Here is a 72,089-nt window from a genome sequence, read left to right on the forward strand (position 1 = left end):
GGTCATGTGATATGTTACACCCGAATCAATGAGCCATATATCTGCAAATCGTTTTCTACCTTTCACGGTGGTTGACTCTTCACAACATAGAGCATCTCCATCATCTGAAGTGTTTGTGGTATTACCTTGTGGATTAGAGTTTTTATTTAGACTCCAACAATCCTTCTTCAAGTGACCCTTCTTTCCACAGTTATAGCACTTTAAATTCTTCTTGCTCCTCGACTTCGATCTACCATGTTTGTGACTGCTGCTTTGGTCACGTTCTGTTAATCTCTCTCTCATCATTGTCAATGCCTCTGCTTGTTGCAGATTTACTTGTCTGTCTTCCTTGTTCTTGCGCCAATTTTCTTCTTGTAGAACAGCAGCTGCAATGTCATCGAAGACTAGACTGGTGACATTATTGTTTGTCAAGTTGATGATGAGTTGATCATACGAATCAGGTAGACTTTGAAGTAGAAGTTCAGCACGTTCTTGTTCTCTTATTGTACATCTTAAGGATGTAAGCTGAGAAAATAACGTGTTCAGAGTGTTTAAGTGCTCCGTCACAGAAGTAGATTCTGATATCCGAAGAGTGTACAATTTCCTCTTAAGGAAAATTTTATTGTGCAACGATGTGGCCTCATACTATTTGGTGAGATGATCTCATATCTCCTTAGTTGTCTTCTTCTCCTCGATGCTTGACAATACTTTATCTGCTAATGCTAGATGAAAGTTTGTCATACCATTCCCGACCATTTCGTTCCATTTGTTGTCATCTGTGAAATCCTTCGGCCTTTCACTGATAGCCGCTAGACACCCGTCTTTCCTCAGGATAGCCTTCATCTTCAATTTTCACAATGAGAAATTTCTCCCATTATATTTTTCAATATCAAATTTTGTTGCCATAGCTTCTATTTCGGATAGCTCCTACTATTTCACTATCGTGAATAGTTCTCTAGAACCTTCAAAGAATGGGTAATACCTTCTTACTTTCTTATGTTGGAGGATCCACCTTTTGGTGGCAACCACAAAGATAATAAGTAGATATTACAAACTCTAATCTGACTATGATACCAAGACAGCTATCGAATAGAGCAAAATCATAACTGATAATTTGAGAAAATAAAAATGAAGATAAAATAGACACAAAATTTACGTGAAAAACCCCTAAATAGTATCAGGTAAAAACCATGGGCAACGGTAGAAGAATTCACTATGAGAAAATAGGAATTACAACTTCTTTCGATCTACCAAGGAGAAAACAATAATAATTCTCTCTTTATAAAAAGGAAAAAACAACTCTCAAGAAACTCTCTAAAATCTCTCTAGTATTGGAAGAAAGCTAGAATGCTTTGGGATGATTTTGAAGCTAAATGAGCTAGGATATTTATAGTTGAAGCTTAAGGACTAATCTTATAAATACCCTAAAGTATAATGACAAAATTTGAGATTTTACCATTTTTTTCAACCATTTAGCTGCAACTTTTGACCTATTGCACCGAAAAATTCATTCTTCAATAATTTGGCAGCAAGTTGGCACCGAAAGTTTAGCCTTGTTGCTTGACTTTTAACACTTTTCCAAGAAGACTGTTGTAGAGCTTCTAAACATTTGAAGGCTCACTGTCACCTTCCACAACATAGGCTTTAGGATTGAACACATCAGTCTTCCCTCTTGTAATCATGGGATGAGAATTCTGAACAATAGGAACCAATGATAATGGAACAGATGATGGAGGTGGTGGTTGAGTGGATGGTGGAAGAAATGATTGAGTGGATGATAGAGGTGGTAATGTAGGTGATAATAGTGGAGTGGGTGATGAAGATGGAATTTGAGTGGAAGATGATGATGGTGATTGTGTGAATGGCAATAATTGAGTAGAAGATGATAATGGTATTTGAGTAAATGGTGGTGAGATGCTTATAGGAATATATGGTGAGGATGGAAGTGGAGAAATCAACGGTGATATATGTGGAACAATAGGTGAAGAATGAGCAATGGGTGATGAAATATGAGAGAGAGAATCAACTAGAGATGAAACATGTGTAGACTAACATAACCACACCCTTGAACTATTTTGTGTTAAAGGACCAACGTGACTATTATTGGAACGGGACCTACAAATATTTTTACAATGATCTTGAACATCACCCTCTACCTCAATTGCTACTTTATGTTGAGAAAAAATTGTCTTGGGATAGGAGGTAAAACAACTCTAGAGGTTGATCGATTCACAAGACAACTAGTGTTGACATGAAGTATATTGTCAACATAAGAATTTTCACATCGAAAAAACTTTTACTACTTTTATAAAAGGGAAACACACACTCATTGAACTTGACATGTCGTGAAATATATATCCTACCACCAGGCTCAAGACACTTGTAACCTTTGTGAGTGGATTAGTAACCAAGGAACACACAAGCAGTAGACCTGAACTGAAACTTATTCCTATTGTATGGTCTTAACAGCGGATAACACAAGTAGCCAAAAATCTTAAGAAAATTGTAATCTGGAAGTTTATGAAAAAATTTCTCATAAGGCATCATACCTGACAAAGCACCGATTGGAGTCCTGTTAATTAAAAAGACAACACTAGAAAAAGTATCTGACCAAAACCTTAAAGGCATTGAAGCTTGGGCTAACATTGTGAGATCGACTTCAACTATTTGTCGATGCTTACGCTCAACCAGGCCATTCTGCTCCGAGGTATGAGGACATGACATCCTGTGATATATCCCTTCAGAAGAAAGATAGGATTTAAGTGCAGAAAACTCCCCTCCACAGTCCGTTTGTAGCAATTTGAACTTCACTCCAAGCTGTCTTTCGGCTTCCTTGTGAAATTGAATGAACACTTCTCGTACCTGCGCTTTTTGTTTCAAAAAATAAAGCCACGTGTATCTAGTACACGAGTCGGTAAAAGCAACATAATATTTGTACCCATTCAAAAAAAACTAAGGCAGGCCCCCATACATCAGCTACAACCAGTTCCAGAGGATTAGCATACTCAATACGAGATGTACCAAATGGCAGCTTATGGAACTTCCCATATTGACAAGCATTGCATAAAACTGAATCTAATTTATTTAAAGGAACTGAAACATTACATCTAGACAGCGCTGCTTTCAAGACTTCCAATGAAGGGTGTCCACCGCTTATGCCACATTTCTAAAGAATCAGTAACAGCTAAATGACATGACATTTTATCTCTAATAGTAGACAAATCATTGATATCAACAAAATTATTCTTATCAGTATTACTAAACCGATAAAGTCCTCCAACTTGATGACCCTAAAGAAATTTTTTTCTAGAATGCAAATCTCGAACAAAACAAGCATCGAGCAGAAATTTAAGTGAAAATATGTTGTCCTGTGTGAACTTAGAAACAGATAAAAAAATTTAGTAATGTTAGGTAAAAAAGAACATTATTTAACTGAAATTTTCTAGAGTCAATTAAGATATCAGATTGACCAGTATATTTGTTGAATCAAAATAGAGTAAAAACTCTAATTGATCGAGAAGAAGAAAAAACTCTTTAGAATAATCTCACAAAATTGCAAAAGGAAAGAACTCTTAAGAAAGCTTTCAAATGCTTATAATTAAGCTTTGATTGTTGGATGATAAAACTCAAATACAAGTAGGGTATTTATAGGTTACAAGAAACAATCTAAACCACTCTTTAAAATAAGCACTAAATAATCTAAACCATTGAAATTAAAACATGAGAAAAATACTTAATTTTCACCAAACTAAATTGATGTAAGCAATGACATCAAAACTAAATTGATGTAAGCAATGACATCAAATTAATTTAGGTTTGAACTTATTTAGGCTAATATTGAATTTTCAACACTCCCCCTCAATGTTAGCCTCCATTCTTTGAATCACGTCATGCTGACGACGGAAATGTTCAAACTTTCCAACACTCAAGCTTTTTGTAAACAAGTCAGCAATTTGCTCATCTGTCTTGATTTGCCTCATCTCAATCTCTTCTTGCAAAACTTTTTCCCTAACAAAGTGGTAATATACTTCCACATGTTTAGTTCTTGCATGAAAGACAGGATTCTCCGCCAGCCGAATTGCCGATTGGTTGTCACAATATAACGAAATTGCATAATCTACTGGTTGATGTAGATTATTCATCAACTGTATCAACCATGTACTCTCTTGAGCTGCCATTGCTGCTGCTCGATACTCAGTTTCAGTGGTTGACAATGATACCGTTGGTTGTCTTTTGCTACACCAAGAAATTGTTTCAGAGCCAAGCTTAAACACATATCCAGTTGTTGATCTCCTGGTGTCATGATCTCCTGCATAATCAGCATCACAATAACCAACTAACTTGCAGTCTTCACCTTTCTTGTACAAAAGACCATAGTCAATTGTATTCTTCACATATCTCAGTATTCGTCGAACTGCTTCCAAATGAGGCTTCTTTGGATTTTGCATATACCGACTCATCACACCAACTGCATAAGAAATGTCAGGTCGGGTCAAGGTTAAGTAGATCAGACTACCTACCAATTGTCGATACATTGTTGCATCTTCCAAATCTTTTCCTTCATGTGCACATATTTTGATATTTGGTTCCATTGGCGTTGAAGTTGACTTGCATTCGAGCATTCCAAACCTCTTCAACAAATCTTTAGCATATTTCTGTTGACATAGAAATATTCCTTCGTGTGTGCGATCAACCTCTAGACCTAGGAAGTGCTTAAGTTGTCCAAGTTCCTTCATCTGGAAACGAACTAATAAATTCTCCTTCGTCTGAAGAATTTCTGCCTCATCATCATCGGTTATGATTAAGTCATCCACGTACACTAGCACGATAGCTAGCTTACATTCATTGGCTTTGATAAACAAGCTAGAATCTACAGGTGTTACTGAATAACCACTTTTCGTTAGAAATTCAGCAATCTTACCATACCACGCCCTAGGTGCTTGTTTCAATCCGTAGAGTGCTTTTCGCAGCTTACACACATATTCAGGATGATCTTGACTCTGAAAACCCATTGGTTGGGTCATGTAGATCTCTCGATCTAGTTCTCCATGAAGAAAAGCATTCTTCACATCCATCTGCCACAAGTTCCAGTCTTTGTTGGCTGCAAGTGCAAGTAAGACTCGTACGATTGTAAGTTTCGCCACTGGACTAAATGTTTCATCATAGTCTAGTCCATACTGTTGAGAGAAACCACGAGCTACCAATCGCGCTTTGTACCTCTCGATTGACCCATCTGGACGGCGCTTTATCTTGTAAACCCATTTGCAAGATATGGGTTTCACATTTTTTATCTTTGGTACAATATCCCAAGTTTGATTTTGCTGAAATGCATCGATCTCTTCTTTCATAGTTGTCATCCACTCAGAACTCTTCGATGCTTCTTCGAACGTCTCAGGCTCCGTTGCTTCTTCAATTATGGATGCATTGGCATATTTGGGATTTGGCTTTCGTATTCTTGTTGACCTTCGGAGTTGAGATTGTGGAATTGATTCTTCTGTTTCACTAGGCCCACTTTCTTCGTTTGGTTGTTGATACACGCCAGTTTGCCAAGGATTCTGAGTCACTCTTTATTCGACATCGTCGCCATTTGGATCTTCTGATTCATCTGAACTTGTTTGGAGTTGAACATCATGCTCCCCCATCTTTTGTTGTAGCTTGTCTCCAAATTCTCTCGAATCTGGCAACACCTCCTTCTCTGAGGACCACCAAGAAGTTGCTTCATCAAATACCACATTTCGTGACGTGTAGCATCTTCCACTAATTGGATCACAACATTTCCACCCCTTTCTCTGGCTGTCATATCCCACAAAGATACATCTAACAGCTTTCTTGTCAAATTTGCTCCGTAAATGATCAGGAACAAGCACATAACATACACGGCCAAATACTCGAAAGTAGCTAACTGTAGGTTTTATGTTTCATAGTTTCTCAAAGGGTGAAACAAATCCTAACCTTGGTTGAGGAAGTCTGTTGATCACAAAGGCTACAATCATTATTGCTTCAGCCCAAAACCTTCTAGGTACATTCTTTGCATTTAGCATACTTCGACAAATTTCTGCAAGATGCCTGTTTTTTCTTTCCGCTACACCATTCTGTTGTGGCGTGTTGGCACAAGTGTACTGATGACGTATTCGGCATTCCCTTAGGTATTGAGAGAACTCGTTTGATCTATATTCTCCTCCGTTGTCTTTGCGCAAGCAACATATATTCTTTCCCACTTCTCCTTCAGCGGAGTCTCTGAACTCTTTAAACTTTAAGAAAGTATCAGATTTTTCTTTCATAAAGAAAACCCACACATACCTGGAGAAGTCATAAGTGAATGTTACCATGTACCGCATACCGCTAATTGATTGTTGCTTAACCGGTCTGAACACATCAGAGTGAACCAACTCCAACGGTTCTTTTGCTTTAAACTTCGACTCGTCATATGGTAATTGGTGTGCTTTACCATACTGGCATCCCGCACAGACCGTGTCTGTTCTCACGTCTAGTTGAGGAAGCCCCTTAAGCATCGACTTTTTCACCATCACACTTAGTTTGGAATAGCTAGCGTGACCTAACCGCATGTGCCATAGATCTGATGTCTCATTTTTCCTTGTCCTGTCTACATATGCAGACTCTGCTGACATCACGTAAATTGATTCCAAACGTCGTCCCTCCATTGTTGGTGTTTCTGAGACTTTGACGTCACGATAAACCTTCACGTCTTGGGGACCAAATAAGACATAATGGCCTGATGATGTTAGTTGAGCCACATATAACAAATTTTTCTTCATTCCTGGGATATGGTAAACATCTTGGAGTTGCACCTGGTTAGTATTATATCGAGGCGTAACTATTGTCTTACCGATGTGAGTTATCGGTAACCTTGAGTTGTCAGCTGTCACCACCACACGACCTCCATTATACTCAGACAGGTTTTGCAACTTTTGTTTGTCACCCGTCATATGATTTGAGCAGCCAGAATCTACGATCCAATCATTATTGTAGTCAATCCGTTCTGGTATTGTTACCGTGAGAGCTAATTCTTCTTCCGCCGTAGCAAATAACGCTTCAGCATCCCAACCATCTTCACTATTCACCTTCGAACAAGAAGTAGCAGTATTACTTTCAACATGCTTTTTCTTGGTCCAACAGTCTTTTGCCATGTGACCCATCTTCCCGCAGTTATAACACTTGCCATCGAACTTTCTACTATTACCGCGATTCTTGGATGCTCCCCCTGAATGAGGGCCTCCCTTTCCTTGGTAATTTTTCACCTAGTCACCATCCTTTTTAGATCCACTGCCAGTATACCGCTGAAAAGTGCCTCTATTTTTGCAGGTGTAGAGCACTTTCTCTTCACCCTTCAGCGAGACTCATCCCATTTGCTTGGCCATGGCTTCTTGACCTGCAAGCAAATTTTTGAACTCAACAAGCGATGGTTGTGTCGGCCATCCCTGTACAGTGGTAACAAACCCTCGATATTCGGGTCTCAAACCATGGACAATTATTCTTTTTATCCTGGCTTCCCCAATAGTAGCTGTCGGATCTAATTCTGAAATTTTGCGACATATCGACTTCACCTTGTGAAAGTATTGGGCAACCGCAATGTCGCGTTGCGCCATTGATAGAAGTTCATTCTTGAGAAGTTGCAATTTTGTATCGTTCCTCTTCGAAAAGAGTGTAACAAAAGTGTCCCATGTTTTCTTTGGTGTTTTAGCATCCCGAATGTGCTCTAACATTTCTTCTTCAATTGTGGTCTTTAAAGCAAACATTGCTTTGTCTGCTTTAATTTTCCACTTTCGTAATATTCCATTGGCATCTTCTGTCGCCGGTTGTGTAACTTCACCACCACCGACAACCTCCCAAAGGTCTTGACCTTGTAAGTATGATTCCATACATGTTGCCCACGTGTTGTAGTTTTTGTTGTTGAGCTTCTTGATCCCTCCAACTACTTGAAGATCACCCATCTTAACGGCAAGGCTTTGACTACACCGAACAAGCTTGAGTAACAAACGTGCAGAGTACTAAATTACTCTAAACACAAAGAAGCTCCACAAGGTTTGTAATAACCCCGACAATAACTCAAGAAATATTTTCTGATGTGGAAGATCAGTTAAAAACTGCAGCCACAGAGCATACTCAGAATTTTAAAAGACCTTAAAAACGTGGATCGGATACCAATTGTTGAATCAAAATAGAGTAAAAACTCTAATTGGTCGAGAAGAAGAAAAAACTCTTTAGAATAATCTCACAAAATTGCAAAAGGGAAGAACTCTTAAGAAAGCTTTCAAATGCTTATAATTAAGCTTTGATTGTTGGGTGATAAAACTCAAATACAAGTAGGGTATTTATAGGTTACAAGAAACAATCTAAACCACTCTTTAAAATAAGCACTAAATAATCTAAACCATTAAAATTAAAACATGAGAAAAATACTTAATTTTCACCAAACTAAATTGATGTAAGCAATGACATCAAAACTAAATTGATGTAAGCAATGACATCAAATTAATTTAGGTATGAACTTATTTAGGCTAATATTGAATTTTCAACAATATTTAATTGGAATAAGACTACCATTACGAACTTGAACCTTACCTGAACCAATACATGCAGAACCAGCCTGCAAATTACTAAAACCATTGGTGAGGTGAGGTGTAACCCCTGGATTAGGGTACCAAGCATTATCATCAACAACCTCGGGAGTCGCTGGATGAACTTGAGTTGCAGTGAGAGCTTGAACTGGTGCAGCAGAAACAACAAGATTAGCAGAAGCACCACCTACAAATTGAAGAACCAGTAGTGTTATGAGAACTAGAAAAAGTTACTGGATGAGAATGGTGAACATGAATCTATGGAGTAACTTGAGCAAACATATGAAAGGTATTTAAATGAGGAATAGTAGCACAGCAAACAAAATTAAAAGGACCAGTAGAGAAACCACTATGCACATTATGAGTGCAAACATTAGCCTGATCCATAGAGTAACCTTTATTACTTTGTGTGGCTCAGGCAGACTCGTTCTTGTAATTCATATCAAACCTATAGTAACACATATCTACAAGATGACCAAGACGACCACACAGCTAGCACTGTGGCCTGGAGCCATTTCGACCACTGCCTCTACCTCTATTACTATAAGTGAACCCAATACTATTACTACAAGTGAACCCAGTACTATCACTGCGAGCACTCTTATTACTTCCAGGATCTGAGTAACCATTACCAGGAGTGATAGAAGCTGAGGACTATTGTGTAGCAACATGAGTAGAACCAAGAACCGTATCTATCATATTAACTTGTCAAGCATCAGCATCTAACAAGATAGTACTAACGACAGAAATATCAGAAGAATTAATACTAGAAGCAATCACAATTATCACATATTCATACTCGGGAGGAAGACCATTAAGGATGGCATTTATATGTTCATGATCAAAAATCACTTCACTATAATTCGCAAGATTGTCACAAATACTTTTTATCTTCATTAAAAATCTCTCATACTTAAGTCTCATTTCCTTTGAGAATGTAAAAACCTCTTATATGACATTAGTCTAGACATGGTTTTACCATTGTATAATCTATGCAATGTATTCCATATATCAAAAGCAATATTAAGCCCAATCAAATGAGGTAAAACACTCTCACTAATTGTTGACAAAAGCCATGTAACAATAGCCCTATCCTGTTCTTCAAACCACTCAAAATCAGGATTTATGCTAACAACATCATCATGAATAACATTTTGAGGTGGAGCAGAACCCTTGGTGTCTATAAATCGTAACAACTTATTAATTTTTATGGTCAAGTAAACTTGCTGATGCCAAATCAAGTAATTGTTGTCATCAAGAACTACGTTAATCTTTTTTGTCAAAAATAATCTGCTAGCAGACATATGCAGAATACTAGAAATGTTGTTACTAGCAGATTGAGTATTGACAGGCAAAGAATGAGGTTCATCCATAGTAATAGTCATACTGAGCCAAAGATCAGGCACACAAGCTCAATCATAAGAAAACAACATGCAACACACCAAAAGAAGCGAAGCAAGCAGTCAACTCGCACAAATTAACAAAACGTAACAAACCTCCTCAACAACCATACATTAAATAACAGAGAAACAAAGCAAAACTCACAAAGCTCGAACACATATTAAGCATCAAAACAAGGATAAACCTCACCAATGCATTGAGAAACCAACAAATTGAAGGAAGATCCAATGAGATGATGCACAAAACAAGCAATAAACAAATACACCGTAATCGAATAAAACAAATTAGGGCATATAAACGCGATGTGTCTGAATTGAAAACTATAGATCTGATAGAAAAAATCTCAAAAAACGTTAATAATGAGCATAAACATGGCTCTGATACCATATTGAATTTCATAACTCCAGTGATCAAAGCTATGAATGATGATGAATGGAGTAGAAACGAAAGAAGAAGAAGAAACTGAACAGTAAAGCAAAACAAAAAAAAATTGTAAAAGATGATTTATTCTCGTTAAAGAGCCATAGCCCAAAACTATATCATACATCAGTTTATATAGTCCAATACAAGAGTAAAAGTCTAATCGTCTAACAAACTCCTCAACAAACTAACTGATTAATCTAATATAACTGATCACATATTAGTCTTTACCATGATAGTTATATGATCTTAAGTTGTTAGTTTTGTTTCAATGATTATAGAAAATTGTCTTAATTATATGTTTATTTTATGATTATGATCCTAAATATTTATTGTAATTTAAGATATTTTATATTTTAAATAAAATTAACGATTTTAAAAAATATATATCCAAATAAAATCTAAATTAAATATAGTTTGATTTCAAAATAACTCGATATGAACCCGTTCAGAAAATTCTGATATTATTGATCAAAACACAGGAATGAATTTGCATTTAATTTGATTTAATTCTTTGACCGACTAAAAGAAAATAACGAGTTAATTATGTTTCCTACGTGTATATATTCATTTTAAAATAATAATCACATTTAATGTGCCGAAGAAAATCATCACATTAAGAAAAAACCTAAATTATTATCTTAATTTTAAGATTTTAAATTGTAGAAACAGGAATTATAAAGATAGAAGTAAGGAAAATAAATTAAAAAAGAACGTACGTGGGTATGGCTGAATTTCAGCATCTGTCGATTGCAGTTCCAGTCTCATTCTAAACACAGTAGGAATAAACCTACGAAATCAAATCCGGCCTTTCCCCCTTTCCCACTCCGATTTTTCTCTTGTGCTTTGACTTACTTCTTCCAAGTTTCTTCAATCCGTCTGTTCAAATTGCAGTTGAAATTGGGATTACTCCCGCTGGCTTTTCCCCCCACTTAGGGTAAGTGCTGAAACCTTTTCTTTTTCTTTCCTTTATTATGGGTTTTATTTGTTTTGTTGTATTTTTTAGATGCACGAAACCCTTGGACTATGTTTAATGTGAATTCTCTTACAACATTAATTGAGTAGAAGTTGTCTCTTTATGCGTAGATTGTAGTGAAGTTTCTATGAAACTCCAGGATGTTGTTTGGATTTCATTTATGGGTTCCTTTTCTTTTTCAATTGAATTGGCTTTCAAGGTCTTTTAATCAAGCTGTTTATTGTTGTTAACAAGTAGTAGTTGTTATATGGATGTTTTAATCAGTTAAAATGTAATTGTTTTTTTTCTCTCTCTGTTTTCTAGTTTAGAGATGGGGACAGAGCACCGCCAAACTCCTATTGGAAATGATAACTCAGCAAGAATTTCAGCTCCACCAGGTTTTGCGAGCCTTTCAGCCTTCTTCTTGAAGAAGGTTGATCATTGTGATGAAAACGAGAACGTCGAAGCCTCAAAGGATTCGTCCACACGAGATAAGGTGCAGGCAGAGGCCATTGATGCCAAAAAGTTGAAGAAATCTGTTCAGAATAGACCATGGATACTTAATGAAACGATTGATCACATTGCAAATGAATATCTGTCTGTACAACCTTATAAGGTCACATTTATGTCTCTTCCCATTTCTTTTTCTCTCGTAGCAATAGTTTTTCCCTTTCTACACCAGACTAAGATTTTAGTATCTATATGGTTTGTTATACTTGCTTGTTACCCTCATGATTTGGCTCCTCATGACCATTTATTAATGAAACAGGCAACAAGAAGGCAGTGTCCTGGAGGTGCTAAAGAAGATGTCCTTGAAGAGGTGCCTGTTTTTCGACCATCTGAAGAGGTTTTTTCTACCACATTGAAAGAAGTTGCAATATTTTTTGTGTTTCACTGTTTCTGCTTCAACTTGTTTGTTACAACTTCGTTAATGTCAACTCCTTCGGTTGGTAAAAGTTTTAAATATTTAAAGGACTTGAATCTTATTTCCAGGAATTCACTGACACGATAAAGTACATTGAGAGCATACGTCTTAAAGTCGAGCCATATGGACTTTGTCGTATTATTCCTCCTCCTTCATGGCAACCACCATGCCTAATTAAGGAAAAGAGCATTTGGGAAAGTTCTAAGTTTGTTACCCAGATTCAACAGTTTGACAGGTTTCGAGATCATTCTGAAAAGGAGGAAGAACCTGGTCCAGAATTCACTCTTAAAAGATTTAAAAAACATGCAGATGATTTCATACAGTACTATTTCACATCCAAACATACGGATGTAGGTCACCGTGGTAATTGCAAACAGGGGGATCCATCAGTGGAGAGCATTGAGTGTGAATATAGAAAGATTGTTGAAAATCCCACTGGAAGGTTAGAGGTATGGAAGAATCATGTTATTTTCCCATTGTTTTCTTCACTCTGTATTTGCTTGTGCTCCTAATAACATGTTTTGTAGGTGCTATATGGTGATTTGGATACAACAACTTTTGGCAGTGGATTTCCGCTAGTATCAAAGCCTAGAGAATCATGTAACCCTATCTACATTCAGTCAGGCTGGAACTTAAATAATGTACCTACACTTCCTGGTTCTCTTCTTTCTTTTGAAAGTGATAAGACTTCTGGTGTGTTAGCACCTCGGCTACGTGTAGGAATGTACTTTTCATCACTTTCTTGGGTAAGGATTACTTTTGTTTATCTATATACTTTTATCTGTTTGCTGCAAATAACAATCACAATAGCTTTTCATGTTTGTTTTAACTTTAAGCATTTTCAAGCAGAAGGTTGAAGAACACCATTTAAACTCAATATGTTACATGCATATGGGTTCTCCAAAAATTTGGTATTCTGTCCCTGGGAGATATGCCTTCAAGTTTGAGACTCTTATGAAGAAGTACTATCCAGATTTTCTAAGCAAACAGCTGAAGCAGTGTGAAGGAGCGGTGAGTAATAAAGGTATTAACTTGGTTTGTTCTTTAAGAGGTTTTTCCATGGTTTGCACAAAATAAGCATGCAGCGATTCATGCTGTTATTTTCCAAGTCATTTTTCCTTTTCTGTATCACAATGTATCACATCCCTATGTATTCCAACTATGGAGATAAGTATTTTAACAGAAAATTAAGTTTTAGCATACCTTTTAATCTAGAATGCTGTAATACTGAATGTGCCCTTTAATATTTCTGACTTCAAGGGAGCTAAGGATGAAACATTTTGTGGGAGTTCGTTTATGCCCTAATGCTAAAAGTATTTATGCAGATAACAAGACTTTCTCCCTTCGTTCTGAAGTCTGAGGGTGTACCTGTCTACCGTTGTATTCAATATCCTAGAGAGTTTGTTCTGGTTTTCTCAGGAGCCTATCATTCAACATTTGATTGTGGGTTTAATATTGCCGAGACGGTAAATTTTGCTCCTCTTGATTGGTTACCTCATGGGCAGAATGCTGTAGCACTCTATCAATCCCAGGGAAGGAAGACGTCAATTTCCTTTGATAAATTGTTGATTGGAGCAGCAAGAGAAGCAGTGAAGGCACAATGGGAACTCTCTCTATTAAAAAAGAATACCATTGACAATTTAAGGTGGAAAGGTTATTGTGGAAAGAATGGGATCTTAGCTGAAACACTTAAGGTACGCTTCTGATTATCTTCTGTAGTCTAGATTTTAATCTATGTCTTGAGCTTCCTTGATTTCGTAACATTTATTATTCATGCTTTAGTCCATTAGCCCAATATCCCCCAAGGAAAGAGGAAGAAGAGAACTCTTCATCTGAAGATATCGGGGGGTCAGGTTCTACACATTTTGTGTGCACTTGTATGGTCAAATTTGGAATGTCTAGATTTTATTGTCATTTTATACTTTAATGGAGAAATAAGGCTTATTGTTAATTGATGTTTATCCTCCTGCTTTATGTTTTGGCCTTTATGTCTTGCATGGTACAAGCAGTCACGTGTCGAGCAGGAAGGTATGAGAAGGGAATACCTCTGTGGCTCCTTTCAGACAAAGAGGAAGGAGAAAAACTTTAGTTCTACTGGAAAAAAGGAATGTAGCCTTTGCTACTTTGATTTGTTCCTCTCAGCAGTGCACTGTCCATGTTCTGCTGATAGATACTCATGTTTAAATCATGCAAAGCAGCTTTGTTCTTGCACATGGACAGAAAAGATTTTTCTCTACCAGTATGAAATGAGTGAATTAAATGTTCTTGTTGAAGCAGTAGAAGGGAAATTCAGTGCAGTGTATACATGGGCCAGAGAGGACCTTAATTTGGGTCTTCACAACTACACACCCAAGGAAAACTCTTTCACAGAAGATAAAGGACAAAAAGAGCAGAAGCTCCAAGATGCAGGAACGTCGTATGGCAATGGTTGGACTGCTGCTGCTTCTATAAAGGCAGAAATAAAGGCCCGTATACAGCAATCACAATGCCCAAATGGACAAAAATCAAAAGAGAAGGCAGTATCAACTCCACTTCCAAGTATCGCTCAAGATGATACTTCTTTGTTACTCAGAGTAGTGGTGCCCGAAGCTTTGTCGTCATCAAGTAACAGCGTGTCGAGTTCCTCAGAATCTGATGACACAATAGACCTTGACCTTATTGATGGAGGAGAAGGATGCCTCTTATCTACGCTAAATTCAAGGCCTTCTCCTAGTCAGCGTGCAAGAGAAATCACATTATCTTCCCAGAGGAGACCTCGTGAAAGTGAAATCACATCATCTACACTAAGGATGCCTTCTAAAAGAGAAGCCAGATTATCTGAGATTCTAAAAGATAAGCATGGAACAGCGGAACATCTAAAATCTTCTTCTGAAAAACTACCTAAGAGCCCAGTTTCTAAGAGACGAAAAAAGAAGTAAACCTGAACGTAGACTCTACAACTAGCATAGGCGTCAATGATTTTCAAGTATGTAGCCGCATTTGTTCATAGTCAAATTGTGGTTGAGATAGAGACAATCACCTTTCGTTATCTGCTGTTTGTGTTGCTTCTATGGAATTTTTACCTGTTAGTGAAAAAAAGAGACAGAAAACATTGTTTGAGGGACAGAAACTTTTGTGATGTCTTTAGTAGAATATAAAAGCTTTGAGGGAAAAGGTTCAGGTTATTGACTTTATTTTTTTGAACAAGCTCAGATAATGTAACTTCAGATGGTAGGAAATTTTGGAAATATGTCGTAATCAATTGCTTTTTTAAGGTGTAATTGATTATTAAACCATTTTTTATTTTTATGTATATGGCAGTATATCATGAATCTTCACCTGGAACACCCTCTATACAAATCCAGGTTTGCTAGTCTGTCGCTGCTTTGATTGAAAACGTGTTTTTAATCTATTTCCAATACAAATAAAATATATGGTGTAACAGGATTCAGAATACTCCCTTGGGTCAAGGCTTCAAGCTTCAGTTCCATGAAAACCCGTCGAGCAGGGGTCCGTAAAGGGCAGCAATGGGCCAAGATGGTAGCGGGTGAGTGCGATTACTCCTGAAAGTTTTATATGAATAATCTATTTTCACTCCTAAAATTGTAAAATTTTATAAATTTATTTTCTTAAAATTTTATAATTTCATTCCTAACATAAATTCCTACATACGGCTAAAAAAAATTCAATTCTTGCAAACGGGGAAAAGATAAGACAGAATTAGAATAGCATGTGCTGTTTCTTTTGTCCTCATATCAAATAGATTGTCTTCTAATTGAACTGAACATGTACAATGAAGTATCACGATGCTGTCAGTTACTGTGGTTTCTGCAAGCTTTGCAGTAAGCAAGCAAGAAATTCCTCAACAAAATAATATTGAATTAATAAATTGATACATAATAATCCCAAGGATACATAGGAAGCCATCATCGGGTTGAATTCAATTTCTACTTTAACAAAGACAAAAAAAGAATTATGGAAGGATGGAAAGCTCCATATTTCAAAGACCAGCTGAAACTAATCCATGCAATGAGACAATACCAATCAAGGTATTTTGATGATCGACAACAGGCAGAAACTGTACGGGAGAAGGCGGTGATTCCATCTTTTGCATGGCTTCCACTGCCATTGCATCCGGACCGATAGTTCTTGGTTCCCTGATATTAAGATTCAAGTGAGTTTAATTGAAAACGACATGGTTTACTGATTCGAACATTTGGCATTAGGTTTACCTGTTGCACATTTCGCCGACAGTGAGCTTGAATATGGCTTCGCCACTAGCCTTAAGAGTACGACGCAAATCACCATCTGTAAATGTGCCAAGCAAGTGATGCTCCTCGTCTATAACCAGCAAGCACCCGCATCCCTTACTAGTAAGCTCCACCAGCTGATCCATTATCAAATCACCTTCCTTGCAAACTGGAAGTTCATCTTGCTTCTTCATTACATCTTTAACCTGCATACAAAAAAAAAACCAATCCATGTCTAAAAGTCCAACAAATTCTTTTTTTTTAAAAAAAAAAAAAGCTGGATTCTTTTCTGGATTTTCAAGCTTCCTACACAATCAATTATGTAAATTAAACAATGAAGAAACCGAAGTACAGAAGCAGAAAGCAAAATCTGAAAAGAAAATGGACTAAAAACAGAAAAGATTTCAGCTTCAAATGTAAATCAATCAGGATTAAATTGAGAACGACATGAACCAAGAAACAGAAGTTCACATAAATCCATCATACTTACTACTATAGAAGTATAAATAATAAATCAAACAAATTTTCAATCTGCTGTTTCTTATATCAACTATTCAATGGTAAACATAAAGAACCATCTTTAATTTTCAATTATAAGATCAATAAAAACCCACTAATGATCCAGAATTTCGTAGCCAAAAGAAATTAAATATCGTGAAAAATTTTGAACATTCAATTCAAACAAACCTTAAAAATAAGGCTCTTCCCAATCCTGCCAGCAGGATGGTTGGCCGCGTATTGCTCCTTAGTCAAATTCCTAGCTCCCATAAGTGCGATAGCCACTGTGTCTCCGAAAACCATTTGGATCGCCGTGGAAGTAACCGGCGCTAAATCAAACGGACACAATTCCCTCTCCAACGGAAGATGCACGTTCATATCGCAAGCGTTCGCCAAGGCATTGTTGGGAACGGATGTGACCGAAATGAGATAAACCCCCTTGGCTCTAGCACATGGGATGAGACGTAAGAGTTCCTCAGTGGATCCGGATTTCGAGAAGAGGACGAGGATGTCGGCGGAGGAGAGTGCACCAATGTCGCCGTGGAGGGCGTCGAGAGGGGAGAGGAAAGCGGAGCGGATGCCGAGGGAAACCAAGGTCTGGGAGATCTTATTGGCGACAAATCCGGACTTCCCGACGCCGGAGAAGAAAATGGTGCCGCGGGAATTAAGGAGGGTTTCGGTGAAAAACAATGCTTGGGACAGATCGAGGTTCTGGAAGAAGTAATTGAGGTGATCTTGTTGGGCTTTGAAGAGGCTAAAAAGAGCAGTTTCGGAAATTCTTTCATGGTGGGGAGTTTTGTGCGGCGGAGAATGGAGGTTCAGTGGCGGAGGAAGCGATCCCATTTTTGGATTTGTTGTGTGCGATGAGATGCTTAGCTTTGGGAATGAAGAAGAGAAGGCGCGAGATAAGTGGAGTGGCGTATGCTATATTGGGGCCTTTATTTTCTGCTTCATTCGTCCGTTCATTATTTCCTGGTTGGGTAAAGAATGGAATATTCTAGTTTTGGATTCTCCTCTCTAAATGTGTCGGTAGGCACTGCAATACCTACAATTATTTAATTATTTTAATTTTATTTAATTTAACAACAATTAATTTGAAATAATTAGAAATGTAATTTATAAATTCAAATTGATTATTTTTTTCTTAAAATTTAAATTATAAAATATAATTTGAATAATAACTCGAATAGTTTAAAAATTTTAGTAACTAGTTTATTTGTTTTCAAGTTTGAGTATCAACTTTGTATGATATATTTTGAATATATATATATATATATATATATATTTGTATATAGTTATAAAAAAAACTTAAATTGAAATCAAATAGCACCATGACATTATAAATATTTAGTATTTACAATTAAATTTAAACAAAAACTCGAACAACTCCATTTGAATTGACTCAAATTTTATAAACCCGACTAAAGAAAACATAAAATTTGAATTATAAAATATGACTCGTCAACTCAAATAGTTCAAAAAAAGTTTGACTCGGCTCGATCGAATGCTCACTTCTAATATTAGATAGTGTCATACCATTTGACTAAATAGTTATTTCAATCCATATTTTTTTGTAGTATTTTAACCTTAATATTTTATTTTTAGACAAAAAATCCATCTATATTTAAAAATCGTTGGTTAATAAACGCAGTGACAAATCTAGAAATTAAAAAAATGTGATTCAAAATGTTAATACTCTATTCTAAAAAAAATGGGTATGTAAATCCAATTATTTTTTTCATTTCTATTAATAAACTAAACTAAATTTAACAATTTTCCTAAAATAATGGGTGTGCAATTGCTCCTCTCAAGAACCACATCCATCCACCCGTGAATAAACAATTAATGCTCTATTTTCCTTAAAATGAAACGTTGGAACCAAAATATTAAAATAAAAAAAAGAATTAAAGTGATTATATAATTAAATGTTAGAGATGTTTATACCTTATGAAACATTTATACCCTATTAAACATTAGGAATCAAAACACTCTATAAAGATATATAGACGCAAACTAAAAATGATAATAGATTTAGATTTTAATTTTAAATTTAAATTTGGCACTTGTGATTTTATTTTTCTATTGTGTTCGTTTTTTCTTTTTTATCATTACAAATATGGGAAAGAGAATTTATAACATCCCAAATTACTGGTTAGTGACTAAATTGTAAAATTTCAGAATTTGATAATCAAAGTAGAATAGTTGAATAGTTCAATGATTTATTTGGGAATATTTCCTAAAAATTTTTAGTAATTATCAAAGGAATTAAAGGGCAAAATGGTCATTTGGCAAGAAAGATATTTTCCCCTTTTTATATGAATGATTCACGTGGAGTGGGGGAAGTTATCTACTAACTCTTATCTATTCTTCTTCCTCCTCCTGTGAAGGCTCCAAGGCAAAGGTGAGTTTTCTATTTTGTTGATTATTTGTTGAATTAAATGTTGAGTTTTGATCATTCGATGATAACTAAGCTTAAGGAAAGCTTAAGTTATCTTAAAATCAAAGGATAAAGGAGATAGAGAAGATTAAAGATTTGGAGTTTTTGAGTGAAATCTTGAAATAGAGTTGATAAGTTAAATTTGAAGTTAAATTCGACTTGTCATCAGCTTAATTAAGAGATATGAAGTGATAGAATTGAAATTAGAACATGTTGTAAATTTGGTATGATTCTTAATTTTAAGAATCATAATGAGATATGGAAGATAAAGATGGTTTAAATGTATATAAATTAGTTTAAGTATGTATATTTGAGTTAAGAATAGAAAAGTGAATGAAACATGAAGAATTGAAGTGGAAATAGTGAATTTTCGTGCAATGAACAGTGATTTTTGGGCTTGAACGAAAATTCCAGATTATGCAAAGGGAACAGATACCCCCTGGGGGGTTATCGATACCCCGTAATGAAAAAATAAAATTTTGGTTCATTAAACTGGCTTAAGTTATTAACATCAAGTTTAAGGTTTAGGCTTCTGATAATTGTTTTGAAATGTTATATTTATGTAGATATTGAGCCTAAACAAGTTCCGGAATAATCAAAGGATTAGGATTGAATCAAAGCAAGGCTAAGGTGAGTGCAATTTAATTTGTGCTTATATAATGAACATTGGCTTGCGATGAGCCAATGACGGAGTTATTATGGTAAGAAGTAACTCTTAAAATGTTATTGTATGTGACATGAGTTACATGATTATATGTATATGTGATATGTTTAACATGATGTGATATGTTTAACATGTTGTTATATGTGTTGTGTGATATATATATGTGCTTGCATAAGAACATGAAAAATAAAATAAGTTATGTGATAAGGATATAGAAAACGAAATGAATGATATGAAATGTGTGTATGCTTGATTATATGAGTGGATATGTTCTTGCAAGTACTAAATGGCTTATGTAAATAAATGAAAAGGTGAGATAAAATAAGTAGTATTTACTTATAAGGTAATAGGAAATTATGTGAACCCATGCAAAGTGATACGAGTTATGTGACATATGAATATGAAATCATATGATAAGTGATATGAATTATACGAAAATAAACTACATGATGATATGCACATGTGATATGAGATATATGTTTACACATACATATGGTATGTGAAAGAAGAGAAAGAAATATGTGATCATATGAAATGTGATAAAGAGCTATGTGAAAGAACAAGTGATATGAAATGTATAAATGATAATGCCCATGTTATGTGATATGAGAGCTAGTGGTATAGTTGGCATGCCAAGAGTCGAGGGTTACCTATGTTCTAAGGAACATATGGATAGTTTACCTAGGTTCTTTGGGACCTATGGACAGTTGTTGAGGTTCTTTATGACCTCTGGATAGGTCTTTCGGGACAAATTTCATATGCCACTCAGTGAGACTTATACGAGCTGTGGTGACAGCAATAGTGCACAACCTCAATGTACTCGAATACCTTGAGTTCTCAATAATGTACATGGGCCTATAAAAGATATCAAAAGTATTTGCATTATTATATGATATCGTGCTATTATTGTTTACACTGAATTCTTTGTGTACATGAGACAATAAAGAGATAATAATCACTACAATATATGTTATGTATATGCTTTTGGTGATATGAAATGTTTCACATTAATTATATGATGTTATATTGTACACAGAAAAAAGATAAGTACAAGATCATATGATAAATGAGTTAATGATAATGGTAGAGATCATGATAATGAGGTTGTTGTGGATAATGATGGTATATATGCAAGTATGCATTTTGTTATATGAAATGTTTATGGTTTTATTATATGTTTTATTTGGCTCACTAAGTCAACGACTTAGCGTGTGATTGTTTCAAGCGTAGGTTCTGAGAAGAGGAATAATGATAAAAGTTAAGCAAGACATGTCAGTTCTCCTTACCGAAAATCAAATCAGAAATGTAGATCGAATTACATGTATTTTGTTAGAAAGAATTTAGTTGGCATGTAATAAATTAAAAAGATGTATATTGGATACGCTCTGATCAAGTTTTGAAATGTTTTAAACGTATATATGTAAATGGTAATTTTATACAGATGGAAACTTAGATTTTTATGAATTTATACATATTTTATGAAAGTACTGTAGTAGTACTGTAACAGTATTGTAGTAGTACTGTAGCAGGGAATCGGTACCCTGTAGCAAGGGAATCATTCCCCTCAAGCAATCTGGAAAAATTTTAACATTCGACATTGTTCACGGCACTGTTCATACCATATTTTACTGTTCATAAAACGTATATTTTCTTAAATTGGTTATAACAAACATGATTCAATAATATATTATCATATTTTCTTAAAAAAGAGTTCAAATGTTTTGATATTTTGTAAGAATATCGTTTTTAAAAGTCAATGTGACATCTCGGATTCGTATTCGGGTTGGATACGGTTTGGGTTGTTACATTTAATGGTATCAGAGCTACGGTTTAGCCGATTCTAGGCTAAAAACGAAGTCAAAAGTGTTTTTAAAAGTATACATGCCAACACAAAGTGAAATTTTTTTTGATTTTCAACTTTAAACCATATATGAATTAGTTGTATTCTCCGCTAGAGAATAAAGCCAATCAGTTCAGACAGATTAGAAATTATAGTATTAAAGGAACTTTATCGTCATGAAATAGAATAGTTTCTTTACAGTATGGGCAAGATAAAGTGGAAGAGATTGATGTTAATTGGAGAATATTAAAAGATCAATGAGGGGTTTAATAATATGTATATTAGTGATCAGTTATAAGACAAAGGTAAATGGAATGGTTGAATTCGAACAAAAAAATTGTATTATGGACGAGTGAGAATGAAGGTTTGATAAGTGAAAGAAATAGCGAATGAATTATTTTGACTGGAAATAATATATTTATATATGGATAGTTTGATAAAGGTTTATGTTTTGATTGAAAGAAATAAATCGAATAATAAGGTAGTGTGATAGTGAGTGTATTAAGGTTAAAGGATTTGTATGTTTAATGAAAACTAAGGATTGATAGAAAAGTTAAAAGGATAAAGAACGAAAAGTATAAATGATATGAAATGGATGTAAAAGCATAAAAGAAACAAGTAATGAAAGAATTAAAGTAATGAAGTGAAGTTTATGATAGCACGAAAGATTTATTGAAGAAGTGATATGTGAAAAAGGAATATTAGAAATGTAAATAGTATTGTGTATAAGTAAGAGTGTGGATATGATTAGGGATTTGCATTATAGATGGAAAGAGTTAGCAATGGCTAACAAAAATTAGGTGATGGAAATGTATTGGAATTATAAGATATTGTGAGGTTATGATAACCAAATATGAAGTGGATTCGAATACAATGTATATTTTAATTATGTAATGTGATGTAGTGAATGAGATAAGGATTTGAATGTTCTAGAGATTATAAAGAGTAATAGAAAAGTTTAAAAATGAATATATCGGTGAACAATTTATAAGATAAAGGAAGTTATAACGTTTGACTTTGAAACAGAGGAATAATATTGTGTGTGAGTAAGAGTAAGAGTTTGAAAAGTTGAGTAAGATATCATTGAGGAAAATTTCGATTGAAAAGAAGGAATATGATCGAGTTGATAAGGGTTGTGCCCTATATTGAAAGTTAAGGAATGTGTTCAGAAAATTAAATGTGCAACTGGATAATGTTAGAGGATATCTACTATTCTAAAGTGGAAAAGTTAGATGTTAAAAACAGTTTTGATATTTCGATATAACAAATTAAGTTAAATGAATTTTAAGATTTTACAAATGATTTTACAATTCATATTCGATTCAATTTATCGAATATCAAATTATTACTCCAAGTCTTTAAAGATCAATTTTAATCATTACTAATTGTGTAAAATTATGATTTGTACTTAAACAATTTTCACAAATTATTTTGAACCAAAATCAAGCCTTAAATCAATTTTTTCAAAGGCATGCACCGATGCATCAATACCATGCATCGATGCATCAATGAATAAATTGAAACATCGAATGCATTCCATGCACCGATGCACTCTCCATGTATCGATGCACTCTGCTTTAATTAAAACATCGAATGCATTTGATGCATCGATGCACAATCCATGCATCGATGCACCAGGCTATTTTTCAAACATCGAATGCACTTCATGCATTGATGCACTCTTAGTGCACCGATGCACTAGGAGTCCAACGGTCAAAATATTTGAAATTTTACACTGATGCACCGGTGCATAATGGTCATGCATCGATGCATGAGACGCTCCCACCCAAAAAATTAATTGTTTTCACACAATAACGGCTCTATTGACTCCACTAATTATCACCAACATTCAGAATTGATTCAAGGAGTATTTAAACAAGTTTAGAAGCCATTGATCAATAATAAGAAACATCAAGCAATTAGAATCAAGAGAGAATCAAAGAGAAAGCATCAAACCTCAAGTTTGAGCATTTCATGCCTATTTTTCATTCAATATTCATTTTGCTTTCAAGAACACTTATTGTGCTCAATTGTATTTATTCTTGAGTGTTCTTTCTTTGTTCTATAATTGTGCAAACATATTTTCCTTGTGAGATTTTTCTTGTAAGTTTGCAAATTTGTATTTCTCTTTGAGAAAAGAGTGTTCTCAAGAATTGGGGTATATTCTTGAGGGAGTTGTAAGGTTATCTCTTTGGCCTCAAAAGGAAGAACAAATTAGTAAATTTGTTGGAAAATCCTTAGTGTGGATAGCTAAGGTAGTGGACGTGGACTTTGGTTGATAAAATCGAACCACTCTAAATCGTTGTGCAATTTCTTTCAATTTTCTGCAAAAGCTTCCACCAAAATTTTTTATTACCAATTCACCCCCCTCTTGGCCGATTCAGTCAATCGATTAACTCAACAATTGGTATCAGAGCCTAACTCATTTTAAGGTTTAATCGCCTCTTGAGTCGATTCGGGAAGAGTTATATCGATAATCAAAGTCATCAATAGTCTCCGCTTCAAACTTCGACTCCGGTCTCGATTCGATGCCCATCAACAAGCCTCCTTTCTTCAATGGAGCTAACTATGCATATTGGAATAATAGAATGATGTACTTCATTCAAGCAAGTGACATGGGAGCATGGAATTCCGTAGAAGAAGGATACATCAAACCTCTCACTCATCCAAGGTTGTGGAGTGAATGAGAGACAAGAATGTTCCAGCTCAACTCCAAAGCCATCCATATCATTTTTTGTGCTCTTGGACCAGATGAATACGGAAGAGTTTCATCGTGTACAATCGCCAAAGAAATATGGGACAAACTTCAAGTCACTCATGAAGGTACCGATGAGGTAAAGAAATCTAAAATTAGTATTCTAACACATAGCTATGAAAATTTCAGGATGAAACCAAATGAAGATATCAAAGCTATGACGGATAGATTTTCAACGATTGTCAATGGTCTCAAATCATATGGAGAGATCATTTCAAATGAAAAGCATGTGAGGAAGTTAGTCTACTCCATCCCAAAATCGTGGCAATCAAAGAAGACGGCAATCATCGAGTCTAAGGACTTAACGTCCTTAACTCTTGAAGAGCTAATTGGGTCACTCCTCACTCATGAAATGATGCTCGAAGATGAGGTGGACCTCGACAAGATTGACGAGACACCAAAAGAAAAGGAGAAGAAGAAAAACATTAGAGTTGCTCTCAAATCCACAAAAGATGAGAGTGATTCGAACGGCGATGACGATGACGAGAAAATGGCATTGTTTGCCAAATGGTTCAGAAAAATGATGAGACCTTATCGAGGAAGAAAATTCAAACGAAATGAAGGCCTCAAAAATGAACCGAAAGAGAAGGACCCAATCATTTGCTATGAATGCAAAAAGCCAGGGCATGTCAAATATGATTGCCCACAATTGAAGAAAAAGGGTCAATCAAAGAACAAGCACAGGGCTCATGTGGCTGCATGGAGCGATGAAGAAAGTTTCGATGAAGAGGAACAAGAAGTAGCTAACTTGTGCTTGATGGCATTCGGGGAAGATTCTAAGGTAACCTCTAACTCATCCAATTTTGATTATTTATCCTATGATGAGTTATTAGAGGAATATAATGGGTTGGCTTCGGATTATGAGAAATTATTTTTAAAATATAAAAATGATGTTTCAAAATTGAAAAATGAAAACAAACTCATTTCAAAAACCAACAATGATCTTAAAAGTAAAATCAAAGATTTGCAAATCAAACTAAAAGAGTTTGAAAAGAAAAATTTAGATTTGCAAAATTTACTTTCAAAGATCAATGATGATCATCAAAAGAAAATTGATGATCTTAAAACTTCTTTTGATAAAGTTGGAACAAAACATTTTGAAAAAGGTGGAAATTCAAAATCCAATTTTGTTAGAAAAAGTTTTAGAAACTACAATCATAGAGGTCCCCAAAGAACCTCTAATGGAAAATCGTTAGAATTATGTGGGTTCCTAAAGAACTCATTACTACTAAAGATAAAAATATCCTACACAAATGGATACCTTAGGGGACTAGGATTTTGGAAACTAATGAATATGGACCCAAAAGAATTTGGGTACCAAAAATCAAAAATTAATCTATGTTTGTAGGGAAAGGAGCATTGCTACAAGGCACGGGAAACAAATTCAAATTCATGGTACCTTGATAGTGGATGCTCAAGACACATGACCGGAGACAAAAGCCGGTTCATTGAGCTTAACGCCAAAAATGGAGGAGAAGTGACTTTTGGAGACAATTCAAAAGGTCACATTGAAGGTATTGGTACAATAGGTAATACCTCTTCCATACAAATTAAAAATGTTTTATATGTGAATGGATTAAAGCATAATCTATTGAGTATTAGTCAATTATCCAATAAAGGATTCAATGTCTTATTTGAAATTAATGGTTGTAAAGTCATTGACATTGCATCTAATCGGATTATGCTTGTTGGTCATAGAATAGGAAACATATACATGGTGCATTTAGATTATTTTGATATGACTAATTTATTCCTAGTTGCTAAGGATGAGCATGATAGTTGGTTATGGCATAGGAGACTAGGACATGCTAGTATGAGTGTTTTGCAACGATTAATTCAAGGAGACCTAGTAAGAGGGTTGCCTAAGCTTAAATTTGATAATGATAAAATCTGTGATGCTTGTGCTAAAGGAAAACAAAAGTGAGTTTCTTTTAAATCCATTAATGATGTATCAACTAGTAGAGTTTTACAATTGATCCATTTAGATCTTTTTGGGCCAACTAGAACTACTAGCTTGGGTGGAAAACAATATGCATTTGTCTTGGTATATGACTATTCTAGATATACTTGGGTTCTAATTTTAAGTACTAAAGATGAAGCATTAGAACAATTCATCACATTTTCAAAAGTAATCCAAAATGAAAAAGGTTACTCTATAACTAGTGTTAGGAGTGATCATGGAACTGAATTTGAAAATCTTGGATTTACTGAATTTTGTAACTCTAACGGTATTAGCCATAATTTTTCAGCACCTAGAACCCCTCAACAAAATGGAGTTTTTGAGAGGAAAAATCGAACTTTAGATGAAATGGCTAGAACCATACTTTGTGAAAATAATTTGCCAAAATATTTTTGGGCGGAAGCCACAAATACCGCTTGTTATGTTGTAAATCGAGTAATGATTAGGCCAATTTTAAAGAAAACTCCATATGAAATTTTCAAAAATAAAAAGCCTAACATTAGTTATTTTCATCCTTTTGGATGTAAATGTTTTGTTTTAAACAACGGTAAAGAAAACCTTGGCAAATTTGATGCTAAAAGTGATGAAGGAATTTTTCTGGGTTATTCCTTAAATTCTAAAGCTTATCGTGTATTTAATAAAATAACTTTAGTTATAAAAGAGTCTATACATGTTGTTTTCGATGATAATCCCCTTCCGAGGAAGGATTCTTGTGTGAATGATGATGTAGGTGTTATAAATACAAATGACGTTAGACATGACGTTGGAGAACCATCATCAAAGGAAGAAACGAAAAATGAGGAAACTCATGATCCTCTTGAGAATCCAACCATTGAAGAAAGGGAAGTATCTTATCCAAGAGAGTACAACTATTCAAGGATGGTGAAATTATAGGTGATCCATCCAAAGGGGTAACTACTCGATCTTCTCTTAGAAATATTAATAATTATGTTGCATTTATTTCATGCATAGAGCCTAAGAACATCAAAGAAACATTAAAAGATGAACATTGGATTATGGATATGCAAGAAGAATTAAATCAATTTGAGAGAAATAAAGTATGGACATTAGTTGAAAGGCCTAGTAATAAAACTACTGTAGGTACTAGATGGGTATTTAGAAATAAGCTTGATGAAAGTGGTAATATAGTGAGGAACAAGACTAGGCTTGTTTCTCAAGGCTATACTTCAAAAGAAGGCATAGACTATGATGAAACATACGCTCCCGTAGCTAGGATGGAAGCAATTAGAATGTTATTAGCATTTACATGTTTCAATGAATTTAAATTATATCAAATGGATGTTAAAAATGCATTTTAAAATGGTTTTATAAAAGAAGAAGTGTATGTGGAACAACCTCCAGGTTTTGAAGATTCAAATTTGCCGGATCATGTTTTAAAATTGACAAAAGCTCTTTATGGTTTAAAACAAGCTCCTAGAGCTTGGTATAAAAGATTGTCAAATTTTTTAATTGAAAAAGGTTTTTCAAAAGGAAATGTTGACACTACATTGTTTTTAAAGAGAAAAGGTAAAGATTTATTAGTAGTTCAAATTTATGTTGATGATATAATATTTGGTTCTACTAATGATGTTCTTTGCCAAGAATTTTCTAAGCTAATGCAAAGTGAGTTCGAGATGAGCATGATGGGGGAACTCTCATATTTCTTGGGACTCCAAATCAAGCAAAGAAAAGATGGCATCTTCATCAATCAAGCTAAATACGTCAAGGATATGCTCAAGAAATTTGGATTGGAAAATAGGAAACCCTATGTCACTCCAATGAGTTCTTCTATAAAGCTTGACTTGGATGAAGGAGGTAAATGTGTGGATGTTAAAATATATAGATCTATGATTGGTTCATTGCTTTATCTAACCGCAAGTAGACTGGATATTATGTTTAGTGTTTGCTTGTGTGCTAGGTTTCAATCATGTCCTAAAGAATCACATTTACTAGCTGTTAAGAGGATCTTTAGATACCTTAAGGACACTCCTAGTATAGGACTTTGGTATCCTAGAGACTCTAGCTTTAGCTTGCATGCCTTCTCAGATGCGGATTATGGAGGATACAAATTAGATAGGAAAAGCACCTCCGGTACTTGCCAATTCCTTGGAAATATGCTAATTTCTTGGTTTTCAAAGAAACAAAATTGTGTTGCATTATCTACCACTGAAGCATAATACATTTCAGCTGGTAGTTATTGTGCACAAGTTTTATGGATGAAACAACAACTTTTAGATTATGGAATTGAAGTAAGTACTATTTGTATCAAGTGTGACAATACTAGTGCTATTTGTCTCACTAAAAATCCCATCCAACACTCTAGAACTAAACATATTGAAATTAGACATCACTTCATTAGAGGCCATGTCGCTAAGGAAGATGTAGCTCTAGAATTTGTTGATACTTTGCATCAATTAGTGGATATTTTTACAAAACCCTTAGATAAGGAAATATTTTGGACACTTAGGAGAGAATTAGGTTTAACTGACCTATCTTCACTTAGCGTTTAAAATAATTTTAGCACTTTTAATAAATATTGAAAATTGCTTATAATAATAATATTTGATTGCATTCTTGCTATTAGTTAGGGGGAGTTTATGATTCTTGATGAAAAATTATTTTTATGTTCAAATATCGTTTAAAAATTAATTTAATTGTTTGAACATGATTAATTTTCAATATATGAGTTGCCAATACCACTAGAGGAAATTAATTTAGCATTTTGGGTGTTTAAAATCGGATTTTAGCATTTTAGTGCTGAGGGAATCGATTCCCCCTTTAGGGAACCGATTCTCCCTTTGAAGGGGAACCGATTCCCCCCATAGGGGAATCGATACCCCCCATAGGGGAATCGATACCCCCCTGGGGTTCTGGTTATACACGGCAGAACCCTTCAAAATCCTCAAAAATTCTCTCCTTTCTCTTCCGCCGTTCCCTCTCAACTCTCTCCCTGTCTCCATTCTTTCCTTAAATCATCGATTTTAATCGGAATTCACTTCAAATATCATCTCCTAAACTTGCAATCATCATTAAAATCGTGCAAACAACATCAAAATCCACTCAATCTCATCCTTCAAGGTAAAATTTTCTAAACTCACTATTTTATTGATTTTGAACATATGACTAGTTTTAATTAGTTTTAGGATGAACTTTAGATCAGGCATTGATTGTTTAGTGATTAGAAACTAGATATTACAACCAATTTCATCAAAAACACAAGAATTTTCCATTTTTTTTAAAAAAAATTCGAAATTAAAAAAATATTAATTTTCAAATTATTGTGTTTTGATTAAATTATGTTGTTGATATGAAAACTATACATATATTGTTTCTCAAAACCATATTTTTCAAAAAAAATTCAAAAACTTTGCCCATTAGGATTGATTTAGAGAACCTTGAAAGATTGAGGACTCAATTGAGTTTTGGGATTGATTGAATTGCATACATGTGTTTTCTAAATTACAGGTTATCAATTCTATTCTGATTTCCTAAACCATATCCAATCCTAAACGTGCTAGGTCATCATCTAGTCGCTCACACCGTCAACCAAATCCACCTACAAATCCTCCTCTTATTCCAATTTCTAATCCTAATCCCATTAATCCTAACTTGACTATCCAAAATTCGTGTTTCAATCATCCTGGTCCTAGAAATCATCGTTTTTGGTATTATCAATATTTCGACTCTTACAAAATCCGGGAAGAACGTATTCCTTCTCGTCAAGCTATGTTAGCTATTAATTTTAAATATATTCCTCTTTTACAAGAGTGGAAATTTGATAAACTCTTTGACCTTGAACCCATCGTTTACCATCAACTTGTTCGTATTTTCTATTCTAATGTTGTTTGTGTTAAAAACCAAACTGAAACTGAAACCATAGGAATTCGTTCCTACCTCCTAGGACAATTCTTATATATTGACTCGGCTTACATAGCCAATACATTCGGATTAGATAATGATGGTATTTCAAATGAAAAATAGGTTTTAGGATCTCGTTATAAAAGAAGGGATAGTGCAAGTGTCTTAGACCTTCATGAACGTTTTCTTCATCTAATGATTTCTTGGTGGTTTCGACCATCCGGAGGTTGTTATTCTACTCATAGAGCCTTAGATCTTTGGTGGTTACATTGTTTAGAAAACAATATTAAAATTAACCTACCTCATATTATTTTTGCTGAAATTGTTGAAACCGTAAATCTTGTTCCTAACAAGAAACTATGTTCATCCCTAGTTTACGGTTGCATTTTGAGTAATCTGTTTTCCAAAGCTGGGCTTAGAGTTTGTCTAGATGTCGTTTTTCCCCTTAAGAAACAAATTAACCTTCTTTCCTTAACGAGAGCGGGATGGATTAAGGATAAGGAAATCGGTAAATGGGTTCGATCTTCTGCAAATACTCCAGAAGTTAGTTCTTCACAAGCTCCACCCGAAGCTGACGAAGATCTCGAGCTTGAGCAATTAATGCGAGACATCGATGAAGCCGAAGATGAGCCTGAGCAGCCCGAGGAGCAAGCACAACAAACGCATCAAATGCCTCCATATTTTCAATTCTTTATGGAGATATTCGATTTCCGATATGCTACCATGGATTCGCGCTTTACTTCTATAGAGTCCCACTTATCCACAATGGGAGCTCAACAATTAGAAATTCTTCGGGAGATGCGTGCAAACAACGAAGCAAACAACGCGCGTATTAATGACCTCACTCACGAAATGGCCGCTATGCGAGCTCGTTTTCCTCCTCCTGATCCTGATATGTGATTCTATGTTTTGCTTTGAACTCCAAACTTATTGTTTTAACTTTTTGAATATTTTAGAATGTTTGAATTTGTGGATTGATTGACTTTGAATTTGTTTGGATTTATGAATGGTTAGAAATTATCTATTTGGTGTGATTAAATTTATTCATTATTGTATCATTTACTTCATGATTAGATATATGACCAATTTTGCCATTTCACATTAACTATGAATATTGATTATGAAACTAATGGCTAACGTTTCTCTTGCTTGTGATCTTAGCAGCTTAAAATATAATCAATTGGCTAAATGATTTCAAAACCTTGTTTAATTCTTTAAAATGTCTTTTTGATTTAACAAAAAGGGGGAGAAGTGTTAAATGTATGAAAAATGGGAGAAGTGTTAGTGTTAAAGTAAGGGGGAGTAATTTCAAAACTTGATTTCAAAATCTTAAAATTACTGAAATGTTTTGTTATATCAAAAAGGGGAAGATTGTTGAAAACATTTTGATATTTCAATATAACAAATTATGTTAAATGAATTTTAAGATTTTCCAAATGATTTTCTAAGTATATTCGATATAACTATTCGAATATCAAAACATTACTCCAAATCTTTTAAAGATCATTTTTAATCCTTACTCAAGTGTAAAATTAAGTTTTAATCTTAAAACAATTTCAAAATAATTTTACAAAGTATTTCGAATCATTTCAAAGCCAAAAATTCCAGATTGCTCAGAGGGAACCGATTCCCCCCTGAATAGTTTGGCTCCGAGAATTCCAGTATGCTCGGAGGGAACCGATTCCCCCTTGTATAATGGTCGAAATATTTGAATTTTACACTTAGGGAACCGATTCCCCCCACGCTCCAAACTGTTTTATTAATTGTTTTCACATTAAAACGGCTATATTATTTTCTCTAATCATCCCCAACGTTCAGAAGTGATTCAAGGTGTATTTAAGCAAGCTTAGAAGCCATTGATCAACAACAAGAAACATCAAGCAATTAGAATCAAGAGAGAATCAAAGAGAAAGCATCAAACCTCAAGTTTGAGCATTTCAAGCCTATTTTTCTTTCAATATTCATTTTGCTTTCAAGAACACTTATTGTGCTCAATTGTATTTATTCTTGAGTGTTCTTTCTTTGTTCTAGAATTGTGCAAACATATTTGCCTTGTGAGGTTTTTCTTGTAAGTTTGCAAATTTGTATTTCTCTTTAAGAAAAGAGTGTTCTCAAGAATTGGGGTATATTCTTGAGGGAGTTGTAAGGTTATCTCTTTGGCCTAAAAAAAAAGAACAAATTAGTGAATTTGTTGGAAAATCCTTATTGTGGATAGTTAAGGTAGTGGACGTAGACTTTGGTTGATAAAGTCGAACCACTCTAAATCGCTGTGCAATTTCTTTCAATTTTCTGCAAAAGCTTCCACCTAAATTTTTATTGCCAATTCACCCCCTCTTGGCCGATTCAGTCAATCGATTAACTCAACAATATGTTCTTGTAAGTACTAAATGGCTTATGTAAATAAGTGAAAAGGTGAGATAAAATAAGTAGTATTTACTTATAAGGTAATAGGAAATTATGTGAACCCATGCAAAGTGATACGAACTATGTGACATATGAATATGAAATCATATAATAAGTGATATGAATTATACGAAAATAAACTACATGATGATATGCACATGTGATATGAGATATATGTTTACACATACATATGGTATGTGACAGAAGAGAAAGAAATAAGTGATCATATGAAATGTGATAAAGAGCTATGTGAAAGAACAAGTGATATGAAATGTATAAATGATAATGCCCATGTTATGTGATATGAGAGCTAGTGGTATAGTTGGCATGCCAAGAGTCGAGGGTTACCTATGTTCTAAGGAACATATAGACAGTTTACCTAGGTTCTTCGAGACCTATGGACAGTTGTCGAGGTTCTTTATGACCTCTGGATAGGTCATTCGGGGGCAAATTTCATATGCCACTCAGTGGGACTTATACGAGATATGGTGACAACAATAATGCACAAACCTCAATGTACTCGAATACCCTGAGTTCTCAATAATGTACATGGGCCTATAAAAGATATTAAAAGTATTTGCATTATTATATGATATCGTGTTATTATTGTTTACACTGAATTATTTGTGTACATAAGCCAATAAAGAGATAATAATCACTACAATATATGTTATGTATATGCTTTTGGTGATATGAAATGTTTCACAGGAATTATATGATGTTATATGGTACACAGAAAAGATAAGTACAAGATCATATGATAAATGGGTTAATGATAATGGTAGAGATCATGATAATGAGGTTGTTGTGGATGATGATGGTATAGATGCATGTATGCATTTTGTTATATGAAATGTTTATGGTTTTATTATATGTTTTATATACCTCACTAAGTCAACGACTTAGCCTGTGATTGTTTCACGCGTAGGTTCCGAGAAGAGGAATAATGATAAAAGTTAAGCAAGACAGGTCAGTTCTCATTACCGAATATCAGATCAGAAATGTATATCGAAATTATATATATTTTGTTAGAAAGAATTTAGTTGGCATGTAATAAATTAAAAATATGTATATTGGATACGCTCTGATCAAGTTTTGAAATGTTTTAAACGTATATATGTAAATGGTAATTTTAAACAGATGAAAACTTAGATTTTTATGAATTTATACGTATTTTACGAAAGTACTGTAGTAGTACTGTAGCAAGGAATTGGTATCTTGTAGCAGGGGAATCGGTTCCCCTTAAGCAATCTGGAAAAATTTTAACATTCGGTACTATTCACGGTACTGTTTATTATTGTTCATATGGTACTGTTCAAACCGTATTTTATTGTTCATAAAACGTTTATTTTCTTAAATTGGTTATAACAAACATGATTCAATAATAGATTATCGTAATTTCTTAAAAAGAGTTCAAATGTTTTGATATTTTGTAAAAATATCGTTTTTTAAAAGTCAATGTGACATCTCGAATTCGTATTCGGGTCGGATACAGGCTAGGTTGTTACATTTAATGGTATCAGAGCTACGGTTTAGCCGATTCTATGCTAAAAATGAAGTAAAAAGTGTTTTAAAAGTATACATGCCAACACAAAGTGAAATTTTTTTTGATATGATAGTGTAAGGAGTATACTTTCTTGATAATGGAGTTAAAGTGATATGTTATATTAGATGTATCATCATAAGAGCTTCCAAAGTGAAATACAAGGCAATAGATTGAAGGTAATAGCATTCATCTGCCCTGGGCATGCAGGCAGGGAGAAGAGTGAAAACCTCAGGAAGTGCCTGTATAAGATTAGAGAATATTATATGACGTGGAATGATATTTTAGTATGTTTTCAATTTTATGCTTCTTTAATTCATAGAATGAATGTACCGAAATAGTTAAAAGAGTTAAGAGCACCCGAGTTCAAGGGTGAATTTGAGGAAGGTCATGTTGTTACAGACCTTTGGATAAATGATATGAAAATAAGGTTAGAAGGTTTTCACTTCTCCAAAGTGGAGATGTTAAATTGAGTAGTTTCGTTAGTATGTGGGCAAGCTAGAAGTATGGTGGACAAATGTCACCATAAGAATGTTAAAGGATCAAGTGACATGGTTATTATTTGTAAAAGAGTTCAAGAATAAGTACATGGATGACCAGTTCATAAGAAAAATAAAGCCCGAATTATATGAGCTTGAAGTAAGGGAATTACGTATGCATGTGTATGAGTATAAGTTTAATAAGTTAAGCATATTTATTGCTGAGTTGATTTTGATTAAGAAGGATAAGAAGGATACATGTGATTGGTTGTTTAGGGCTTGCGCCTTAAATTAAAAGAGTGTTACTGGTTTTGAATTTGTTCTCGTTTCAAGAAATGGGTAATCGAGTTAAAGCTCTAGCAAGAGCTCAAACTGAAAGGATTGGAGAACAAAAATCACAGATGATTAAGAGAATTAGTGTTTCATAAAGTTAAACACCATCAAAGAAAGATAGAGATTTTGGTTTTCAACTTTAAACCAGATATGAATTAGTTGTATTCTCCGCTAGAGAATAAAGCCAATCAGTCCAAACGGATTGGAAATTATAGTATTAAAGGAACTTTATCGTCCTGAAATAGAATAGTTTCTTTACAGTATGGGCAAGATAAAGTGGAAGAGATTGATGTTAATTGGAGAATATTAAAAGATCAATGAGGGGTTTAATAATATGTATATCAGTGATCAGTTATAAGACAAAGGTAAATGGAATGGATGAATTCGAACCAAAAAAATTGTATTATGGACGAGTGAGAATGAAAGTTTGATAAGTGAAAGAAATAGCGAATGAATTATTTTGACTGGAAAGAATATATATATATATATATATGGATAGTTTGATAAAGGTTTATGTTTTGATTGAAAGAAATAAATCGAATAATAAGGTAGTGTGATAGTGAGTGTATTAAGGTTAAATGATTTGTATGTTTAATGGAAACTAAGGATTGATAGAAAAGTTAAAAAGGATAAGGAAGGAAAAGTATAAATGATATGAAATGGATGTAAAAGCATAAAAGAAACAAGTAATGAAAGAATTAAAGTAATGAAGTGAAGTTTATGATAGCACGAAAGATTTATTGAAGAAGTGATATGTGAAAAAGAATATTAGAAATGTAAATAGTATTGTGTATAAGCAAGAGTGTGGATATGATAAGGGATTTGCATTATAGATGGAAAGAGTTAGCAATGGCTAACAAAAATTAGGTGATGGAAATGTATTGGAATTATAAGATATTGTGAGGTTATGATAACCAAATATGAAGTGGATTCGAATACAATGTATATTTTAATTATGTAATGTGATGTAGTGAATGAGATAAGGATTTGAATGTTCCAGAGATTATAAAGAGTCATAGAAAAGTTTAAAAATGAATATATCGGTGAACAATTTATAAGATAAAGGAAGTTATAACGTTTGACTTTGAAATAGAGGAATAATATTGTGTGTGAGTAAGAGTAAGAGTTTGAAAAGTTGAGTAAGATATCATTGAGGAAAATTTCGATTGAAAAAAAGGAATATGATCGAGTTGATAAGGGTTGTGCCCTATATTGAAAGTTAAGGAATGTGTTCATAAAATTAAATGTGCAACTGGATAATGTTAGAGGATATCCACTATTCTAAAGTGGAAAAGTTAGATGAAGTAATTTAGTTGCTATGCGGTTGAGTTAAAATGTTAAATGGGAACAAAGGAATTTCATAGTATATGAGAATGAATATGGATTTGATAAGTTAAGTAAACTATTGTTGAGGTAATTCAGATTGGAAAAGGTGTATATGACTAATTGATTAAGGCATGTGCCCTAAATTGAACAGTTATTATTGACTAGCTGTAAGAATAAATGTGATAGAGTAACAAGATTGGAAGAAAAGATAAAGTGAGTTAATCAAGTATAATATGGATCTGGATATGGTTAGGTATTTGGATCATATAAATATGATGAAGGCAAGGGAAAAGTATTTATAGATTTTAAAGGGAACTTTGAGGAAGAAAAATACAAGTACAAAAGATGGTAAATAATGAGGTTCTATATCAGTGAAGATGCTTATCAAAGTTATAAAGATGTGATAAAGATTGGTAATTAGAGATGAATATAAGTGAGATGAATAGAGTATGAAAACAATGGTGAAAGATATGATTTAGTTGTGGATAAGGGGATCTTGATTATATAAAGATGGAGTTTAAAGGATCAGATATGATAAAGGTTATATGTAAATGTAGATTATAAATTCGAAGGAGAAATAAGAAAAATGTACAAGGTAATGTGAAAGATTGTTTGATTTCGTAAAGTTTATGTTTAATCATGATTGAAAATAAATGTTATTGTTTACGTGATGAGTGATATTATATGGAATTTTAGAAAGATCAAAGGAAAATGCAGAATCGAATGAGAGAAAGACATAAATAGATGAGGTTACCAGTTACTGTTTATATGATAAATGACAGTAGATGAATGAATAAGGGAAAAAGTTAGTTGAATAACTAAAGGAATGAAAGATTAAATAAAGGAGATTAAAAGATATGTTCTTATCAAAGTGTGCAATGAAAATTCGTTGTAACATCCCAATTTACGGGTTAGTGACTAAATTGTAAAATTTCAGAATTTGGTAATCAAAGTAGAATAATTGAATAGTTCAATTATTTATTTGGGAATATTTCCTGAAAGTTTTTAGTAATTATCAAAGGAATTAAAGGGCAAAATGGTCATTTGGAAAGAAAGATATTTTCCTCCTTTTATATGAATGATTCACGTGGAGTGGGAGAAGTTATCTACAAACTCTTCTCTATTCTTCTTCCTCCTCCCGTGAAGGCTCTAAGGCAAAGGTTAGTTTTCAATTTTGTTGATTATTTGTTGCATTAAAGGTTGGGTTTTAATCATTAGATAATAACTAAGCTTAATGAAAGCTTAAGTTATCTTAAAATCAAAGGATAAAGGAGTTAGAGAAGATTAAAGATTTGCAGTTTTTGAGTGAAATCTTGAAATAGAGTTGATAAGTTGACTTTGAAGTTAAATTAGACTTTTCATCATCTTAATTAAGAGATATGAAGTGATAGAATTGAAATTAGAACATGTTGAAAATTTGGTATGATTCTTAATTTTAAGAATCATAATGAGATATGGAAGATAAAGATGGTTTAAATATATATAAATTAGTTTAAGTATGTATATTTGAGTTAAGAATAGAAAAGTGAATGAAACATGAAGAATTGAAGTGGAAATAGTGAATTTTCATGCAATGAACAGTAATTTCTGGGCTTGAACAAAAATTCCATATTGTACAGAGGGATCAGATACCCCCTGGGGGTATCGATTCTCCCTAATGGAAAAATGAAATTTTGGTTCCTTAAACTGGCTTAAGTTATTAACATCAAGTTTAAGGTTTAGGCTTCTGATAATTGTTTTAAAATGTTATATTTATGTAGATATTGAGCCTAAACAAGTTTCAGAATAATCAAAGGATTAGGATTGAATCAAAGCAAGGCTATGGTGAGTGCAATTTAATTTATGCTTATAGAATGAACATTGGCTTGCGATGAGCCAGTGACGGAGTTATTATGGTAAGAAGTATCTATTAAAATGTTATTGTATGTGACATGAGTTACATGATTATATATATATATATATATGTGTGTGTGTGATATGTTTAACATGTTGTGATATGTTTAACATGTTGTTATATGTGTTGTGTGATATATATATGTGCTTGCATAAGAACATGAGAAATAAAATAAGTTATGTAATAAGGATATAGAAAACGAAATGAATGATATGAAATGTGTGTATACTTGATTATATGAGTGGATATATTCTTGTAAGTACTAAATGGCTTATGTAAATAAATGAAAAGGTGAGATAAAATAAGTAGTATTAACTTATAAGGTAATAGGAAATTATGTAAACCCATGCAAAGTGATACGAGCTATGTGACATATGAATATGAAATCATATGATAAGTGATATGAATTATACGAAAATAAACTACATGATGATATGCACATGTGATATGAGATATATGTTTACACATACATATGGTATGTGACAGAATAGAAAGAAATAAGTGATCATATGAAATGTGATAAAGAGCTATGTGAAAGAACAAGTGATATGAAATGTATAAATGATAATGCTCATGTTATGTGATATGAGAGCTAGTGGTATAGTTGGCATGCCAAGAGTCGAGGGTTACCTATGTTCTAAGGAAGATATGGATAGTTTACCTAGGTTCTTTGGGACCTATGGACAGTTGTCGAGGTTCTTTATGACCTTTGGATAGGTTCTTCGGGACAAATTTCGTATGCCACTCAGTGGGACTTATACGAGCTGTGGTGACAGCAATAGTGCACAACCTCAATGTACTCGAATACCCTGAGTTCTCAATAATGTACATGAGCCTATAACAGATATCAAAAGTATTTGCATTATTATATGATATCATGTTATTATTGTTTACACTGAATTCTTTGTGTACATGAGCCAATAAAGAGATAATAATCACTACAATATATGTTATGTATATGCTTTTGGTGATATGAAATGTTTCACAGGAATTATATGATGTTATATGGTACACAGAAAAGATAAGTACAAGATCATATGATAAATGGGTTAATGATAATGGTAGAGATCATGATAATGAGGTTGTTATATGAAATGTTTATGGTTTTATTATATGTTTTATATACCTCACTAAGTCAACGACTTAGCCTGTGATTGTTTCACGTGTAAGTTCCGAGAAGAGGAATAATGATAAAAGTTAAGCAAGGCAGGTCAGTTCTCATTACCGAATATCAAATCAGAAATGTATATCGAATTACATGTATTTTGTTAGAAAGAATTTAGTTGGCATGTAATAAATTAAAAAGATGTATATTGGATACGCTCTGATCAAGTTTTGAAATGTTTTATACGTATATATGTAAATGGTAATTTTATACAGATTAAAACTTAGATTTTTATGAATTTATATGTATATTACGAAAGTACTGTAGCAGGGGAATCGGTTCCCCTCAAGCAATCTGAAAAAATTGTAACATTCGACACTGTTCACTATTGTTCATGATAATGTTCATACGGTACTGTTCACTATTCATACCATATTTTACTGTTCATAAAACGTATATTTTTTTAAATTGGTTATAACAAACATGATTCAATAATATATTATCGTATTTTCTTAAAAAGAGTTCAAATGTTTTGATATTTTGTAAGAATGTCGTTTTTAAAAGTCTATGTGACATCTCGGATTCGTATTCGGGTCGGATACGGGTTGGGGTGTTACAGAATTAGGTTATCAAAATTTGAGCTTAATTTTCTAAGGTATTGAATTAACTAAAGATTGATTATTAGTTTTGTGCCTTTATTTTATTTATATTTTTTATGACTCATCATTATAATTCAATTATGAAAATATGTATTTAGATAGTGTATAAATTTTTTTTGACATATTTTAAATAATTTATTCGAATTATTTTATCTAGATAAAATTATGTTTGTGATATGTATATGTGTTTATATTTAAAGTAATGGTTATAAATTTTAGAAAGTTTACACGTAAATAATATTTTCAATGTGATTTTAACTTTTTTATTTGTGTTACAATCATATTATCTTTGTGTGCTATGTATTAGTTATTTCACTATGTTGTACATTTGTCATGTCTTAGCCATCTATATTATTTATAATTTACTACGGTGACTTAATTTTAATTATAAATTCATTTATTTAAGAACTTAATATTCATTGTACAATTCTATATATGAATATAAATATAATGTTCAAAATTTTAATTTAATTTAATTTAATTTATTAAGTGACTTTAGTGATTAAGGCAATATTGTTCTCTTTTAAAATCTTAAATTCAAGCAACTATATTTGCAAGCTGTGTGTACCTTATCAATAATTAAAAAATATTATATAAAAATTTACTCGTAATCACTTTATACTATTAAAAAATTACTTTAATTTATCGGTGTAAATATACTTCTCCCAAATATATGTGGAAATATACTGCCTTATTACAAGGTTTACTACATGAGATGATGGGCTTCGCTCTTTCTAATTCGGCCTCCTTTGTAATATTTCGGGCTTCGTCCGTCGGTGGATTCTTATACTTTAGTAATTGAATATTGGATTTATTTCACTAGAGTGGGAACCAGAGGCGGTGTCGGATCTGTAACAATTTGAGAGTGAGTACGTATTTATTATGAAATTTAAATTTTTTTGGGTTAATTATTTATTTTATTAATAGTATCTACTTTAAAATTTTATTTTTGTACATCTCATTTAAAAATTATATTAATAATATATGTGTATTTATTCTTAAAAATATTTGTTGATCCGCTGCTATATGTGAGGCACGGCGATGGTACGTAGCTAGCTAGGAAGCATTACTAACTGGCAGGGATGGGCATGGGGCTCGAACCCGATTAGGTTTTTAAAAAAAAATCGAGGTCAAATTTTTTAAAGGTGATGTTCAGATCGGGTCAGATTCGAGATTAAGGTAAAAAATACCCGACCTAGAAAAAATATAATTTTACCTTATATATTTAAAAATAATCACAATAATACCTCTCTATATATTATTTTTTAAATTAAATCACTGTTTTTATTGAATAAAAATAGTATTTTTATTATTTCGAGTCAGATCGGATTGAGTTCGGATTTTATCTTAAAAATGAAGTTCGTATCGGATAGAGGATATATATTTTTCGAATCGGATTGACGTAAACCCGACCTATACTCATCCCTAGAGGTATAAAGGAACCGAGTTAAACTTGAGTATTGCTGAACTCGACTCGAACTCTTTATTATTAAACTGGACTCGAACTCGAAAACATTTTAAGTAAGTTCAACTCAACTTGAAAACTCGTAAGTTAAAAAATATTAAGCTCAACTCAAACTCAAAATATAACATTAAAATTCAACTCAAACTAAAAAAAATTCAAAAACTCGAATCAAACTCAATTTTGAGCTCGATTAAAGCTCACCGCGAGGCTCCGTAAATTCAACAATTGATTTTGCGCTTTAATTTATAGGTTCACTTGTGGAGCACATGCTTCTATCTTAAAGACGTGGGATTCCTGTCTTTCATGCTTCTGTGACTCTTCTCCAGCAAGCTCCCATCTTCTGCTAAATATACTCTCTATTTTCCATCCTTTCATCGTACCCTTTAAAGTCCATTGGATGTTTCTCACAGCAAGAGCAAGCTGTTTCCTCAAGCTCCCTTGATTTCGGAACCCAGTAGCCATTTGAAAGATACCTATGGTTGTGGAAATTTTACAAACACTTCATCATCTAAAACCATGAACTTGAGTTGAGGCTCATGATTCTTTTATCTAACTACAATGCTCTTGTTTGTTCATCACAAACCCAGACATCAAAACCAACAGCTTTTTGTTCTTCAAACCCAAAGGCTGGTGTTTTTATTCTGGGGGTAGCTACGAAGCTTGAAAAAGCAGATGAAAATGGGGATAGATTATACAAAAAAATGGTGATTAACATATAATCAAGTGGGCCAAATTGCAATTAAGCTACTGTAGGTGCACACTGTTGAGTAAAAACACTTTGATTGAAACACAGCAATCAAAAGACAAAAATAGATAGACATTAATGTGATCTAATTACATTATCAAGGAAATGGGAAACTTGGTCTTAATGAACAATTAAAAAAATGAAAATTCAAATAAAAAGAAAGCAAGTACGTACACAATAAATGAACGCGGATGGGGACAAAACAGAATATATTCTCAGTAAAAACGAGTTGTAAGGATCTGGTTTTTACGACTCAATGAGCTATCGAATCTGTATACTAATTACCATGGAGTTAAAGAAGAAGAAAAACCCAGATCCAAGGAATGAATTTTAGAGTTTGATTCCGACTTAAGAAACAAAAGCTCATCGAGTCATTATGTGTCCATTAAACATTTTTCGAGTTGTCGTCATGAATGACTTCATGGGAACATTTAGTTTAGGTTTAGGTTTGGTTTAGTTTAAGTTCTAAACCCTAATTAACTTTGAGGTTAATTAGCGTTTAGCCACCATAACCTTAGGGGTAAATTAGCTTTAGGCCCTCTAGATTTATGCGTTTTATACAAAACAGTCCCTCATTTGTTTAAATTTTCTTATTTGTTTTAAATGTTCAAGTGTCATTTATGTTATTTTCCATATTATTTTAGCTTAAACCGAATAGGATCAATTGCATATAAGACCCTATAATTGATGCGCATTTTGTATTTAAGTCATTGGTTTAATTCCAATTTTGTATGTTTAATTTTACATTTACGTGAATTTAATCATCATTCTAAAGTTACTATATTTAGCTTAAATTAGTCCTCACATTTAGGTTTCTCTTAATTTAGTCCTTGTTTAGGATTGTTTTCTTTAATTAGTTGTGTATATTTATTTTGCATGTTGATATGTTTATGTATAAGTATGTGAATGATTTATTTAGGAGTCACATAACATCATTTTGCATAATTTGTATGTTTCCTTCATGTGCATAACTTAAACCTTAAACCCTAAACCCTATCACATGATTAGAAGGAATGAGATGGCTTAGTGAAAGGAGAGAATGTAGACTTGTTTTTCTTTTGCTTTCTAAAAAACAAAAATCTAATAAGAAGCTTGAGTCTTTTTGATTTCTCCTCCTCTTCTCTTCTCAGTCTTCTCTTTATTTACTGCTTTGATTTTTCAACTCTGAAATTATTACTTTCTTTCTTTTCCAGTGTATAATCTAGTAATGCATATATATCTGTCTTGTTTTACTTTATATGGTACATGTTAATAGTAGGGATGACTATTTTCTCTCAAATATGATTTGATGCCATTAATTTTGTTAATTAAGATATTAATGTAAGTCTAAATGGTTTTTTTTCTTTCTTAATGCTTTATAAAATCGGTTACACTCTATTTTGATATATTTTTTAAAATTATTAATATTTAAATTGAATCATATTTTTATTTTATTTTATTATATTTATTGTCAAATAAAAAATTAGTTATGAGGTAAGTACAATATAATATCTTGATATTAAATGCTCAAATCCTTGATATTTATGATATTTAAACCCAAAACTTCAAAATATAACAACAATTTAAAAAATTAGTTATTAAAAATATTATCATTAGAAATATATTAAATATTTGTCATTAGATAAATAATTTTAATATATTAAAATTAAAATTTGAGGGCAGTTGTATTATAAAATTTTTAATATATTTTTAAAATTTTATAATTATCAATAATGTATTTTTACTATATTTTTAATAATGTAATTTTAAAAAATTTAAAATTATAATATAACATTTTTTCGAGTTGCTCACGAGCTTTTTGAGTCGAATATCGAGTAGCTCGTTTTGGCTTGTTACGGCTCGTTAAAAACTCGAGTCGAGCTCGAGTCGATTTCATTCGATCCGAGTATTTATCGAGCCTTGATCGAGTCGATCTCAAATAACTCGCTATCTGTCTCGTCTCATTTATAGCCCTACCCATCTTTACTAACGGGTAGAGTGGTCCTCCAACTAAAGCTTAGAGGGTGATAATTGCTTTGCTTTTTTGGTTAGGAATAGGTGAAATAGTTACCGGTTGTTGCCGGACGTAAATAGTGAGCTAGGCCGAGACTCAGGACCACAACCTTCGTAATCAGGGGCACCGTGCTTAGACAACGTGACTGAGGTACTCGCGTACTACTGCATGCTGATGATGATGATATCAAGTTTGGCTGAATTTGCAACTTCGAACTCTAATTTTATAACTCTAATTCTATCTTTACAAAACGTAAAAATTTAACCACCTTTTATGAAAGATATTAAACCATCTTTTCATAGAACTTATCAAAAATCCCAAGGTTTATTAAAGTTGTCAATTTATCACGATTTTTAGTTGGGTGAATAAGGTTACTCTTAATTTATGATTTTATTATTATTTTAGTAAATTTTAGATTCATTCACTTGTTAAAAAATGATTCGTTTTTTAATTATATACTAATTTTAAATACGTTCATTAATATTTAAATGATTAATTTTATTATCCTTCTTCCCACATTAAATAAATAAAACTAAAATTTTCAGTCATCAATCGGTAGTGCAATATTTTGTAAATATTACCCTTTCTTTCTCAGTAGAATAATAAGCATAATCATATCAATCCTGTATGAAATCGCGTTACCCTATATCCATTCCTGGGGGAAAGTATTTATACATGTGTAATTAAAGAGCATATTTTAAGTCAAAATTCTGTAAGTTGGGACCCCTGACAATTTGTGTATTCTTAGTGGTGGAAGATGGTTTATTCTAGTAGAGATTTAAGTGTATTCTTTGTTGGTGAAAAGGACATATGTTGTAAAATAGCTATCGACACGCTTGTCTACCAAACTGGTAAATGAAGTGGGCACATCATTACCTCTAACCTAGGCATAAATTTAAGGTATATTCATATTTAACGTTTAATTAAATAAATATTTTAATTTATGTTTTTTCTCTCGAAATATTTTAACCCTCAATATTTTATTTTGGAAAAAAAATGTTTTTTACGCATAAAAATCATTAATCAATAAGCAATCAATATTATAAAATATGGGTTTTTTACCCTAAAATAAAATATTATGAGTTAAAATATTCAAAATAATAATAAAAAATATTAATATAACTATTTAGTCAAATATTAAGAGTCTTTTTATCTTAAAATAAAACGTTAGAGACAAAATACTTTAAAAATAAAAAAAATATGACTCAAAATAATTACTTAAACATTAGATGTATTTTTTGACATTATATCTTAAAAGGTACTTTCACAGAGGTCACACTTAACTGGCTCATTAGCAAGGGTTGGTGAAGTTTGGTTCAAAGTTGATTTTAATAATATGCTGGATAATTAAGTTAGTTTTCATATTATTATTATTTAAAATTAATATATAGGTTAAACATATAATAGTTCTTCGAAAATGGCCATCTAGCTCAGTTAGTAGAACATAAAGTTCTTAATCTTGAGGTCGTGGGATCGAGTTCTATGGAGGGTATTTCATAATTTGGAGGTTTCCTACGGAAGCTGCTCTCAACCTAATGTTGGGATCAGCCTAATATCTTATCTCCCCTTCGATTAAGTTCAACATGTTGAGTTTTTCTTTTTTATAATTCCTACTAACATTGATTTTTTATTCATAAAACTCAAATATAAAATCTTGTTTAAAAAGATTAATTTTCTATTAATCTATTGAACCAATATTGTAACCTTTGAGCAACCAAAACTCAAAGATAGTGAAGATAAAGTCTGATTTTTCTCTCATTGAAAACCCTATAATTTAAAATATATTCAACCCTCTTTCCAATTTGCTGGCGGTTGCGACCTTTGAACTGATCGTCGATCTTCCCTCATTCGTGTTTTCCATCAGTCTTTTCTCTTCCATTTTTTCTTATGCTTCTTTTATTTCTCTCGTTCGCCCCCTTTGTCACGGATGACTCCTCGCCGGTCGCGTGCTGGTGTTCCATGACAGGTCTGGTGCAGGAGATTGCTTTGAGCTCGTGTTTGGTGTTAGTCCATCAATGAACAACTCTTGGCTCGTTTTCGTTGTGCCGATAATTGACAACTGATCCCCTGAAGGGACAAACAATCATCTTCTATCACAAAGCTCCTATGAGTATAGTGGTTCACTTATAACGAAGAGCTCGGCTCTAATTGTCTTGTTGCATCTTCTTTCCTTTTTTAGTTGGGAAATCAAAGGTACATCTATATATTTCGTTAACCTTCCGAGGTGATTGAATGAGGGAATGTGGTATTCTATGAGAATGTAATTCATATTCCTCTGTTTGGTTAGTCCAGTAATCTTATTTCTGGTAATGTAAGATTATCAATAGTAGATTTTTTGAGTATATTATTGGGAATGTCATTATCTCCCTTTCTTTAGACATTGTTAGATTACCGGTGTTTTAGACTAAAATACCCTTAATATTTTTTTTCAAAAATATTATTTTTTTGTCATTGAATAATAAAAATTTTACGAAGATTAAATTACAAATTTATCCTTAAACTATTTTAGATTTACAAAAAAAGTCTAAAATTAAAATTTTATATGAAGTTCATGGGTTAAAATTTTAACCTTTCATTAACCTTTTTATATTTTCATTTTTGTAAAAAAGTATATAAATTTTATTAATTTAAATTTTTTTAAAAAAATATATAAATATTTTCAACTTGTTAAAAAATATATATATATAATAAGGACAATTTGATCAAATATACATTTCAATAATCTTTTATTCCTTTAACCAAATACGATAATGTATATTCTTACTTGTAATCTTACATTCTGTAAATCAAACGCACGCACACGGTATTGGTTTTGCAAATAATAGATAGTTGTAGAAAATTTGAGTTTACATATTGTTTCTCTTAAAAGAGGTTTTTTAAATCATAATTATTTAATGATTGAAGATAGTGTTTATATAGATATCGGTTGATTGGACTCATATTAACACATGTTTAATATATTATATATATATATATATATATATATATATAATTTAAGTTATTTCAGTCCTTATTATTTTCATTTTCCTTCAATTTTACGTCTTTCAAATTGGTCCCTAATATTTCCTTGTCTTCCTTGTTAGTTCTTTTCCCCTTCAATTTCATCCTTCACCTCCTTTTCAATTATGTCCATGTTATTTCCTTTTACCTTCAATTTCGTCCTTTTATTACTAATATTATTGTCACTATCGTCCATTCATAAAATCACCGATAAATATAACTAATTTTATTATTATTTGAACGTTTTTATAAATAAAAAAATTAGAGTTTTTAATATATATACTACCACCTATAATCATCTTAGATTAATTAAATAAACCAACTGAAAAATTATTAAACAACTTCAATTATTAAAGAAAATATTATTTTATCTAAAATTTTTGAATTCTAACGATTGAACATATATACTAATTACTAAAAAAAATTAAACGAATAATATTTTATAATAAAAGATTTAAAAAATGTAGCCGACAGAGGTGACAGGTGTGCACGTGGGAGTAGCATGCTTGGTGGGTCCAATCTCATGTGCTTTGTATTTATTGTCACTGTTACTCGTCAATTCCATCATATCATCTCATTGACCGTAGCCCGTAGGATGCGGGATTCTCGTACCCTCTATTCTTTAATCGTGTAACTTTTTATTATGGTATGATATAATTAATTGACGAGTAATGTTAATATGTTAGTGATACAATTACGATATATTTATGTTATGTGTACACAAATGGAAAATGACTCTGAAACCTGGTTAGGATAAACTGTGAGCATACTCATGTTACTAAGCAATGAATTTTTGAATTATAAGCTATGATAAATGCCCATTTGCTTCTTGCTTTTATGGTGATTGTATGTTTATGAAATATAATAGAGTATATATGTGTGTTAATTAGTTTCGTAGAGTTTATTATTTAAAATTATTTTTCGTACGTAGATTGTTAGATTTAGGACTTTAATCAGAATAGAGTCCTAGAACCAATTTATCTCATAGTAAAATATATTGCGACTTCTAGTGGGTATTTGGATTTGTAAGACCCTTTTAAGTGATCACGTAAATTTATTATGCGTATTTTGTTGTTTATTATATTATTTGATACTGGAGTTCCGTATTTTATAATAAATTTAAGTTTTTTACGCATATAACTTGTCACGTCAGATTTAAGTGTTAAGTATTTATCATTAGTTAATTAATATTTTTATTCAATCAGGAATAATTTTATTTCAAAATAAAACGTTGAAGAATAAAATAATAAAAAATTAAAATTAACTATTAAATTAAACTATATAATAACGATATATAACTTTAATATATAGCACCTATAAACTATATAATATCGATAAAATACAATAATATTAATCCCGAAGTAAACGCAAATCAAACCATACAAAGTTTGGCTTCATTTTGTGCCTTGGCCAGCATCTCCTCTTTGGATTTCATATGTTGGGTCCTTAAATCCCGAATTTTAATGCATTAACAAGTTGTTTTCCATTAGCAATTTATCCATCAAATTCTCTTGTACTGCCTTCGGATGCATCTTTATTAGTCTCGACCCAACGAGAGAAGCTATAACCATCATTCTTTTAAGACATCAATAGTGACGATCTATATCTTTATGTTTACTTTAAGATATAAATTTTTTAATTAGTTATTTATTTTATTAATGATATATATCTTAAAATTTTATTTGTGCTCGTTTCATTTAAAATTTTTATATTGTTAATGTATGTATATCCATCCTCAAAAATATTTATAAATCTGCCACAAAAATAATAAATAAATTAAGGGAGATGAGGGAAATAAAAGAATATGGGGGAAAATAAGCAAGGTACCCTAAGGTGACGTTTGGTTCGCTGAAATGTTTATGAGGGAATTGGAATTTGAATCTGAAACATGTTTGGTTGGCAGAAAATTGAATTGGAATCCAATTTCATATTCAGTTTGGTTCGCAAATATGTCAGATGAATTTAATTTTAGTAATGTAAAAGGACAGAATTACCCTTTTTGTTTTTTTTGCTTAATTTTAGTTTGTTTTATAACTTACATGTAGCAATATATTATAAAAATTTAAAAAATATCAAATTTTCATTTTATTGATTGATTATTCATTTCAATAAATTGATTATCTCATCTTTTAAAAATATTTATGAAAATAATAATTCTTCTATAAAATATACTTTTACAAAAATAATATCCAAAAGTGCCATGTACGAAAAATAATATTAAACTTTTTTACAAGAATATCATCCTTTAAAAATATTGATTTTTTTTTCTTTGACCGACTTAACTATATTAACAACCCAAAATGTTTACAACCGATTGCAACAGCATTCAGGTAACTTCTAATGGTTCCAGATCCTCATTATACCATAATAATCCGACATTAATTTAATTAAAATTTTAATATATTATTTGGTTATTAATAATTGGAAGATTCGATTTTCAAGAGGGGATTTGGTCATTAGTTTTATTTGTAGAATATATGTACGTCGTCACTTATTAAGATAAATTTTAAATAAATAATACTTATAATCACCTTAAACTATTAAAAAATATAAATTTATTTGATTATCAAAACATACTGGTATATTATTTTAAATATGTTACCGATGTCAGTTTTATTATCTCAATTTTATCCATTGAAGTCGGTAATTGATACCTCTTTCCGTAATTTACAGATATTGACGATCCTATGCTCTCTCATATATTACACCAATAATAATAAGAGTCAAACTCAATTAATGATTAATTGTAATTTCATGATTCTTCAATTGAATGTTGCCATAATTGAAATGTATACTTAACAGAAAATCATTGCACTTAATGTTTTATCCTGTTTTCAATTACTTTGTTCGACTGTGTTCCTTTAATATTCAGCCTTTAAGATTAGTTTATAATTTTAGCCACAACTTACATGTGTCTACAATTATTATTATAATCAATTATTAGGAAAAATGGGAAAAATTAGTGAAATGTAGATCCCATGAATTTATTTATGTATCTAGGATGAATGCTACATTAAACCTAAAGTTACCAGCAAAATAAAATAAAAGATAAAATTAAAAAGACTAAAATGAAAATTTTAAAAAATCAGACATTTAAAAATTTAATTTTTAAAAACTTCCCATCTACAAGAAGCTACATTATATTTTAGAATAAGCTAAACACAGTTTAGCTTCAAACTCTTTTCAAATTTTCATTTTAATCCTAATAATTTTACTCTCTTTTCAAAGTTTAGTAATAATTATAGTTTCAATAACCATGATTAATAAATTCCATAAACACGTCATTTTATTTAAATGGTCAATTTCTAAAAGAAATTATTCTAATCTATGTAATTTTAATTTTAAAAATTAAAAAAACTATGCAATTTTCATTTTTTTTCATTTTAATTTCATAAATGTAAAAAATAGACTAAAATCATTGGAAATTATTGGTATCTAATCTATTTTTAACAATTGCTAGTTTTTTTTGAATTAATCGCTAATATCTGATTTATTGATCGACTAATCTAGATCAAGTTTTGTAGATGTCCATTATGAGAGTGATCTCCCAACTTAGTTTGCTCTATTTGCTAACGTCAAGGTTCGAACCTCCAACATTTCTTAAAGAATCTAGTATTTCATCTCATTAAACCAACTTTTTACTAGTATTGCTAGATATTATAGCGAGAAATGATTCTTTATGATAATATATTGTGATATATAGAATTTCAAGATAGCGAGTAACGTGTTTAATTCTTTTGCATAATATCTAAATTATCCTAAAACTTTTACAAAATTGTGTGCTTAAAGTATATTTAAATTTATAAACTTTAAGATATTATAATAAGAATCATGTTAGTCAAATTAAGATTATGTTTGATTTTTTAATGATGTTTGAACCATTTGAATTTTAAAATTGAAAGATATCACATATTTAAATAAACTCGAACTCATATCCACTTAAATGTTACAATCGAATTAAGACTCAAAAATATTTTGAACATTAAAATTCAACATTATTTATACTCCTATCTCATGACCATCTCTTGTTTATAATTAAACGCGATACTGTTCAAATGCAATCATATTATTCGGCTCATCCCTTAGTATGCCTATGTAGTGAAACATAAGCACAATCACATAACAAGAACATGGCATCAGAAATATGATTGAAACATAAATACTACATGAAAACATAATAACAAGAAGATACCTATATATATATATAAACTTATCAAGATAAAATATGAATTATTAATGTAATAAAATCTATACTATATATAATGTAATAAAATCTATACTATATACAATGTAAATACACGTACGTATTGCTTGTGTATCAACCATTTTTCTACACTGAAATGACAGCACCACCGACCAGTGGTGGCGAATCAGCCCAAATACTGTGATAACCATATAATCATTTTCTGGCTAGCTTTCAAGTTAAAAATCAAAAGAATAAGAAAGAAAACGATGGTAAGCAGTAGTAAGAAGCTAATAATTAATTTAAAACCAATCCCTATGGTTAATTTGATGTTGTTATTACAGTATATCAATTAATTCCGGACGGTCAAAGCAGTAAAATTAAAGTGGCGATCAGATGAAGTCAGGAAAAAATATATATAAAGAGAGTAGCAGTGAGTGAAAACTGAAAAATGACCGGTATCTGTAAAAAGCCACTAAAACAATTAACTATAGCTGAAGATAAATCTGACACATGAGCTGATCCTCATTGTAAAGTTCTTTCGAGGTCTTAACAGCAATGAAATGAAGGGAATTCCCCATTAAAAGAATTGGAATATAAGAAAAATGGGGTTAAAAGTGAAGAAAGATTCAGACAGATGAACTGCATATATGAAGAAACCCAGCAATTAGAAGCTCTGATTTCCATTTAAGCAACAAACTGATAGTACAATTCTCTTTTAGTATTACTGCTACTAATAGTTCATTACAGAGGATTCAATACTGTTTGCATCAAAAGTAGTTTCAAGGAATCCACAAAGATCTCTACAACAGTACCAGTACCAGTCTAACTAGATAGCATAGCAGCAAACACAAAGCATAGAAAAGTAAAAATACCCTAAAAAATATACTCAAAATAACACCACATACATACCTTATGGCTAAAGTAAAGAGAAAATATCCCATATATGTAGTGAAATTTTATCTTTCATATGGGGTTTGGATATTTTTTGCTTTGCTGATGCGTATGTAGTCTAACTTGCACCTGGTGGTGGCGGCTGTAGTGGCGGTAATGGTGGAGTCGGGATCTGTTGAGCCCGCGGTCGCTTACGTTTCTTCTTCTCATAGCTAATCCCTCTTGCTTTTGACTGCATATCACGAACTTCACGAAGATAAAGCCTCACAGCTCGTGCCCCAAAAGGGTTTGCTTCGGGTTTTCCACCGTTTTCTTCAAAGGCAGCTCGGAGGCGGCCGATGAGAGCGTCGAGGCTGCCCCAGGCTTGACGGAGCGGGCAAGGGCAAGGGGCCGGTGGGTTCGGGAGTCCATAGAAAGGACAGATTTGAGTGTGGACTTTGGTCTTACCGAATTGGTCGAGGTAGCGAAGGAATTCCAGGACGTGAGCTCCACTGCACCTGGAGAGAGACAGTGGGGGCTTATGATTCTTGAGGTATTGGCCAAAAGTGTTCCAATCACGGCGCTTTTGGTTCTCGTAGCGGCTTGAAGTCGAAGAAGACGAGGCAGCACCGTTATCGGTAACGTTGATGAGGCTGGGGTTTCCACAGTTGGAGCTATAATGAATTGAATCCATGGACCAAACACAGTATTCTATTAGCTCTTCAAAAATATATATATTTGTGCGTGTGTGCGGGTGTTGTCCTTTACCGTGATAAGTTGATCTTCTTTCTCTCAACCACCTACAAACTAGGGGTTTCACCTTTCTTTTATTAAAAAAATAACTTTTTCAGTGTGACCATAAGATTAAGACCTACCGAAGTTAAAGAAACTGTGAACTAAAAGCTTTTAGTTTTAGTATACTTTCTTTTTCTGGCAGATGACAGTGTTGATATGAAACAACACAACGAAGAAGAAAACCAAAGAAAAAAAGTAGAAGTGCTTAACAGACAAGGAAGAGTGGAAGAGTTTGCCGACTAATGATTTAGAATGGACAGAATTTCCATATTTGAGAGTTAGGCAGGTCAAGAAAGAAGAGTTTGGGGATGAAGTAGTAGTTTTAAGATATCTGATTGGTAGATACGTGGATGATCTGATTAGATTGATGGTAAAAAAGAGAGAACTGTTTTGCTGAAATATACTTGTTTGATTTGGGGTGTTTCTGTTTATCTTATTAAAATGAGGTGTTTAAAAATTATTAATTATTTAATATTAAAAAGCATTAACTCTTGATATATATGATATTTAAATTTAATTTTTTTATAAAAATAAATTTTTAATTAAAGTTATTTGATTTTTAATGATTGTTAATGGGGTTTTATTATTATTTGTGGAATTAATTCTTAAAAAAGAGAAGATAACTTTGTGGAAATGAAATGGAAATTAAAATTGAAAAGGGTGAATGAGAGAAGTAGGTTTAGATGGAGACTGGGATTTATTTAAAAATAATAATAATAAAAATAAAAATAGGGGTAAAATAAAATTCAAGGGAAAGAAATGATTTTCTCTCTCTTGAACCCACTGTAGCTTCGAATGACAGTTCCTTCTTCATTGAACACAATACCCTTTTTCCTTTTTCTCAAAATTTTCAATCATCTGCCCTAAAATTATTATTTTCAAAAAATCATCATTTTCCTTTATATACCGAAAAACCTTTATTATTATTTTCTCATTCATTTTTGCAAAGTTTAATGCTAGTACCTGATCTTGATATATGTATAGAGAGAGAGAGTTAAAAAAAATATGTTATTGGACATTAAAAAAATTAAACATAAAATTTTTAAGTGGGTGGAGTGAAATAGTTGATATTACTTTTATTTAAAGGACGATAATTATTTTTTGAGTAATATTAATATATTTTAAATTATATTAATTTTATTTCTTGTATTTTCTTTAAAAGGTTTGGAGTGTGGAATTATGTGGTTTTGTCTATAGTAACGATGGGCATGAGATTTCGATCCAATAAATTTTAATTTATGAAAATATAATATAATTTTAATATTATCTAGTGGAGATTTTTGTATGGATTTATTTAGATGTTTACAAGGTAAAAAGATAATGGTAAAAATATAAATACAAAAGATTAAAATTATGAATAAATATGTACGAACCAAACAATTTTAATAATTAAAAATTTAAAATGGTTCGACTTCTAAATTAAATCTATATTTACTACCTTAACTATTTATATTAAAAATTTCTCAAATTTATTAAATTTATTTACAACTGAAAATAATTACAAATAATGTAAACTGAAAATAATCTTTATTGTGATTGTATGTTTGAAATTACGAGCTTTCACTCAAAGAATATTTGAGTAATTTTGACAATGATAGCTCATAATTATTTTATAATGAAAAACATAACAATTTAGCATTCTAGAATTATTTTTTGATTAATATTTATCGTCAAAAATGTTTCTTGTTAGATTGAGATGTTTTGAGCTTATTTTTATAACTTCTTTATGATTACTAGCAGTTAGGATTGCAATAAAGCCGTAATATATAAAGAATAAAATATTTACGACACGAGAGATCGATAATTTTATGAAAAGGATTGATATTTTTTTTAAAATTTTGGTTGTTGTCAGCATAAGGATCAATCCTTTCATAGAAAAGATTGATTCTTTTTGTTTTCCACATGAAAGAGATCGATCCTTGTGTAAAGAGATTGATCATTTTAAAGAAGGGGTCTATCTTTTGATGGAAGGAATTGATCCTTTTAACAGAAAAATTCTTGAAAAATGGTCTTAATTGATTTTGAAGTATGACCAAGTCAGAATCATTTAAAATTAAGTTTTCAAGTTTATTTGGGCTTTAAATTATTTTTAAATTTTAATTAAATTAAAAAATAATTAAGTTTTCAAGTTAAAATCTCATCATTTTTACTAACATGCCATATCACCAAACCAACAGAAATTAACGGCCCAATGATCAAAATGTAATGAACCGATAACGTAAATGATCAAAATATTACTTTTTTAAAACCAGTCATCAAAATAAAATTGGTCTAAAACAAAAAAGATAATCAATGTAGTTTACACATATCTAAGTTTATCTTCTTTTTTTTTCTTTTTCTGCACACCAACTTAGTTACTATTCATAATCGATAATAGGGGAATGAACCAAGTTCTTGGTTAGCTCAAAACTGGCCATTTATTTGTGTCCCCTTAATAGTTAATATATTCCACATATTGATAAAGCCTTGAACCGGCAGGAATATGGCCACAAGGAGCACCTCAAATCCCCAGTCCTAACCATATCCATTCGTACACCAATATATGTTCACTAATAGTTAACATTATGATTGAGAACTAATAGCTATTCCCTAATAGTTAACATTTTAGTCTCTTCTCAAACATTATACGTAAAAATAGACGACTAAGATTAATAGTTTAAGAACAATAACTCGAGGAGTCTGGCTGGTGCGAAGTATCATCGTACCCAAAATGCAAGCTGTTGTGTAATTTGGGACAATACACAACTCCAGTGGATCAGAGGCTGCCTTGGGTACTTTCTTTTTCTCCAAAACAATCATACCTATAGGAGTGTTGGACCATGCTTCAAGTTCTTGGTGACAAAAATTAGGAAAAATAACATATTATCATATCAAGACAGCAGTCGAAAACCTGAACCTTTGTATGCATTGTCTAGTTCTGTCTCCTCTTGGCTTAATATTTGAGCCACATTTTGATAACTTGAAGCTTTTGCAAGTTTCTGAACTATGTAACATGTCGGCTTTGCTCAACGTGTAACTTGCAAGAGATGCGCCTAGTTCAGTATACCAAAAAATCAGAAGAAAAATATGACAAAATTTGACAGTTTTCATGTCTTGCCCTTCCCCGTTGCACTCTCTTTGATTGCGAAGTGACAGAGAAGCTGTTGTGCCTGCAAAAGTATTTTAAAAAAGCATATCATGCACTTTCTCATGTGCATCCAGAAAATGCATGCACCAGAACAGAAAAAAGAGGAAAAACTAAGCAGCATACCTTTTCCTTAGCTCTTGGGGTGCCCATCTCGCTCTCGGGATCCATTAACTCAACCAAGTACTTTACTGCACCTGCTTGACCTATACGAGCCTTATTTTCATGAAAGATTGATAAGTTAAACAAAGCAGTAACAGCATCTTTTTTCCCTCTCAATGTTCCCGGGTACAGAAGATTCACCAAGGCTTTGACAGCACCAGAACGTCCGATCCTTGCCTTACACTCTTCCAAGACAGAAAGACTGAACAATGACGCAGTGGAATTTTCTTTGGCTCCATCATTTCCAGACTTTAGAACACGAACTAGTGGCTCTATTGCTCCAGATTTTGCAATCTTGGCCTTATTATCTTCGTTAATCGAAAGATTTAAAAGAGCTGTAACAGCATGCTCGAGTTATCTTTACCTCCGAGTATAATAGAGAAAGTACGTAATGGTGTAATAGCACCACAGTGGCCTATAATTATACGATTTTCCATGTTGTGCTTTGCAAGAAGGCGCAGTTCTGTAGCAGATTTAGTTTGAACTTCATTTGACAGGCTTTGAAGGTTGTCTAGTAGTTTCTTCACATGGGAACTTGTGGTCAAATCATCACACCCTGACCCAGAAAATGCACTGGAGTATGTTCTGTTATAATTATGGTTTCCATTGAGTGTCTCTTCTATTTTTGTTTCGGAAACCTGCAACTGCTTTCCTGTTATCCAGGGAGAAATTCCAGATTCATTTGTTGAAGAAAAAGTGCCAAGGCCCTCGGATGAAATTTCAGCTAACTCATTCATTTCATTCTTCTGACCCCCTTGACATGTCATTAGCAGCAGGAGTGGAATCAACACTGTATTTTCACTAGAGGCTGATTCAGCCCTATTGTGAGTATATGATCGATCAAGAGATTGCGGTCATACTTGTCGATCTCCAGTGCATTCTCCACTAAATCTAGAGGAGATGTTAATCTTCTGCTTCTCTAAACCATTTCCAACTTCAAGAGAAGACCTTGTTGTGGAACTACTGCTGTTTGCAAAGTAATGGAAACTATCAATATAGGTTAAATCTTGAGAAGATATATGATTTGAAGGAGAAGAGACCGAAACAAGTTTAGCATGCACATCATGGTTTGACGTCAAGTTCAGGGATTTCATAACATTTATCAGATGATCGGTGCAGGGAATAGCATCATCTTTTTTTACTTCTCAAAGCATCTACCATTGATGGTCTCTCCTGCTTCACACATTTGATTCCCGCAGGCAGTGCTGAAACAGTTCTTCAATTAGTCTCACTACTAAAAGCTAACTCAGCAGTTGCCCTCCAGCCGCCATTAATAGTTTCTTAAAGCAAGACAAAATTTGTACTTGCACATGGAGTGAAGAAGAAGATTTTGATTTTTTTCATACCTGCACACTGGTTAAACTTGAAGTGGATGGTGATGACTGCAATAGTCTATATAATATGCGACATATCTGAAGTGAAGAGCCTCGCATTTTTATTAAAAAAGTTTCACTAGAACCTGCATGGTTTTAAAAGTTTATAAATTTGACTGTTACATCTGCAAGATATAGATTTTATAGCAATCCATAACAAACATAGACAAACCAACCGGAAAGGAAATCCTTATTTCAAGCACTTCTTTTTTTTCTCCCTTAGGCATCATTACTCCAAGGAAAAATGTATTCAGTAAAGATCAAACTTGAACTTACCCTGTGAATTTTGCTCATCTTAGGACACCAGTTCTCCATGAAATCTCGAGCCTTGTTAACGAGCATATCTAGCTCTTCGCACTCTTTACATAGGATTTTTCATTCAACGATATATTGTAATTTATTTCTTTTGATTTGGGCGGAAAGTCGCAGTTAATGATTTTACGGTAGGTGACCGGTCTTTGGATGATAAAATATATATTATGTCCTCTTTTAGAAAGAAGGGGAGAAAAAGGAAGAAGAGGTCTCTCTCTCATTGTTGCATGATAAATTTTTATCGACCTTTAGTGATGGTATTAGACTTAGGGTCATATGATTATTTGTAGGCTGACAAGACGAGAATATATGCTTGCTTAACAATAAATTTGACTTTGATATCAAAAATCATATCAAATGAGTAATCGAAGTCTCTAAAGACTCGATTAATGGAGGAACTCTTTTGGAGATATTGATAGACAAAGAAATGACTCCTAGAGGAAATCTTGAAAAAGAATAACAGCATAGATACGACTAGCGTAAGAGGTATAACAAAGAGAAAATTACTTTTCTTTTCCATTTGATGCATTAATAATAGGTTAATCCCAATTTAAGTGGCTTAGGTTTCATCATGTCTCACTCTCTCCATTTCATCAATTCTAAGCTTGAACGAGTTAAGACAACGACAATATCCAAAAGAGAGAGAGAGAAGTTTGGATCTGCATCATTTAACTGCCCCCCTTTGTTTTAGAAATTAAAACACACATGTCCTACCACCACCATCACCACCACCCACGCAGCCATCTGCCAAATGATGTTCCCACCGTGGATCTGTGATTTTAGTTTGCATGAAAATGCCTGACAACTCAGCCCCCCTTGCCAGATTCCGCTTTAAAGACAAAACTCACTTATAACCCTTAAGGTGCGTTTGGTTCACGGAATGTAAGATTACCAGTGGGAATAAAAGATTACCAGGGAATAAAAGATTACCAGGGAATAAAATTACTGGGAATGTTGTATTTTGTGTTTGGTTGGTTTAGCAGGAATGTAAGATTACCGTGTTTGGTTAAAGGAATAAAAGATTATTGAAATGTATATTTAACCTAATTGTCCTTATTATATATTTGTATAATATTACAAATTGTAAAATATTTATATATTTTCTTTAAAAAATTAAATTAATAATACTTATATAATTTTTTTACAAAATTAAAAATATAAAAAATGTTTCATGAAAGGGTAAAAAAAATTTTAACCCCTGAACTTCATATAAAATTTTAATTATAGATTTTTTTTTTTGTAAATCTAAAATAATTTAAGAATAAATTTGTAAAAGGATAAATTGTAATTTAATCTTCGTAGAATTTTTATTATTCAATGACAGAAGAAAGATATTTTTTAAAAAAAAATAAAAATTTAAGAGCATTTTAGTCTAAAACGCCGGTAATGTTACAATACCTAAGGGAAGGGAAGTAATGACATTCCCGATAATATACCCCAAAAAAATCTACTATTGATAATAAAACATTACCAGGAATGAGATTCCCGGCCAACCAAACATGAGAATATGAGATTCCCATCCCATGAGAATCCCACAATTCTTGAACCAAACAGCCCCTTAATCCTAATCTTCCAATTGTCTGTCACAGGGTCTATCCGGTACTTTCTTATCTTTATCGGATTCAATCATGTAATATAAGTGCATATTTGTTGCATGAATTTGAAATCTTATTAACAAAAATGATAAAAGAGTTTTTCATTGATAGGATGAGCAGGAGAGAAAGGCAAGCCATGTGTTGCTTACACCATCGATGTTTTTGTGATGGTGGGGCTCCCTTCTGCTTCAACTTTACCACCCCACGCTACATCATTAAAAGCGTCATGTACGTTAGACCGCCAATGAGGTCGTTAGTATTCGATTCTGATTGATCAACTTTTAATTCCAACATATATTTTTCTGTTTTTTTAGAAGAAAGAAAAGAAAATAAGACACAAAGAGGGCAGGAACCTGAGGCTCGGAACAAATGAAGACCACCTAGACTCCAACAGTGACCAACCAAATATACTGATGCATCTAAGTCCTACAACTTCTTATCTTTCCTCTTCCCAAAAAAGTGTTAGCTAAGTCATTCAAACTAGAAACTACAGAAATTACAAAAGCAATTGTTCAATATAATTGAACTCAAAATCCAACACCATGGGAGACAGCCCTTCGTGTTCTTCCGAAGGAAAGATAACATTATAAAATTCTCCCAATTGCCTTATATCTTACACGAACAAACGGCAACCCTCCAGAATAACACATGAGCCTAAATACCCTCTTTGATTTTTTATTCTCTCCACGTCGATGTTAAACTAAAAGGATACCCACAGAGGAAAAAAAGTGTAATAAAGAGGGATACACAGTTTAGGCTTTGTGATTCTTCACCATGTCATCAACATCCAACTCTACTTCCAACACTGGAGAATCCTTTCGCATACTGTAATAACTGTTAAGAGTGACATAAAATTTTCAACACAACACAATTAGCAAAACTTTTACCTAATATGAAATCAATGGTTATTAGTTAAATAATTACCATAAAGGAGTTACCTATTCTGAACAGGACCATGATCAACAGCTGTTCGCAGAAGATATATAACTCGGCCAACTATGTCAGTCATGGGAACAGGACCAAATAACCGACTGTCCTTAGCTTCCTATCATCTCAAAAAAAAAAAAAGGCAAAGCATAATGGGGAACATGGATCAGCTTCTTCAAAGCCATATAAAAAGTTGAATAATTTTTGTTATTTATTATTAGGAATGGCATGAGAAATATGCATGTAATAGCTAACGAGCAGCCTCTAGAATCAAATATGCAAACCAGATAACTGTTTGTTTTATAGATTTATACAAGAATAACAACCAAAACTTTTATTGGTTGTATTACTAACATCTTATACCTTGGGCTTCAATTTTTCATTGTCTGCCAATACCCAGCACTAGTCCTTTTCAAGAACAAATGGCTTATCTTTTTCATCCTTAGACACCATTTCATATCCTTCAGTGGCAGCCAATCTTCTGACGAGATAGTTATCAGAATTGTCAGGGTCCTTCATGACAATGACATCCCCAACAAAAATGCGACTGTACAGAAAAAGCATGAAGTTAGGAACTCTTGAAATCATATCCAAACCCGATGAGTAAATATGAAAGATGTATTGAACACAAAAGAATGGAGAGAAAGAAAATCATAACAAGATTTGGTTCGGAGAGCATTGATTGAATCATCAACCTCATGAGAGAGGATGCCAAGTTTACATACTTTTTTACCTCTGCTTATCTTCACTTATATGTTCTAAACTGATGCTCAGAATGAATATAATAATTAAACTTAAACGAACAGCATAACCTTCACAGAGTTTAGATGCACAGATGTTTAAATGGATTAATTATGGTTCGCAATGAACCAACTCAAACCAGAGTTATGAAATCATAAGTTTATTTCTTAGGTGCTGTAAGCGCAAGCAATACTTTGGGTCTGCGGATGCAATCTTCCGTACAAGAAGAGTACCCCCTTGTTCGTCAATAGTTGGGGCCATCGCCTCTCCTTTACTCCAGTGTAGGTAAGTCAATTTCCCCTGAAATACATTTTTCTAAACAGCATCCTGTAATTCCCGGTCACTGATTTGACCTCTCTTATAGCTCTGGTCCACATCAAGTTTCCTGTTAGAATAGTACAAGAATGCAAGCTAGAAAATACCTATAAAAGGTTCTGCGTTTCTGATACCAATAAAATTTATGCAGCATAACAAAATGGAAGCACGAACTAACCATAGAAGCCACCTAAAATTTTAAAAAGCTCCATTGTCAATTATAAGTATCTCTACATCATAAACTAAGCATGAAGACTTTACAAATATAGCTGATGAACCTTTATTCTATTTTTGAATATTCCTCTAATCCTCTTTAAATTTCCAAAATATAAGTGAAGAATATTTCGTGATGTGAAAAATGGTCTAAACCCTACACCCTCTAATTCTCTACTGCAGGATTTTCTTAATGTAATGAAATTTGCATTTGCAGGCTTATTCTTGAATTATTGATAAGCCACCGCCACAGAAAGACTTCAGCTTTGGCCAAAAAGTGGTACAAATTGAAAAAGAACCAAGAGGGATTGATCTCACTATCTTCACCAGAGACCAAAAATCAGATATATTTTTCCCCCCGCTACCCAATTTAAATATGATCTTTAACCTTAACAAACCCCACATTGACGGACTTAGATTGTCATATTTATTCCCCATCAAATAGGTTTCGAAGAATCATACTTGCATCAAGACTATAAAGCATTCCATAGTGTATGCGACTCCATTATAGCCTTTGCCTAATCAAACCTATATCTGAACACTGATTTTAATATTCTATCTAAAAACAGGTTCCAAGCAAAGCATTTACATATCAATATCAATTAATATACGGAGTTGACATCATTATATTCGATGTTTTTTCATACATTTGCTAAGAATTTCGCAAGATGCAAATATTTTTGTTATGTGCAAAAAATGCATAGAACATAAAGGTTAAAACAGATTATGGAATTCCAAAACCAGAACCATTATCACGGTGAAACTAACCATGCTCAAAACCCCAAACTAAAAACTGTATAACAATCCAAAATGAACTACCCGAACCCCAAAAAGGAAAACATGAGTGAACTACCCGAACCCCAAAAAGGAAAAGTTCCCACATTTACCCAATAAAACGACCATCAAAAGATCTCGAAATTCGTTTCCAAATCATCAAAATCCGGAATCATAAGTTTTGCTCATATGCATTAGAGAAAACCTAAAAATGAAAAATTCCAAATCAAATACTAAATGTGAGGAAAGATAAGATAGAGAAGATGCGACCTTCCAGCTGAGAGTGAAGGAGTACTCGATCTTATGAACGAAGTATCGAGTCGACAAAGAAACCATTGCCGGGGTTTAACCGAAATGCTTTGTTCGTTCTTTCTAGAGTTTGGGGTTGTACAGGTGTTCTTTTTTGTTAAACCTCCTTGGTTTTATATTTGGATAAACTATAAAAATAGTCACCAAACATTTTACTTTTCTACTATGGTCACTAACCTATATTTTTTGACATAATCACCACTAACATTATACATTTGGTATGATTTAACTCCACGAGCAAAATTGGTCATAAGTTCCCAACTGCTTTGGCCTTCAGGTCAAAGTCAGAGAGATGGAACCATAACGGGTTTATGCAAATTCCTCGGTAATGGCCAGTGGCGGATGCAAATTCCTCGGTAATGGGCTGATGGCATGACCAACTTTCTCTTCCATACATCACTATTGTGTGTGCTTTAACTAAATCACTAAGGTTTTGTTGTTCTATCATGTTTGATTTTTCTTTTTAGTTCTTGATGTTTTAGTTTTTCATCTCGTAAATACCAATTTCTTTGTAGTAGTACTTGATTGTTTCCTAAGACTACTGTTTATATATATATATATATCAAGTTTTAAACTGAGTATTCTTAGAATACCATTTTTGCTTTTGCAATAGTTCTTACAAAGTTCAAACAAATGGAGGAGCTCAAGGCCCTGATTGGCGACGTTAAAGAAGGAAAAATTAGAAATGTTAAATTTAGTTTTACAAAGTTCGAGCAATTTATGTGTATTTGAAACGAATGAAGGGGGCAAATGTTTGTTTGGTGATGGTGATGAATTTATTGTAGAATTGTTGCCTGATGGAAGGATCAAAAGTGTTAGTTCTTGTGAGGATGAGGATGAGGATGGAGTTGATATTTATATGGTCAAATTGAAACCATGGTTGAATCTAAAAGCTTTGGCAAGTGACTTGAAACAATGGAATCTTGAAGTTATAACTAATAATAAAGGATGCTACATTTGTGTGGACTAGTAGGTTGGCACGCCATAGAACTGTTGATTTTTTTATATATAATGAAAGCTCAAACACCTTGCAACTCTCTGGTACTCGAATCTTAGACATTTATGAATAATAACTATCATTTTATTTTTATTTTTTGATAATAAAAGTTTAAACACCTTACAAATCTCTTTTGAGATAATTTGGTTTGTGTATAGTGTATAGTGTATAGTGTAGAATTGTTGAATTAATAGGTAAACCTTTAAATAAAGTAAGGCGGGAGACAATGAGATTGCCTTTCAGAACCAAGGTTTGGTAATTGCAAGTTAAATTGCAGACAATGGTTCAAATCCGAATTGTTTTAGCTTTTGTTGGTGAAGTAAGAGCATTATAAACCTACTCATCAGTATTGAAAGTTGCACAAAAGATTGGTTATAAATCTGGGTTTGCAAAGGGAATGAGACTAGAGGCAACTTTGTCATTATTTAATTAGGCATCATTATACCAATGGAGGTTTGCAAATGCAGATTTATTACCAAAATCAGTAACAGAAAAATAATTTTAATAAAAATAACATGTGAGTTTACACTTTTTTCCGGGATTTCAAAAAGATAAGGTTGCCCTTTCTCTGCATCCTTGGCTCATCTGCATCACTTCATCTGGTCCACGAATATTAAAACAAAGTCATTTTAATAGCCAGAACCAGTGACAGCTAATAAAGTTTATACGTACTAATAAATATAAAGAGTTAGGATTTTGGATATATACTTTAATTTTGTAGTTTTTAGAAAAAGGAGTCTTTGAAGATCAAATTAATGGGGGGGGGGGGGAAACATGTTCAAAACTTTTTATTAAAATAAGAGAAAATCGTCTCAGTGACCAAAAATGCCTTATAATATACGATTTTAACCAACTTTTTTTGGATTTGCCAAAATGACTAACAAAATCGCAACGCGATCCCCAGAATCGCAAATCAGTTTCCAAAATCGCAACGCGATTCTTGACAATCGCAATGCGATAGTACAAATTCGCATTGCGATTTTCAAGAATCGCAACGCGAATATGAAAATCGTAACGCGAACACATAAATCGCAACGCGTATCCGTAAATCGCAACGTGTATCCGTAAATCGCAACGCGTATCCGTAAATCGCAATGCGTATCCGTATATCGCAACGCGTATCCGTAAATCGCAACGATAATCAGTAAATCGCAACGCGTATCCGTAAATCGCAACGCGATTTTTAAAGCGCCATTATAATCGCTACGCGTATTTTATTTTCAAATTACAAAAACGAATATTAAGACAAAATCCCGTAATCGCAACTCATAACCTAAAACCTAAAATCACAACTCAGTCCCATCTCCATCTCTCACTCTCTACGGCGAAATCCGTCCCCATCTCCGAAGATTTCCGTCCCCATCTCCGGCGAAATCCCTCACAACCATTCACGGTCAGAAATCCCTCACAATATTCAGAAATGGAAAATCAACCTCCGAGGGTTAGTTTTTTTAATTTTTTTTATTTTGAAATTTTTGCATTATTGTAGGTTTTTTATATTGAAACTGATGATATGTTTACTGGTCATTTCAATAATAGATTAACCATTTCACTTAGATTTCATTTCGCGTTACGATTCTCTCGTTGCGATTTTCATTTCGCGTTGCTATTCTCTCGTTGCGATTTTCAAGTTAGTATTTGTCTTTGTCTTTGTTCTGTCTTTTGGTTGAAGTAATGCAATCCATTCAAGTTTCAATTTGCAGAAGAGTCGCAACGAGATAAATGAAAATCGCAACGTGAAAATGACTATCTGCAACGAGAAAAATGAAAATCGCAACGAGAGAATCGCAACGCGAAATGAAAATCGCAACGAGAGAATCGCAACGCGAAACCAAAATCGCATTGCGATTTTCATTTCGCGTTGCGATTCTCTCGTTGCGATTTTCATTTCGCGTTGCGATTCTCTCGTTGCGATTTTCATTTCTCTCGTTGCGACAGTCATTCTCTCGTTGCGATTTTCATTTCAACCAAAAGACAAAACAGTGTTGCAAATTTTAGTTTCAAGAATAAACTACTACTTTTTATGTTTATTGTTTTTGGTATATCTTCACAGTGTAGTTTTTGGTATATCTAACTTGGTATGTTTATTGTTTTTGTAGAAATTTTTTTCGGCTTCATTGACATTAAGGAATAAAGTTAGCCTAGCCACTACAATTGCTTCGAAGCTTTCACCTGCACAAAGACAATTGTTTGAGGAAACCTGCTTCGGGCCATGGCTGAGAGTACAGCATCCGGGTGGAGATGCTAATTTGACCCATTTGTGGCTTCAGACCATGACATCAAATCTACCCGACAGTATACAACGTGGTGAGGAAGAGATATGGTTTCATTTTCCACCAGCGTATACTTGTTTTGGGCGGAAGGAGTTCTGCTTAATCACTGGTCTACGATTCGGACACGATGATGTAGGCCGGTACACTCGTCATATCGCCCGCCCATCATGGTTATCCCGGGTGTTTCCGGATGAGTCAATGGAGAAGCCGAACCTACACGTCGACGACCTGAAGAAATTGTTTAATAAGAAAGCTGGTTTCACTCGGATGGATGACGTCGATGTTGTCCGAGTATGCCTTCTACTACTTGTGTATGCCGGCTTTTTAGGCAGAGAGGCCAGACAACCTATTCCTCGGGAGCTAATAATATTGGTAGAGGACCTGAATGCATGGAATCTGTTTCCGTGGGGTTCGTATATATGGAAAGCTACCTGGACTAAGTTGTCTACTGCCTTTGATGACCGCAAAAGTTTGCGTGGCGATGGGTCGAAATACACTTTGTCAGGCTTTGTTTGGGCCTTTAAGGTAAGAATTTCTATATAATGTTTCTAAAATTATAATTAATTATTTAACAATTATTGTTATTATATTGTTTGTAGATTTGGATATTCGAGGCTTTCCCCAGCATGCGTACATATGCAATAAAAACGTCAAATGATATTCCCAGGGCTATTTCCTGGAAGAGGAAAAATCTGTTGGATTGGGAAGACTTAATACCATATGCGACAATAAATAATGTAAGTTAACACAAATACTTTCATATAATATATAAACAAGTTATTAATAGTAGACGTTTAACTTTGTTTGAGTTTTTATATTGTTAGGAGGCCAACATTCCATTACAAAGACTGACACCCACGGAGGAAGAGCTTGCCACTGATTGGTGGCAAGCTAGTCAGAGTTTTTTTGATGGCACGGATGATGAGCATCATCCACTTCCTCCAATTCGAGAGCCATCACCTCACCCAGAGCCATCACCCGATCGACCCGACTATACACCTCTAGAACGAGAGCCATCACCTATCCCGTCACATCATCGAGCCTCTTCTCCACCATCACCTCATGATAGGCGACCGGTAAAGAGGCCACGACATTTATCTCCTTGTTCTCCACCTCCACGGGATGAGTTACGTGATGAGGTCAATGCCTTGCGTGAGGAGATCGGTACTCTACGCGATAACGATGGTGCATGGCGTGTGGAGGTGTCAACTTTACGTGGTGAGGTTGCCGCTCTACGTGAGATGATAGTATCGTTGCAGAATGAGGTTCATACTCTACGCAACAAGGTAATTTTAAGATTTTCCATATTTAACTTAATGATAAATTTACTCGTAATTTCACTTAGATTAGCCATTTCACTTAGATTGCTTAGTAAATTTATTCGGTTGCTGCCAATTCTGCTAAACTGTGTATTCTTTAACACTGTGAAATAGTCTTTGTCTTTGTTTTGTCTTTTGGTTGAAAGTAAATTTGTTCGGTTGCTGCCAATTCTGCTAAACTGTGTATTCTTTAACACTGTGAAATAGTATTTGTCTTTGTTTTGTCTTTTGGTTGAAAGTAAATTTGTTCGGTTGCTGCCAATTCTGCTAAACTGTGTATTCTTTAACACTGTGAAATAGTATTTGTCTTTGTTTTATCTTTTGGTTGAAAGTAAATTTGTTCGGTTGCTGCCAATTCTGCTAAACTAATACCCTGAAGTCAGTATTTGTCTTTGTTTTGTCTATTGGTTGAAGTAATGCAATCCATTCAAGTTTCAATTTGCAGAAGAAGAAATAGTTTACTTTCGCAACACGAAACTTAAAATCGCAACGAGAGAATCGCAACGCGAAATGAAAATCGCAACGACAGAATCGCAACGCGAAACCAAAATCGCAACGACAAAATCGCAACGCGAAACCAAAATCGCATTGCGATTTTCATTTCGCGTTGCGATTCTGTCGTTGCGATTTTCATTTCGCATTGCGATTCTGTCGTTGCGATTTTCATTTCGCGTTGCGATTTTGGTTTCTCGTTGCGATTCTCATTTCGCGTTGCGATTTTAAGTTTCGTGTTGCGAAAGTAAACTATTTCTTCTTCTGCAAATTGAAACTTGAATGGATTGCATTACTTCAACCAATAGACAAAACAAAGACAAATACTAACTTCAGGGTATTAGTTTGAAACATATTTTTCTTTGTTATCTGATTCATTTTGTGAACTATGATAGAATAATGACTTGGGTGAATACAATGCAAGTTTGAAACATATTTGTCTTTGTTTTCACTGTTTAAATATCATGTCTGTTTATTTACTGATTTTTGTATTTAATTATTTAGCGGCCTGATAGAGTGGATGCTTTACGTCGGGTTATGCTTGCACGACGGAGTTCACGCATCAGACAGCGTGCACGTGCTATTAAGTCTCCGTACACCCCAATAGTGCGAAGACACCGCAAGAAGAAGCCCGACTCGCCTGTCATCCCTCAAGAGTCCACTCCTATCGTTGAAGAGGCCCCCCCTATCATTCCTTGAGAGTCCCCTCCCACCGTTCAAGAGGCCACTGTCATCATTGAAGAGGTCCCTCCCACCATTCAAGAGCCCGATTCACATGGCGTCATATGTAGGCTTCTTGAGAAACCCTCTGACGTGCCGGACATGATGGATTCAAGTTGGCTCTCGTATGAGTTACCGGCCAGTACCATACCGGTATCTGAAGAGGAGAGGGAAGAACTACCGGACACAATTCTGGATAACACCCTTTGGGCTAAGACCGCAGTTGATTTTTATCTACATGAGCTGAGCCAGGGGTGTTTCACTGACATATGCAAGCTCACCGATGATATCTATTTGTTGCTTGATCGGTCTTGGTGGGGCGTATTATTAGGGGTCGAAGACAATGGCTATTTCGATGGGGGGGTAAGTCTTATATTTTTCTTATATTTCAATTTGATTAATTTTTTTTTAAATTTATGTAAGTCACTAATATATGTCTTTTTTTGTAAAACAGCATATCGATGCGTGGGTGACACGTCTTCTAATAATAAGAAAACTTAAGAAAAATAAAAATATACGATATACAATTATGCCGACGTCTTTTAACGCCGTTCACTTGAAGAATGCACGAGATGAATCATTTGATTTGGGCAATGGACAAGCTAAACTTTATCCTGCATGGTGGGAGGTCGATAAGGTTAGTATTTATTTTAGATTGAGTTTAAAGGTTTTATGAAATAAGTGCGCAAATGAATGAATTATTACTTATGATTGCAGGTGTTTATCCCTGTTTTGGAACGTAAACATTGGATTCTCGTCGAGCTTCAGCTCCCATCCCTTAAGACAATAGTGTATGACAGCATGATAAATTACATATCATTGGCTGATTTAAGAGATATTATTAAGGGATGGAGCTCTCATTTGGCTAAATTCTTGGATGCGATCAATTATTGGACTCGTTCTGGAAACAAGAAGCCAAAGAAGCTCAATATTACAGTTATTAGAGACGAGACCGCGCCACAACAAACGGAGGAGCCAGAGGAGATTGTGGTCCTCTCGTATGCTTGGCGTTGGAGCGTTTGACGACGGGAAGCATCAAGTATCTACCTCCCACCGATAGAGATAGAGCTGCAGTAGGCTTGTGGTTTCGGCATTATATGGCTAAATCGATATATACGAGACGTTGCCTACCTGCATCCGCGTTATAAAAATGCCCATAAACAATTGGTAAGTTTATAGACTTTTGGTTTGAAAATGTTTGGTTAAGTACCTAGAATAGAATAATTTGCTGTTTGTAGGTTTTAGATGTGTATAAAGTGTTGTTTGAGCAAATGTTTGGTTTCTGCAGGTTAATCTCAGAAGTGAACTGCGTGAAAATGATGTATGGCTGCAAAAGTTGATTCAATAGTTTAATTGATTGTTTTTTGATTGTTTAATTGATTTGTAAAAGTTGATTCAATAGTAGATGATTGGAAATAAGAATTATTGCTTATTTTTTGATTGTTTAATTGATTTGTAAAAGATGATTTGTAAAAGTTGATTTGTGTAATTGATGCGAACATAATTCTTATTTGTGCTTGTTTAATTGATTGAAATGTAATGGTTGATTTTGTTGATTTCAATCTACATTATGTTGAAATGAAAATCGCAATGCGAAATGAAAATCGCAACGAGAGAATTGCAATGCGAAATGAAAATCGCAATGCGGAAATGAAAATCGCAACGAGAGAATCGCAATGCGATTTTCATTTCGCATTGCGATTTTCATTTCCGCATTGCGATTCTCTCGTTGCGATTTTCATTTCGCATTGCGATTCTCTCGTTGCGATTTTCATTTCGCATTGCGATTTTCATTTCCGCATTGCGATTCTCTCGTTGCGATTTTCATTTCGCATTGCGATTTTCATTTCCGCATTGCGATTTTCTTGTTGGGATTTTCATTTCGCATTGCGATTCTCTCGTTGCGATTGTAATTTCCGTGTTGCGATAGTCAAATGCATGCCTAATAAGTGATAACAACTGAATAACAAGAGTTGGTTTAGTCAAAATGGTTGGCCTGAGTCATTAATTCAACTGAAAATGTTAAAAGTTCACACATAAAATCCACATAATACAACGTTTGCATTTAAAAATCACCTAAGTTAACAGTCCCAAAAGGTGAAGCCAATTGTGATTGGGATTTTAAAGATGATTGCCTTTTGCTTGACACCATATGAGCTTTGGATTTTGATGAGGATCCTATTTTGGTAGAGGAAAAGATGATTTTGATGGCACTGGTGATCCACATGTCAACCTTGTATGACCACTTTCCTTGCACCGACTACATATCGATCTCTTCTTCTCTTCACCCTTAGACGGTATACGATCGTGACTTTTTCGGCCAGGTAGCCTTCTGTCCATGGCTGGTGGCAAAACTGTTTGTAAGTCATCTGGTATGTCCCACTCAGAAGGATGTGGAATAGGGTAGACAATCTCGGCATAAGTCTGTCGATAAACTTCTGTAGTGTAGCAATCCATAGCGTATGCGCTTGAATCATCTTGGTTTAGATGAAGAGCAACTTTTATAACATGGCCACACGGATAACCAGATGTTTGCCATTTCATACAACTACACGTCTTTGCATTTAGATCGACTAGCCCATTTAAGTTATTATCCAGTACTTGAAACAAAGTGTTTGAACATGGTTCAACTCTCCATGACGTTGACTTCACAACACGTTTCGTTATCTTTTTTTCAGTCCATGGTGTAACACGATGTTCCAATGTTCCTGTAAATTTAAATAAACAATACTTAGTAAAATATATAAATATGATAAGTTACGAATTCAAAGAAATAATACCTGCATGGTTTCTTTTCTTGTAGTACCACTGTTGAATAGAGGCTCGAAAAATCTCCATTAACATAGTAATGGGTAATTTCCGGGAATGACGACTTAGAGCGTTGATTGATTCTGCACTATTAGACGTTATGAAACCATATCTTGCTCCAAGTTGATGTACTCTTGACCATCTTTCAAACCCGACATCATCTAGTGTTTGAGCACACTGAGGCAAAACACGTCTTAAACAATTTATATGCTTATTGAAATCCACTTCCCGATAAGCTTTTACAGCCTTCCAGTATGTCCATTTGTGCTTTTTTATACCAGCAGACCTTGATTTTAGATTTCTATACAAATGAACACCACAAAGTCCATGAAAAGCATC

At 33.3% G+C, this 72,089-nt stretch overlaps 3 protein-coding genes and 2 pseudogenes across 4 annotated transcripts; 1 reads left to right on the top strand and 4 right to left on the bottom strand.

The window, feature by feature from the left end:
* The first annotated feature begins 11,114 nt into the window (after positions 1-11,114).
* Positions 11,115-15,373, top strand: LOC120189039 (putative lysine-specific demethylase JMJ16). Of its 2 annotated transcripts, none has more exons than XM_039192377.1 (8): positions 11,115-11,316; positions 11,659-11,950; positions 12,104-12,181; positions 12,328-12,708; positions 12,787-13,005; positions 13,109-13,270; positions 13,585-13,953; positions 14,269-15,373. In XM_039192377.1, the coding sequence occupies exons 2-8, from the start codon at positions 11,666-11,668 to the stop codon at positions 15,175-15,177; spliced, it is 2,403 nt and encodes an 800-aa protein (XP_039048308.1). In that variant the 5' UTR covers positions 11,115-11,316; positions 11,659-11,665; the 3' UTR covers positions 15,178-15,373. The 2 variants fall into 2 exon arrangements, with proteins under 2 accessions (XP_039048308.1, XP_039048309.1); XM_039192378.1 differs by having other exon boundaries at positions 11,664-11,950.
* Positions 15,374-16,096: 723 nt separating this feature from the next.
* Positions 16,097-17,890, bottom strand: LOC120188574 (probable arabinose 5-phosphate isomerase). Its single transcript, XM_039191964.1, has 3 exons — positions 17,176-17,890; positions 16,471-16,694; positions 16,097-16,395 (listed from the first exon to the last, which is right to left on the bottom strand). The coding sequence occupies exons 1-3, from the start codon at positions 17,827-17,829 to the stop codon at positions 16,239-16,241; spliced, it is 1,035 nt and encodes a 344-aa protein (XP_039047895.1). The 5' UTR covers positions 17,830-17,890; the 3' UTR covers positions 16,097-16,238.
* Positions 17,891-52,477: 34,587 nt separating this feature from the next.
* Positions 52,478-53,358, bottom strand: LOC120188711 (protein LIGHT-DEPENDENT SHORT HYPOCOTYLS 4-like). The gene has a single exon (XM_039192120.1). The coding sequence runs from the start codon at positions 53,193-53,195 to the stop codon at positions 52,641-52,643; it is 555 nt and encodes a 184-aa protein (XP_039048051.1). The 5' UTR covers positions 53,196-53,358; the 3' UTR covers positions 52,478-52,640.
* Positions 53,359-56,570: 3,212 nt separating this feature from the next.
* Positions 56,571-57,649, bottom strand: LOC120188945 (annotated as a pseudogene).
* A 2,712-nt stretch (positions 57,650-60,361) lies between these two features.
* On the bottom strand, positions 60,362-63,183 carry LOC120188647 (annotated as a pseudogene).
* Between the last annotated feature and the right edge of the window lie 8,906 nt (positions 63,184-72,089).

This window comes from Hibiscus syriacus, unplaced genomic scaffold (genome assembly GCF_006381635.1).
Source record: "Hibiscus syriacus cultivar Baekdansim isolate YM2019G1 unplaced genomic scaffold, ASM638163v2 tig00116951_pilon, whole genome shotgun sequence".
Taxonomy (NCBI): Eukaryota; Viridiplantae; Streptophyta; class Magnoliopsida; order Malvales; family Malvaceae; genus Hibiscus; species Hibiscus syriacus.

What these genes read in the sequence shown, in the direction of transcription:
- LOC120188574 (XM_039191964.1), bottom strand. Translation starts at nt 17,829, where the DNA reads ATGGGATCGCTTCCTCCGCCACTGAACCTCCATTCTCCGCCGCACAAA. An exon ending in GGAAGAGCCTTATTTTTAAG is followed by an intron (nt 16,695 to 17,175) that starts GTTTGTTTGAAT and finishes TTTTGTATGCAG; the next exon opens with GTTAAAGATGTAATGAAGAA. An exon ending in GTCGGCGAAATGTGCAACAG is followed by an intron (nt 16,396 to 16,470) that starts GTAAACCTAATG and finishes TCTTAATATCAG; the next exon opens with GGAACCAAGAACTATCGGTC.
- LOC120189039 (XM_039192377.1), top strand. Translation starts at nt 11,666, where the DNA reads ATGGGGACAGAGCACCGCCAAACTCCTATTGGAAATGATAACTCAGCA. An exon ending in TTTTTCGACCATCTGAAGAG is followed by an intron (nt 12,182 to 12,327) that starts GTTTTTTCTACC and finishes TCTTATTTCCAG; the next exon opens with GAATTCACTGACACGATAAA. An exon ending in TGAAGCAGTGTGAAGGAGCG is followed by an intron (nt 13,271 to 13,584) that starts GTGAGTAATAAA and finishes GTATTTATGCAG; the next exon opens with ATAACAAGACTTTCTCCCTT.
- LOC120188711 (XM_039192120.1), bottom strand. Translation starts at nt 53,195, where the DNA reads ATGGATTCAATTCATTATAGCTCCAACTGTGGAAACCCCAGCCTCATC.